This window comes from Carettochelys insculpta, chromosome 4 (genome assembly GCF_033958435.1).
Source record: "Carettochelys insculpta isolate YL-2023 chromosome 4, ASM3395843v1, whole genome shotgun sequence".
In the NCBI taxonomy this organism is placed as follows: domain Eukaryota; kingdom Metazoa; phylum Chordata; order Testudines; family Carettochelyidae; genus Carettochelys; species Carettochelys insculpta.
Window position 1 is genome coordinate 94,573,498 of NC_134140.1, and position 72,089 is coordinate 94,645,586.

The 72,089-nt window shown below is 40.9% G+C and overlaps 1 protein-coding gene across 2 annotated transcripts; it reads right to left on the reverse strand.

Annotated features, from left to right (window-relative positions):
• Positions 1-11,129: 11,129 nt before the first annotated feature.
• Positions 11,130-54,362, reverse strand: PCDH10 (protocadherin 10). Of its 2 annotated transcripts, XM_074991932.1 has the most exons (5): positions 51,753-54,362; positions 49,990-50,048; positions 49,294-49,400; positions 39,903-40,208; positions 11,130-11,422 (listed from the first exon to the last, which is right to left on the reverse strand). In XM_074991932.1, the coding sequence occupies exons 1-5, from the start codon at positions 54,360-54,362 to the stop codon at positions 11,403-11,405; spliced, it is 3,102 nt and encodes a 1,033-aa protein (XP_074848033.1). In that variant the 3' UTR covers positions 11,130-11,402. The 2 variants fall into 2 exon arrangements, with proteins under 2 accessions (XP_074848033.1, XP_074848034.1); XM_074991933.1 differs by lacking the exon at positions 39,903-40,208.
• Positions 54,363-72,089: the final 17,727 nt, after the last annotated feature.

Here is a 72,089-nt window from a genome sequence, read left to right on the forward strand (position 1 = left end):
GTGGACAAGAGTTACATCCTACCCTTTGGGCTTTGAACATAGAGATGGTCCTCAATCCCTTAGCTTAATTTGAGACAATATTTTCAGAATCAAAATATGTGAAGACTTCATATTGATCAACTGCACTGAAAGATTTCATCAAATTTATACATGTTCATATAGCTATAGATGCTGCTTGAATACACTAAATCCATAGTAAATTGCATTGTCTCTTATTGTCTTCAAATAATTTAAAATCTGGGGAGAAGTTTGTGAGGCACACATGCTAAAAAGCAGGGTGGAGAAATACAGAACTTCTTCCTTCTCTTATTTAATCAGTGGAATTTTGGATAGGATTGAGTGGAAACAGACTTGGTCTCTAAATGCATAAAGCTAGTGTTAATGAACATTAAGGCTATGTCTAAACTACAGTGGTCCTTCGAAAGAAGTTCTTCTGGAAGATTTCTTCCAAAAAAATTTCTTGCAGAAGGTTGCAGACACACACAAAAAGGAGGTTGAAAAAGTTCTTTTGACACAGAGTGGCAACACAGCCCTGGCTGCTCTTTTGAAAGAATGGGCCAGGAAATGCCACAGACGGGGTTGCATGGCTGGCCAGACCTCCCAGGAGCTCCATCCAGGCACTCCCTTAAAGGGTCCCTGCTGAGCACCCCCTCCCTGCACATGCTGTCTGACTTGCTGCACAAACACAGCAGAGCCAGTGCAGGGACCAGAGACTGATAGCTACAGACCCACAGCAGCTCCTGGACTGACACGACATCCACACCATGGTCAGGCTGCTGGCCACAGTGATTGCAGACACCCTCCATCTCCTCTGGTTGGAGAAATCTCCCACTGGGGCCAAGAAGCATAACCTCTCAGGGCTCCAACCACGCCCTCTGCAGGCAGTCAGCAGGTTTGGAGCTACCCTACCAGTTCAGAATGCTGGGACTGGCTGGTGATGGGCAAGTGGCATGACGTGCAGTGGCTCCAGAACTTCCACATGAGGAAGGAGACATTTCTGGAGCTCTGCACCTGGCTCACCCTGGCCTCCAAAGATACAACACCCACGTGCAGCCCACCGTCCCTGTCAATAAGTGGGTTGCTATTGCAGTGTGAAAGCTGGTCACCCTGGACAGCTACCACTCCGTGGGACAGCAATTTGCGATGGGCAAGTTGACCACTGGGGCTGTCCTCATGGAGATAAGACATGCTCAACTCACAGACCCAGCACAGGAGAGGGAAGGGGTCTCCTGGGCAAGAGGGAACCCTCAGGGACCAGGGTCAGATGTATGGGGGGGCTGGCATGGCAGTACCCACCATGGGCATCAGCCTGTGGACAAAGCCCATCATGAAGACTGGGAAGATTTTGGATAGGAGCAGGGCAGCATGAACAGATGGCAGCAGGGAGACATCAGGGAGCAGGTGCAGCAGGGACAGCAGGGGAATCAGGTTTGGGGAGAGTGTGGTAGGGATGGGTGTCTAGGCCACCTGTTCCCTGAGGATGGTGGTGACTGTCCCCAGGTGGGACATGGGCTTGACCCAAGCTTCCCACCACCATGCCAATCCTCCTCCTCCACCCACAGCTGCTGCTCCACCAGCTCATTCTGGCACCTGAGGCATGCTGTGTAGGCAGAGGCATCTTCCATGGGCCCAACTGGGCACTGATGGGGGTGATACCCTGTCCATCTCCTCTGCCTCTCCCAGACTTCCCAGCTCCAGGACCTGGAAGAGGCTGGCCAACCAGAGTAGTGTGGTGGAGCTTGATTGGCCCTTGGATGATGCAGGTGTGAGGATGGAAGGGGAGAGAGACATGGTAAGTCAGTCCCGCACCACAGGCCCAAGAGCCGTACACACCATGCCCCATGGGCAGCAGGCCCCCTAGGCTCTTTCCAATGGCCCATGCCCCTAGGGATCCCAGACACTTAGGGGTCCCTGCAAGGGTGGGGCACCCCCATGCAGTCTGGGTCTCCCCCGCAAAACCCCCTCCCTGCACATGTGGCTAGTGGAGCTATCTGCAGATGCTGACTGTCACCTATGGCCATGTCTGTGAGCCTGGACCCATGGCCTTCTGAGGTGTGTCTGGGCTGGAGCCAGGGGCCATGTGACTGGCCTTCTTCCAGCTGTAGCAGGGCAGGTGCATCTCCCCTTGCCCCAAGGTGCACTACATGCAGGGTATTTACTGGGGGGACCCTCAAACTGGGGATGCTCTGCTTGACATGGCCTGTCTGGCGGATGCTGAGTCCAAAGCAATTATGAGCTCATGGGAATAAGGGGACTTCAAAATAGGCGGGGCCCTTTCGAAAAGGAGCCCTGTCTGGACGCGCCGCGCGGCGGCAAGGCACGTCAATTTCGAAGCGCTGCTGCTGCCCACGTGCTAATGAAGTACTGAATATGCATTTCAGCGCTTCATTAGTAAACTTCGAAATGGCCATTTGCATGGCCATTTCGAAGTTTGGGGCACGTGTAGACACGGCCTGGGTGTGACAGCTGCTCCAGCTCCAGCAGGGTGGTCTGGCTTGACAGGCCCAGCTGCTGCTCCTCCTCCACCTCGGGGTCTGGCTCCAGCAATGTAGGGGGTTCCTCCACCACTGTGTCGAGGTGGGTGTATGTGTGCGGGGAAGCAGTCTTCACCCCCAAGGAGACTGTGGTGCTCCTTGTAAAAGGGCCACATGGAGGGTCCTGCCCCGATGTCCTGCCTGCAGCCCTGGGCCTGGCATATTGCTGCCACAAGTCCTTCATTTTGGAGTGAACCTGTTCCTGTGTCTGGGTGGGATGTCTATGGGCTTCCAAGCTGGTGGCAAGAAGGGCACAGGTGGGGGCATTTCGCTTCTTGCTGGTGGTTTCATCCTGCCAGATGCCCAGGAGCTCCCAGAGTTTGGGATCCACCAAGGACATGGCCCTGCATTTGGTGGCGCAGGGGAACTCCTGGGACCACTGTTTGGCTTCCTAGAGGGTCCCTGGGGGATCACAGGACTGCTGGCTGTCAGCCATGGTTTGTTTGTGGCTGCAAGGCATGGGTGCAAGGGCATGTGGTGAGCACCTCATCTCCTTGCTGTTGCCACGCTCTCAGCTTCCTGCCATGGGGTTTCTGGGGCTCCTTACATCTATAAAAGTGGCTGGAGGCAGGGAGCAGAGAGCTCAGATTGCACTGGCAAGAGAGTGTCCCAGCTCCAGCTGGCTGGCACCATGGAGGACTGTTCTTTCAATAAAAGGGCCCCATCTCCTTCCATCCTACACACATATTTTTTCTGAAAGAAACTTTTGGTGGAAGGTACTCTTTCTCATCTGGGAGTGGATGAGGGCCACTGGAAAGAGTGCTGTATTCTTCCAATTTAATACTGAAAGAACACATTTTGTGTGTATAGCCTCTGCAGGATTTTGTGAAAAAGAGCCCCAGTTTTTTCAGAAATCTCACTAGTGTAGACATAGCCTAAGGATGTGTCTATACAGCAAAGTTATTTTGGAATAACAGCTGCTATTCCAAAATAACTTTGTGAGCTTTTACACAATGCAACCGCTATATTGAAATTATTTTGAAATAGCTGATGGCTTATATCGAATTTGAAAAACCTCATTCTACAAGGTATAGAATCTATTACAAAATAAACATTTCAGAATAGGGGCTGTGTAGACAGAGAATGGGACTATTTCGAAATAAGCTATAGTGCATTCAAGGACTGAGTGCTATTTTGATGTGCATTTTGGCTGTGGTCACATTAACCCTCCCTTTTGGAAGGGGCATGTTAATGAGGGATTTTGGAAGATGCTAATGAAGTGCTGACATGCATTTGCAGTGCCACATTAATATAATGGCAGCCTCACGTGATTCGAAAGTGCTGCTTTCAAAACACACACCACCCATGTAGTCGGGACCTTTCGAAAGGACCCCGATTTTGAAAGCCCTTCTTTCTATTTGGTGTAGGGAACAAGGGGCTTTTGAAATCAGGGGGTCCTTTTGAAAGGCCCCTGGCTACATGGGTGGCATGTGTTTCAAAAGTGGCACTTTTGAATCACATGTGGCCGCCATTATGCTAATGAGACATTGCATATTCATGTGAGCACCACATTAGCATCCCTCATTAACATGCCTCTTCCGAAAGGGGGTGATAGTGCGGTTACAGCCTTTGTGTGTAAAGGTGCTATTTCAAAATAATATATTCTGGAAAATGTCTTCTGGAATAGCTTATTTTACAATAACACTGTTTTGTAAACATAGCCTAAGACTGCAAGAATCAGGATATTCCAAAAGTTGAGGTTAGTCTGGCTACCTTCACTCTGCCATCTGGCTAATATAACTCTTTGACAATAATGTGTATTATTACCCTTTGTTATAAACAGACTTCAAGAAGCGATTACCAAAAATAGAGAGATGATCTACAAAATTGAATTAATCTGACTAGAGCAATATTTGTTTTTTGCCTTCTCTGACTTTTGTGCACTCAAGTTCAGAGACGTGATTTTGAATATCACGTGGTTTTATTGCCTTTGTGCATATGGCAGATTTATATAAAATTCCGTCATCTCATTGATATGTGGCTAAAACAGTAACAAAACTATGGCAACGCAGCGAAGTTACTTCAAATAACTTTGCCAGCATCGTGCTATTGCCAACCTTTTCCAGACAAGGGCCCATTTTGACAACTGAGGAAGACTTGATGACCTAAGGCAATTCAAAAAGGGTGTCAAAACAAAAAGCAGTCAAGAAGCACTTCAAAAAGGGTGTGTGTGGGCGGGTGGTGGGTGGGAAGCAGTGCTGCAAATAGTTAATTGTGTGCCTGAGGCAAGACTATAAAATCGCACCCCCTCATGTCTATATATTCATAGTAGTTATTTCATAGAAAAAGGGAGACTACGTTAATAATAAAATAATAACAGTATGTTTATTATAGTTAATGACTATTTGATTATTATAATTGATCTGAGTTGTGAATCCCCAAACCACTTCCCATCCCTGCTCTTCCAGCTTAAACACCACACTCAGAGGCTGGAGGGGCCAGAGGGGAGTCACACTCAAAGGCTGGAGAGAGTCACACGGGTTGGGTGGTCACATTCAGAGGCTGGAGCGGTAGGGGAGTCACACTCAGGCTGTAGGGAGGTACAAACAAAAATAAAAACTGAAATCAGCTACATAGACTGGGGAGGGCAAAAGCAGGGAAGGGAGGAGCGGGGGGGGGCAGGAATTATTGCAAGAGTCTGTTAAGTGGCTTGCCTGGGGTGACTACAAATATCAAAGGTGGAGAAGCAGTCTTTATAATGCGCATTTGTTTCTCTGTTGATAAGAGATAGCTGCTGGATGTGGCAGCATTAAGGAGCTACAAATGGTACGTTTAACAGACACATGCAGCTTCCAGCTGCTGGTGACCCTTAACAAATCTCATTGTGACTCATAGTTGGGTCCCAATCCATAGGTTGGGAATCCCTCTATGCACACAATATTTTGAAATAAATTTGAAATAGCAGGTGTGTCATTGTGGATTTCATAAACCTCATTTCAGGAGGAATAGCTATTTTGAAACAGGCACCGTTAAGACACGGAATAGAGTTATTTTGAAGTAAGGTGTAATGGCATCCCATGGCACTATTTCGAAATAGGCAGGGTGTGTCCAGACATGCTATTTCAAAATGCATTCTTATGCTTAGCCGTGTTATTTCAAAATAAGCTATTTCGGAACAACTCCTCTGGAATCCCCACTCATGCACCTGACAAAGCAAGTCTTTGTGCACAAAGCTTATGCTCCAAAATATCTGTTAGTTTGTGATGTGCCTCAGGACTTGTTGTTTTTGCACATACAGACTAACACGGCTACCCCTCTGATATTTTGGAATCATTATTCTGGAATGGATTAATTTTAAGTAACACTGCTGAGTAAACATAGCCTAAATGTGTTACCTGAATCCAGTATTTCAGGGTTGATGCTTTCTGGATTAATTTAACTAGCCTACATCTAGTGGATACTTTTTTCAGTTGAAACCCAGAGAACAATAATGCTGTCTCTGTAGCTTCACCACAGCATGCTTCATCTTCACGCAATAATATTTCCAGCATTTAGGCTTGTAACATATCTGCAGGACATTTCTAAATGAGGCATTTGTTTCCACATACTTTCATTTTTTCTAACATTTCAGCCAACGTACAATATCATGAACTTTATTAATAAATTCAAAACAATTTCACTTCAAGAAAGCTGTCCAAGTTTGTTTTTTACCCATGTCTTACATATGAGATATCTATAAAGACACAGATTCTCAACAACGGATTTTAAATGTGTGTGTATTTGTATGTGTATCAATTTTATACCAAAACAGATTAGCAGATTAGTGAAAAAATCAAATGAAAGTGCTTTTTTAAGAAGCTTTGGGGATCAGTTACAGAATTTTTAATCGTGGTAATGTCATAATGAAGTCTTATTGGCTTGCTGCACTATACTTCAGCTAGATTAAACAACTTTCCCATATTTATAGACATTTGGTGCCAATATTTTGCAATAAAACTGAAATGACTACATGTACATCAAAGTTGCTCATTTTGAACTAGGACTTCTTAAAGATTTTTATGTAAAAATGTTATGATATAAACTGAAGACCCAAACATAAAACAATGGCAGGGTATGCAAAGCCTTTAAAAGTATAAAGGTCATATAAATATATAACAATTTGCCAAACTACCGGGGCATTATAGGGGATTACTCCATTACATGAAAAAAAAGAAAAAATCTATTCATCTGCCTTCAGCCCTGAGGAATGACAGGAATGAAAAAGGTGTATTTTCTTACCTATGGGCAAGTAAAATTTTGTATTTCTGGTGTGTATATGTATGAGTAATATAATACAAAACAAGGAGGCTGAATTCCCACTTTAAATGAAAATCTCAGTTTGGGCTTAATTATGGAGACATTACCACTACAATAGATAATGTCATTTTCTACATGTGTGCATGATTTTATGTCAACATTTGTTGATAGGAGGGTACACCTCTTACAGAAACTCTGTTGAAGCTTTCAGATTTTAATTAAAATGATCTCCATTATAAATTAGATTCCTCATAAATAGAGAAAATGTATTCATTTGCACGTAGGTCATTCAACATCCTTTTCTCAGCAAAAAAATCTTTACTAACTTTCTCAATATTGGTCAAGGCAGCTAGTAATACATGCATTAAACTAGTCATGGTTTTTCCTTTTTCTTTTTTTGTTTTTTTTAATAGCCAAAGTTGTTTATTACATTTTGAGATTCTGACACAAGGTTAGTCCAGAAAGGCTTTGAATAAACTGAATGGGCAAGTCACTTGGAAATTGTCTTGTGTCTAATGTGAATTTAACACAAATAATTCTAATATCATCCTTTCCTTATCCTTCATATGATCTGATATTTCAAGCCATTTTTGCATGTAGCTTCCATGCCTCAGGGGAAGTTCTGCAGACTGGAAGTATGCAGCACTGGGCCTATAAATTTTAAAATCATGTGTGATTTGTTTGATATTTTGCATTACTCACCTAAGTAAGAGCTAGATTGTTCCTAACCCAAATATAGCCCAGCACAAAAGGCAAGATACCTCAGTCTCTGCACATCCACTTTAGGCCAGTACATTGATCCAGTCCTTGGTATTCAGATGAATGATGGAAACTAGGAAAAGTGGCCAGAGACTTAATGCCAAATTTTAAAGGCCTTTAGTTTCCTGAAGATGCAGGTAGGGATCTAGTGATTAATTAGATACCTAGGTAGTTTTGAAAATTCAGCTAGTTTTCTATTTGTATCTGAAGGTGCCTAAATACATTTTAAAATCAAGCCTTTAGATCTGTTCACTCCAAGTAATAGCAAAAACATCTGCCCGGACGTAAGGTGAGAAGTATGTTCCCCTCCAGTGCAATAAAGGGCCATAGGAATGATGGTGTCCCAGGGAGAACTTTATACAAAACCTTATTGTGCAAAAATCCACAGATTTAGACCAGATGAAACCATCTGAAAATTTGAAACAATTTTTGGTGCATTATTTCTTTCAAAGAACAATTGGAAAACCAGAAACCTGTATATCTAATGTCTGTTTCAGAAAGATATTTTGTTTTAGAATGTCCCTCATTTTCGTATTTTAAAAAACTAAATCTGAGCAAAATGTTTTATTTCTGATCGACAAATACAATTCGGTCAGCATCTCTTCTTTTACATTTTGGCTCATAGAACATTTTGAAACCTCATTTCAGGTTGACCCAATACATACATACATATGTATTTTTCAGACCTGCACCTGAACTGATTATTCAGTTAACTGTACAGCCCCCTTTATAGACTTATTCCTGGGGCAGTGTAAAGTAACTAGATGTTGCTTTTTGCTAACAGCTAAGTGCTACAAATACAATGTAGTTCTAAATGGGTTCAGTCTGAGCATTTTTATATATGTAGCTTTCCCGCTACACTCAGTGGCCATTTCTACACAGGCCACTTTCTTCAAAAGTGGCATGGTAATACACGGCCCGAAATATGTTAATGAGGCATGGATGCAAATTCCCTGTGCCTCATTAGCATACGGTCACATGATTTGGAGTCGGACTCCAAAACACTGTTTCAAAGTGCGGCTCCTGGGGGGTCTTCCAGAAGGAAGTTCTTCTTCCGGAGGCCCCTTCTTTCCAAAAATTTTTGGGAAGAAGGGGCCTCCAGAAGGACTTTCTTGCGGAAGCTCCCTGGGGAGCCACACTTCTACACTGCGTTGCGGAATCTGGAAGAAGGGTCTTCCGGACTCCAAATCATGTGACCGTATGCTAATGAGGCATGGGGAATTTGCATCTGTGCCTAATTAGCATATTTCGGGCCGTGTATTACCATGTCACTTTCGAAGAAAGTGGCCTGTGTAGAAACGGCCAGTATGATTATTTTGTATGGACTAAAAGCAGGATTAGTTAAGGTAAAAATCAAATGGATGTGTGCCACTACATATAGAGTATGGCATTCATGGAACAAGGCCAATCATGGAGATGCATGATAACGTCTGGATATGGTCATTTAAACATTGTGTGCAAAGTGTGAATGAGGATTAATTAAATAAAAATCACTTTAGTAGTCTATTAAAAAAAAGAAAAATGTGATTTTTTTTTCTCCCCAGATAGAACACAAACCTCTTTCATCTGTTTAAAGAGAAGTTTAGGAATAAAGCAAAGGGCAATCACTTTCTTGCCTTAACTGCAGCAACAACAAATTGACAGACTTCTTCAAATGAAATATACTTCACACATTTCATTACTAAAATAGCCCATTCTTCATAAAACTAACAAGGCATGTAGGTGACTAAAGTCCCATTACCTAAAGCTAAAGAAACATTTTTACTGCTATGTTTGTTCAGATTAACAGTTATTTTCTGTGCTTTTTGCAACTTTTATCTATACATTTTTAAAAGAATCTCAAGAAGTTTTTGTCTATTGTATAAATAAGCTAGAAATATGCATGACTGAACATATGTTGTAAGACTTATGAAATAAACTGATGATCTCAGCTCAATCCAGGTAGTTTTCTGTACACTGAACTCCCATTGAAAGCAGTGGGAATACTGTGTGGATCAGTAATACAGCAGACTCTGTACAAATGATCTGCATGTCGCTAATAGTAATTGCCATTGAAAAAAAACCCAAAACAAATAACATCCACCACTTGAAGACCAGAGTCTATCACTGTTTCTCATGCAGTGACATAGATTCAGCACTGACAAGGCTTTCAGAAACTTGATCTAAGGGCCTGATCCAACATCAAAGAAGTCGATGGGAAGTGATCTATTGACATCACTGGGCTGACAACACAAAATTCCGTAATTTCTTTTCAGTATTTGACAGCAATAATCAGGAAACAGAACAAACAGTACAGTGAAGAATGTAAAGACGGAAACATCTTACTAGATTTTACACTTGTAAATGATACTTCAACTCTGTGGACATGAAAGTAAAGTTAAACTTTGCTTTTCAAGGCTGCTCTTTCCAAACAAGTTTTTTATATATGTAGGAAAAATTCAGTGGATACCATTGCAGTCTGTAGAATTATTTTAAAAGGTAATGACAACATGGGCCAGCTTGATCCTGATGCCAGTGAAATCATTAGTCAAGCTCCTATTACTTCCTGTGGGAGCAGGATCAGTGTGCGAATGTGTCACCTTCCTACTCCAAATCCTTTCAGTGTAAAAATGAAGGAAAAAAAATAACGGCTCAGCCAATTTTTTCCTTTGTGATTTGTATTTTATCAAAAAAAAAAAACATTTCTAGCCCAAATGAAAAGATATATATTTGCTTAGGTTTGCAGAAATTATGTCAAAGAAGAAAGGTGTGTGTGTTAAGAGTTTGGGAGTATTTCCTGTTATGTTCATTACATTACATAATACATTTCAAAATGTACAGACACCCAGTGGTTTTCTTTAAACAACATATACAGGTGAGTTTATAGCTCCTTTATAAAAGGTGTTGTTATACCAAATTAAAAACCATAGAAATAGAATCAAAATAATGGAAATTGATATATACTTTTGATAGTACATAGTCAGTGCTCATTCTGGTAAAACTGACAGCTGCATCTTTGGCATTGAAAATTCAGTAAAACTTCTAAACAAAATGTTGTTGCTTACAGCTTTCAAAATAACAAAATCAAACAACAACAACAAAGCAAGGAAAAACAGAACTGACCAAAATACCAAAATTGGGGAAATATTATTAAAGATTTATTTTTTTTAACAAGGAAAACTTAGGGACCCTGAATTACCTTCTTAGTTTAGTGTATGGTTTGGACTATATGAATCCATTTAAAAATCAACTAAATCGTACCACATTTTTCGGAAAATTATATATAATATAATATATATATATATTTTATATTTATTTAGAAGCTTTGAAATAGTACAGTAAACACTTTGCAACACGTGTATAAACTACAGAATGTCTTTGATATTTTGTGGGTCTGCAGATTAACAACATTTTTATGACCCACAGGTGAAAAGATTATGATCACAATCTCTCTTGTAAAGTTGGAATAGTTTGGGGAACACTTGATCACACAAAAATAATATAAAACAGTCAAGTTTAAAACAGTGATATTGCATTTATAATGCACATTTCTTTTATCTGTACGATTGGCTTCTTGTGGTGAATATAAACATCTAAAGGGCTCAGTGACATTTTGGAGAGAGAAAGATATATAGTGCTGTAAACAGGCACACACTGATCAGAAAGGCAAGATCAGTTGCCTCTGAAGTTCCTACAGTTCCACACATTTCAACCCATTTCTCAGGCCTGCTGAGAGCAATTAGGTCCTATTGTTGGCCATGATGTCTCCAACAGCACGCAAATCCCTTAGTTACATAGAACTGGATGGCCAAGATAATGAAGTTGAAAAGTTGATGCTTTTTGTTGGTCGACTTGTGCAAATCATGCTGCTTCAGGTGAGTCCTGTAGAATTGACTAGCATATCCTTTTCCGTGCTGCAGGAAAAAAAGAAAACACTTCTGAGAAAAGAGAAGAAATCTCCAATGTTTCGTAGTATTTCTTAATGTGCAGAGAAACAATTAAAACTTGTGACAAACTATCATCCGTAATTCCTATTGTAGTAAATATTTTAATGGTAAATTGCTTTTCATAGAATAGTTTTTCTGTGGTTTGATATTCTGAAAACCAAATGTTGCATGCCATTTTATTATCTAACATGTCGTGGCAAGTGCTCCAATGTGCCTTCATATAATTGGTTTGAATAAGGCAAAAGGTCACACTTATATGTTCACTATTATTTGTATTTCTAAGTTGGGTTTTTTTGTAGTTAATCTTGTTCTATAAAACAAAATTTAGAATCTCCAAAAGAATTGGAAGCTGACTTCCTTTCCCTTTCACAGAGAATCATTATCCTTATCACCATCTGACCCTTTAGTCAGGTTTGTCAGAGAGATGAAAAATTATGCATTAGTTCTACAATTTAAATCCAAACATTTACTGTATGCTGGAGATTGAACTAGTGTTATGTAGGTGAAGCAGGTCAATGCATTAGCAAACCAGTATCCTAATCCACTAGCTGTGGTAGCTATATTAACTCTCGACACTGGCTATTTTAGCTATAATAGGGAGCAAAGGTAACAAATGACATTTAGAAAAGGCATCAAGTCAGATTCTGATTTCAGTCACACTGATGCTGGTATGAAGTGGAACTGGCACACTGGATTGAAGTCTTGTTTTTTTTTTTCAAAAAGATTTAATAAAAAGTTCAAGTTTTAACTTAAGCTTAAAATTTGCAAAATCTGATGGAGCAGAATGCAAGTGATGTGTGGCAAGTAGAGCAAAGGAATCTTCCTAACTTTATAGTGACTTCATATATCTAAATCATATGTCTATCCTAAATTTCACTTCTTTTTTTTCCTAAAATTACATCAATTAGGTTTAAAAATACTGCAAATCAGTCAGATATAATTCATAATCAAGTTAGATTACTTATGGTGAAATCTATTCAGATATGTAGTATGTTTTCATCTCTAATCTAGTCTGCCTACATAAGTTACTGTGAGGTACTCATGATTACAAATATAAGAGATAAATGTAATATGTTAAGTGATTCATTCTATCAGTTCAACATGGCAAAGTACCAGATCTGTTAGATATATTAAAACCAAATCAAAACATGAAATATTGTTTTATTAGTAACTATGAATTGTAAATATTTTCCACTGTGCAAGTACAAACTGAGATACTTTTTATAATAAATAGTCACAAAAACCACTAGTATATACGTATTACAAAACTATCTAATTAGTCTGTTCTGAAGCTATTGAACTGCGAGAAAAAAAATCTTCACAGTAATCACAACAAACAACAACACAACAATAAATAAATTCTTGGTTTTAGCTTTAATTTTGATAAAAGAGCTGGTAGTTTGCTATGTTGAACTGATGACACACTGAACAGACCTGTGTCCCCTACAATTAATTGTCAAGGTAACTTCACTAGATTAGATAAATATATGTGTGCTAATTTCAATGTGAATTATATTTCACTATTTTTATGCTTTTTGTGACATGTAGCAGTGGTTTGCTAATTAAACCTAGAATATTTACTACCAATGTTAAAGTAAGTATTATAGAGCTGAGATGTGGTTTTTTTAAGGACCTTCTATCTAAACTCTAAGTTTTCATAAACAGATGCCGTGGCATAGCCTCAATATCAGATGGGCAGAAAAAAAAAAGTCAAAGAGAGTTCTGGAGGACATAAACAAAGCCAATGAGACAGGAAATTACAAAACAAAAAATGGAAATGGCTAGGTCATACATGGAAGAAAGACCCAAATTATATAACAAGACACCATTTGGATTACAACCCCGCCAGACGAGAGGTACAGAGGTAGACCAAGGATAACATTAAAATGCACAATAGCTTTCAATTCTGCTTTTATCAAAATGACAATGGACAAATTTAAGACTGCTTCAGGAGATCAAAAAAGAAGGAAGGCAGTGATGAAGGCCCTGTGTTATGTGTGGAATGGAGAGGCATAAAAGGGAAGAGGTGTTGCTGAATATGTAATCACAAGCACCACTATCTCAGGACCAAATAGTGTATCCCACTGATAGTCAGACCTTAATAGTTCAGGAGCAAAATTAGCAATCAGCATTTCCCAAAAGAGCAAAAATAGTGTGAATTCACTGATAGAGCCCTGCAGGTCCAGGAATATCCAATTTATATCTGTGGGTATCTGCAGATCTGGATGTGGATATCAATATCTCATTTTTTGCAGATACAGCTTCAGATATAAATTTTGTATGTTGAACCCTGCAAATGTGCAGATATCTACTTTATATCCACGGGTATCCTCACCCATGGATGTGGATGTGGATATCCACTTATCATTTCTGTACATGCAGCTGTGGGTGTGGATAACAATTTTGCATCCATTGTTTCAGTCATTATCTCACGCCCTTTGTCATTCACATGGCAAAATAATCGACAAAATATTCTACAATTGCTTAATAACATAGCAAAAACATCCCGACTGATTAATAAGTTAGATCAGTTAACAACAATATTACAACATGTTTCAATATCATGTGCTGCAAAGAGCTACAGGGGGCACATTAAAAAGCCACTTGGAGCTCCTGTTCCTCATTCATAGCTATCATTGCTGCATCCAGTAAAATTAACCATTCATACAACTGTCAGATCCTAAGTACTGGACTTTACATTCCTAATAAATAAATATTGTGTATTTCCTTTAATCTCCAAAAATGTTTAGAAGCACTCATGTATTAATCTTTGAAATATCCTAGTAAAACAGGCAAGTACAGTAGCTCAGACTGCCTGCTGCTATTGAGGCAGCCATGGAAGGGAACACATATGCTGGAAATCACCATGGAGATTCCTGTCACACATTCCCTTCTGACAGTTTAATTTGAAGCCTTGTGGAATTTTTAGGTGATGAAGCCTCCCTTCCTGCACACCATTATCAGAGACAAATGCTGCCCTATGACAGTCTATTGGCTTTTGGTTCCTATCTGGCAATGTGGGTGAATGGGAAACAAGGTAATTGTGTAGGCCTCTCAGCACACACAGCGTGACCTCTTGGCTTGCCTATGCTATACCTTACCAGCGAATGAGTATTTTTTTGTTGAATGGTGATGTCTTTGCCTTACCCTTTGTCAGTGTGTAAAATTTTCTTGTATAATTATTATTTTTAATATATGTGTCTGCACTACAATTAGGCTATTTTGTAACACTTAGTACCTATCAGCAATGTCTGTGCCTTGGGCAGTTGTAAATCCATGTTTTTTCTGGTCCCAAAACCTAAGAAAACCATATGGCATACTAACAAAATCAGATTTACTAGATTCCAGATTTGGTCATCAGCTGTTCCACAGAGATGTCTGGCAAGAAATCAGTGTGCAAAAAAAATCTTCCTGAGTCTGTATTATCCTTGTTCACAGAAGGAGAAACTGAGTCTGACAAGCAAAATGGGAAGAAGGGTGGTTGTGTGGTTAAAGCACAGGGCAGAAAGCCAAGAGATCTGAGACTGACTGTTTCTGACTCTCTAGAGATGTTCTGTGTAAATTTGGGCAAAAGTCAACAAATTCCTCTGTGCCGCCACTTATTATGTAAATATTTTTATTCCCATCTCATAAAAGAGTTTAAATCAGTATTCTTTATAATTCACTTAATTTGCTTAGATGGAAAACACTACAAAGTATCAACCAAAGTAAGAGCTGATATAAGAACTCGAGAATTTCCTGGTTTCCAATCTTTACATCAGATAACATTTCTTTCTTCATCCCCATTTAACTGTTTGTAGACTCCAATCTCATTAATGAACTCTGAAATCTAGTTGACCAGAAAGCTTTCCAGGGAATTTCAGGGAATCATGGATTTTGGTTGCAAATATTGTAAATTAGTAAAGTTTAATAATGTTACTACCATACTTACATAAGTTCAACTTTGTAGTAAGTGTTCTGGGGCAGGAGGAGAAGGATGACTAAATTATCAGTATGAATAGAAAGCAGTTTTAAAACATGTATTTCTTCTTATTAGTATAGTTGTGTGACGGGATGCAAAAACCCTGTATTAGGAATGAAAAAGCTAAAGAGCACCTCTGAACCCGGAAGATCCTGCACAGCCATTCTGGATGGAGATGTGTTTTAAAAAGATGACAGACAGATCAGTAGCAGACTTACAAGGCAGGAAGAAGGACCAACCCGAGAAACTACTGAGAAATGATGATATGGCAATGCCTCTGAGAACAGGAGAACCTACCTGCTGAGTCCAGAGAGACAAAAGGCACAGTTAACATCTTTTGCTGCAGATTGCAAAGGCTGGACAATAGAAAAAGAGGTAGGATGGGGTGTCCAATACGTTCATCACTTGCCACATGGCAAATAGGACACTGTTGTGGCGAATATGAGGTGGGAGAAGAGCACAGCGCCAGCAGCAGTGGCCTCTGTGGCGGCTCAGGCAGCAGCTCCAGCAAGTCACTGAAACTGAATTAGGATAACCGTGTGCCTGAATCTGGGAGAGAGCATTTATTTAGAGGGAGGGGCTCTATAATTTTAGAGTGCTGGCTCTATAAGTTTTGTATCATATAATGTGGCAAATATGCAGAGACAGCAAACACAAGCATGGCGATTTTTGAATATCTATTGGACACCAGTGGGTTAGGGATGTGGCCCAGGGAAGGTAGCTGTAAGGCACTTTTGGTTACCTGCCCTTTGGTAACCTTCATAGGAGTCTGTGTGGTTGGAAGACCTTGGGCTCCCCTATCAAACCCACTGTATTTTAAAGAGGAGCTGACCTAACCATCGCAACTTGCAAGAAGAGTAGTTCAAATAGTCTCACAGATACATAACCTATGTTATTTTGGAGTTCACTGTCTTCCACAGGGCACGGGTTTTCAATGTTACAGTGAGGGTATATAATATATAAAGTTTAAAATAGATTTCAATAAAAAATGGAAGCAAACTGACACTACTATGTATTCTTCATTGATATGCATGCATAACTATCTCATTAATAGTTACATGCAGGGGAAAGAAGAAGCCCCAAAGAGTGTGAGGAAGAAGAAAAAATGAAAAGGGAAGAAAGATTATAGGAAAAAGAAAAGAAAAAAAATGCAATAACTGTAATTCACAATTCTGGCTTATAAACCACAATGGAAATACTTTGAACAAAACACAAGATACATCGACACATTCAGAAGAAACCTTTCTGTAATAAACTGTCATCTTTGTTCTCTTATCCCAAAACCTGCCCTTTTGTCTGTTTTCTCTCATCTTGCCAAGGAAATTTTTCGGTCTCGATTATGGCTACCTTCTAGCTGGATTATCAAGAGGGAGAAGGACACAAGGAGCTTTCCTTACTCTAATAACTCCTAAGCAGGGACTCGCCACATTTTCAACCTTGCATTTCTCTAAACAGAAGATGGAATGCACTATATGTAGCACTGGCAAGTAGTCCTCTTAAACTTTGCTAGCCCCTCCCCACCCTACAAAAAGGACAGGAAAAAAATCAGGTAATGACTCTGCAGCTTTCCTTCACAATAGTCATCAAAGACTATGTCTAGACTAGAGGGATTTATCAGCAAAATGGCCATTTTGTCAACAAAAACCGCAGAGCATCCAGATTCCCAAGGGCACTCTTTCGACTGTAAGTCAACAGAATGCAGCACTTTTTTCGACAGCTGTACCCCATTCGCCACAAGGAAGAATGTCGCTGTCAACAGAGATGTGTTGGCAAAATGCCATTCTGGGTGTTCTGGGGTGCCTTGTGTCACCAGAAAAGTTTTCCAGGACACTGCACAACCCTGTCTGCTGTGCTTCCAGGTGGCCGTTTTCTCAGAATGGCCGGGCAGTCCGGACGCTCTCTATTGACAGAGCAGATTGCTCTTTTGACTCACTCTGACATCTGGACACAATCTGTCAACAGATGTTTTGTTGCAAGATACCTTCTGACAAAAACTTCTGCCAATAAATCCTTCTAGTCTAGATATAGACAGAGCAGTTCAGCTGCAAAAGGGAATGTATATTGCACCTCTTTTATGGCACCGCTGCAATCATGTCCACCCTATGTACTGACAGCACGAAATAAAAACATGTCACAATAACTGTAGCAGTGTGACCCCTCCATGACTGTCTCCATGACTGGGCAAAAGCTTTTAGATTTAACTCAGTCCTTACACTGAAAATTCTTTAGGAAAGCAAAGAATTTCCTAAATTCTTTAGGAATTACATAGGAATTATATTTTACATAGTATGTAAAATGACATCCATGGTAAAGCTGTTATATACATATAAATGCTACTGCCACCAAGAGGGGGAAAAAGAAGAAAAAATCATCTCTTCAGTCAGAGACACTCATATAACAGAAGAACAGAAAGAAAACAAGACAGCGCTATGCATGCTACATTCTCTACTCAAGGGCCAAACTGACCTACAGTATTGAGTTCAAACACAGACATTTTTATACCTCTTAACATTGCATAGCATCTATGCTGGAGTTTGACATCTGGGCAGATATGAAAGAGCACAATCTCATGCACTGTAGTACTTGTTTGCATGCTTCTCTGAGGGAAGCACAGAGGGTCATTCTGGGGGATGGGATGGCTATGTTCCAAGGATGGAACAACATTTATGCAGATCCAGTAGTTCTAACATCCCATGCAGAAGATACAGAGGATCTATGGTTACTATTACTGCCATGAAAAGGAAAAAAAACAATCAGGGATCTGTGTGGCAGACCACCCCAACCTCCTCACAAATGTCTGTGGAAGAAGGGTCTTCCGGAAGGGGGATTTCCTTCAGAAGGAGCCCCGTTTCCTTCCAAGGAGCCCCGTCAACACAGCTGCTTTTGCTTCCAGAAGGGGGTAATCTGGAAGCAAAATCTTGCAGGAATATGATAATGAGAAGTGAGATATTTTAATCCACACCTCATTTGCATCATCTGCTCTGCTCATTACCATTCCCCTTCCAGAAGGGACAGGGGGCAAGAGTAGACGTGGCCTATCTCTGGTGAAAATTCAGCCCAGTTGGCTAATGATTACAATTTATCTTTTGGTTGCTTGGTACCCTATATGAAAATAATTGCCAATCTCAATCTAGTAATTAGTGGGCAGGTGTCCACATCATGGCTGTGTCCACACGGCAAAGTTATTTTGAAATAACAACAGTTATTTCTAAATAACTTAGGCAGTGTCTAAATGACACACACACTATTCGGAAATTAAATCAAACTAGCAGGTGCATTATGACAATTCTGGTAAGCCTCATTCTATGAGGAATAATGCCTCTTTTGAAATTCTTGTTTCAAAATAGGTGTTATTAAGACACAGAATAGTGCTATTTTGAAAAATGCCACAAAGGAGCCAGTGGCACTATTTCAACATAGTGCTATAGACCTGGAAATGCTATTTTGAAATAGCTGGTTTCATTTTGAAATGCATTTTGTGTGGACACATTATTCCAAAATAAGATATGTCAAAATAGCTATTTCCACATATCTATTTTGGAATAGCACTGCCATATACATGTAGTCCACAAAACCACACCAAATGTCCCTTTTTAAAGAGAGGTCAATGACTGAATGGGAATGCAGGGTTAATTACCATAATCCCACACCCTTTGTGGTGATTTAATCAGGGAAAGGATAAGATACAATACTGGGATAAGGAGATGGGAAGAAGAAGAATACATTCTTGTGGCCCATGTCAAACCCATTCTGTGGATAGGCAGTGTCATAAGTCACCAGACAGTGAATCCAATATGCTTTACAATCAATTAAGTCATTTAAAATATACAATATTTAAAGAGAATTTTAAAATGATTCCGTCATATGGAAATGACATTAAAAGATATTCCAGATATTTCTTAATGGGCTACCATCAGTCTTGTACATTCCCCAAATAACTGGTTCACCCATGTGAAGATGACATTTTCCCAAATATTTTTTTCCTTATTGATTAGTGCTGAGGGGAAGTGGTTTTTGTTTCGTTTTTTTTAATTATCATTTAAAGCAGTGGAGTCCAATAATAATTCAAGGATTGCCACAATTGTAGTTATTATCTCTGCATATTTGTTACACCTCCCTCCCTAATGAATACCCTCCTCCTTTCCTAGAGACAGGCACCGCCAGCATACACACACACACACCATGCTAACTGTATATTCTGGAAACTCACTGGAGCCACTGCCATTGGAGCCACGGCTGCTGGGGGTCACAGGAGCTATGATGCGCTAGCCCACAGCTGTAACAGAACAGCAGAAGCCACGTGCTGGCGCAGCAGAAGCTGGCCACGCCAGGGCAGCAGAACCCATGTGCTGGGACAACAGAAGCCATGCCACAATCATGAGTGTATCAGAGCAGCAGAAGCTGTGCCACAGCTGAGCCAAGGCAGCAAAGTTGCACAGATCCTGACTGGAGCTGCAGGAGCCATGCCAGGGCCAAGGAGCTGGGGCAGGTGGGCGGGGCTCTGAGCAGGAGCTGCAGGAGCAGTGTGGTTGTGCCAGGGCAGAAGGAGCCACACCAGGGAAACCTGCAAGGGCCACCTCTGCTGCTGCAATAACGCACGTGTTCCGCCAAGTGGTGGGGTATGTACATGGAGCGGGCAGAGGGGCTCTCCATGTGTGCGGCTCTGTTGAGATGCATTTTGCCATAACTTGGTGCCCCATTCGACACATGTGGTGAACAGGGAGACTATTGGACACTGCGGCTTTGAAGAGGTTAAGTGGGATGTTCTGTGCTCCATGCATACATCTGTACTTTTGCATGTTTTTCTTTAGAATGCAACAATTTTTAGGAATTTTATTTTGCTTAAAAATAATTCTGCATGATGATTGAAAAAAAATCTTTGAAAAATATTAATTTTCATATCTAGAAAGAAAAAAAATTAACCAAGTTCATCCACATTGTAACTCTTGTGAAATGAGAAAATAACATCAGGGCTCAGTAACTTTTAGGGCTCTGCCATGCCATTTAGATACAGTTCACTTAGTAAAAAATAGTGTGGAGATACAATGGCCCAGAGGTATTTAGATGTCTATCTGGTTCTTTAGGCATTGACTTCCACTGAGTAAGTGACACTGACATTTTCAGAATTGCAGCTTGGCTGCTGCCTGATCTTTTAGGTATCTAAGTTCTCTAGATGCCAACCCCATGGTTAACATTCACAAAGGTGCCCCACAGACAGAGAGCAGCACAAAGCGCTAACTCAAGCCAAGTCTTGAGAGCCCTGAACAATGATTCTCAGAGGAGGTGGGGGACTAACAGTCTAGCAAGTGGGGCCTGACTCTGCTACATGACTGCTTTTTTGTTCTGAGGTACATCTGTTACCTGCCAGCCTCACAGCAGGAGGGCCATTGATGAGTGTGAGTGCAACACAGACTTGCACCAATGTCAGTCAGGGAACTGGGAAATGTCAGATAGCGTGAGAGGTATCACGCATGAGAAGCAAGAAAGATAAATGATTTTGACTGCAAAGGGGTGAGCTATGCTGAACCCTTTCTAACAAACACCTTCGCTTTTATTTAAATAAATAAACAAACAAATAAATAAATATCAAAGACCATTAAATTCTGCTCACTACACTCAGGATTTTTTTTTTTTGCACTTAGATGGTCTTGCACATCCAAGAGTTATCTTGTCCCTTAACAAATAAGGTAACCACACAGAGTGCTAACTATATATTCTGGTGACTTTTGTCTTTTGTTGTGTGTATATGATTTAATTGTGCAAATTCACTGAAATAATTTCAAGGAAAATGATTCCAAGGCACCTGGAGATGTGAAATTGATGGACATTGCACTGATCTCACAATGTTTACAGCCTATTTAAAATTACTTGATGCTGATGATGTTACCTCCCCATTGAAAAGGGGCATTTCATTTGCCTAAATATAGGAGGAACATTTTGCAGAACATTTGCCTACTAGAAATAATTTTGAAATCTGCACCAATGTAGATGATGATCAACTTGTTTTTAAAGCTGGTTGTCTCAGTTCTGTTTTGGCATACACTTAGTCAACTCTACTAGCTGGATTAAGTCTATGAAGGATTTAACAGCAGATTATTTAAGAAACTTAATTTCATTATTTGGATATGTTTTTGACTCCTAAGCCCTACAGATACATTCTCTTTCCTGAGGACTGTATGGCTATGGCTACACTACACAGCTATTTTGAAATAACTGAGCTGCTGCCTACACTATGCACAGATTATTTCAAAATAGCAGGTGCATTATTCCAAAACTGGTAATCCTCAAAGGCTGCAGCTACACTGCATTCCTCTTTTGGAAGTGGAATGCAAATGAGCGAGATTGGAAATGCAAATGAGGTGTGGATTTACATATCTTGCACCTCAATTGCATACTCTTACATGATCTCCTCTTCCAGAAGCAAAAACAGACACGTAGATGGGGTTCCTTCGAAAACAAACCCAACTTTCAAATAAACCTTTCTTCCTGAAACAAAATAGGAAGAAGGGTTCTTTTGAAAACAGGGTTTGTCTTCAAAGGAACCCTGTCTACATGGCTATTTTTGCTTCTCGAAAAGGCTCTTCCAGAAGCAAGATCATGTGAGAATATGCAAGTGAAGCATGATATGTAAATATGCACCTCATTTGCATTTCTGATGTCGCTCATTTGCATTCCACCTCCAAAAGAGGTAAGCAGTGTAGCCACAGCCGTAGTGAGAGGAAGAACACCTTTTCAGAAACTGCTATTTCAAAATAGGCACTATAAAAACATACGAGAACAGACTCAATATTTAAGGCACAGAGAACCAAAAACAGTAAGCAAGGAGGACAAATCAGAAAAAGATAATCAAGGTGAGCAAATCACAGAGTGGAGGGGTGGGGGGAAGGTCAAGAATTAGACTGAGCCAAGTATGCAGACGAGCCCCTATAGTGACTCAGAAAGTTCCCATCACGATCTGAACCATGTGTTAATGTGCCGAATTTGAATATAAAAGCCAGCTTGGCTGTTTCCCTTTCCAGAACGGTGCGATAATTCTTCTTCAGTAACACACATACCTTTAGTAACAGAGAGGAAGCTGTGCTAGTCCATACACTATCAAAACAAAAAGCAGTCAAGTAGCACTTTAAAAAGACTAGCAAAATAGTTTATTAGGTGAGCTTTCATGGGACAGACCCACTTCTTCAGACCATAGCCAGACCAGAACAGACTCAATATTTAAGGCACAGAGAACCAAAAACAGTAAGCAAGGAGGACAAATCAGAAAAAGATAATCAAGGTGAGCAAATCAGAGAGTGGAGGGGTGGGGGGGGAAGGTCAAGAATTAGATTGAGCCAAGTATGCAGACTTGGTTCAATCTAATTCTTGACCTTCCCCCCCAACCCCTCCACTCTCTGATTTACTCACCTTGATTATCTTTTTCTGATTTGTCCTCCTTGCTTGCTGTTTTTGGTTCTCTGTGCTTTAAATATTGAGTCTGCTCTGGTCTGGCTATGGTCTGAAGAAGTGGGTCTGTCCCATGAAAGCTCACCTAATAAACTATTTTGCTAGTCTTTAAAGTGCTACTTGACTGCTTTTTGTTTTGATAGTGTGTAGACTAGCACGGCTTCCGCTCTGTTACTATAAAAACATAGAATAGCTCTATTTTGAAATAAGCCATGATGGGCACTAATGACTCTATTTTGAAACAAGTGCTATGGACCCACAAATGCTATTTTGAAATAGCTGGGTGCTATGTTGAAATGCATTTTGTGTGCAGTTGTGTTATCTCAAAACAAGATATTTCAAAATAGCTGTTATGAAATGGTAGTTATTTTGAAATAGGGTCACACTGTAGCCATAGCTTATGGAACATCTCTGTGGACAAATGGGCCATTCGTATTTCCAATTTCATTCCCAATCTTAGAGAGGAAAAAGAGCATACAACAACCATAGCTCTAAGAATAAAGTCTTCAATGTTTTACCATATTGAGGACCATTCCAACCTCTTTCCACACAATGTAGTCTTGCAGTACCATACTCCTTCACCCTATACCCCACCCTGCCCCACACACACATACACACACACACACAGAATATTTAGTGCGATAAGAGTTTGGTATCAAATGGCAAATGCTGCCTTTGTAATGCAATCCTCTAGGATATTAAGAGTGTACCCATTTTTCTAATGCTGATTTTTAAGACAAGTAATGCTGTGCTTTTGCTGGTCCTTTACCCAGGAACAGAATTTCACTTGCTACAAATTAGAGCTGATTAAATAAAGTGTTTAAGGACAGTTCAAGGCCATATTTAAGCAGGTGTTTAACTTAACTTTAATGCAGGTATGTGAAATCCCATTTAATTAGGTAACTGATTAAACATTAAGTTGGGATGGGAGCGGCACTCTGGCTGGGCTAAAGACCCCTCTGAAGGTATACTATGGCCCACTGCAAACCAGGGCTGCTCTGGCCGGGCTGGAGAACCCCCTGCCCGCGGCATGGTCAAGGGCTGCTTTGGCCACTCTGGAGTACCCCCTCCCTGCGGCATGCTCCAGCCTCCACCAGTTAACCATAACTGGTAAGCCTCATCCATTTAGCATGAGGCTTATCAGTTCATCATTTAACTGCTAACATTCCCAGGTGATATTGGTGCATGCTTCCATTTAAGCATGTGTTTAACATGGACATTTTCCTGAATTCAGTCCTGGCTGTTTGTTGCTACCCGTGTGCTATGGCACATACGGTACTTCTGTGTTCCCTTAAGTTTCTGTGCACAATTTGTTTTTAAACTGTCAAGTACTGCCGAGTGGCAAAATATACTAATCTTCTAGTTGTCATTATTTTCTGCGGAAAAATGCCTTGCAGTCAGCTATTCTTCACAAAGGACCATGGAAAAGCAAAAGCAAAAAGAGGTACTAACTAGGTAGCAAATTTTTCTCTTCTGTTCTAACATAACCATAATATCTTCTGATAACATTGAAGGTAATATACTTAGTACCACTGGCTTAAATACAGAAATAACAATAGAATATTTCAGATTTAAAGAAACCTGAATTGATCACCTAATCTATACTCACTCAGTCTGGTTGGACTGATTACATTATTCTCGAACTATTCAGGAATTTTCTGTCAAGCACTGAACATCTTTAGTGAAGGCAATTTTAAATTGTCCACTGATATTTTATTCCATTATCTATGAGTCCTAATCCCTAATTTACATTTTGCTTACTTCACTTTAAACTACTCATTCCTGTGCTGTACTCTTTGATGAATGACCATAATTTATCCCTCTCTTTGTAACAGCTGTTTATATATGCATAAATAGCTTTGATCACCTTCACAATGTGTGTTCCTCTAGATTTACTAATCCCCATACCCCTGTATTTTAGTCCGTCTTATTTTCAAAATAATTCAACATTTTCCCTGTACATTTTGGAGCTCTATGAATATTTGTCTTTTCTTAAATTGAGAAGCCTGAAATTGAACACTGCATTCTGATACAACATTACACTAGAACTGTATTCCTCTCTCATTCCCAATTTAATATTTCCTATAAACTTTGGTGCTGTTCTTTAGCAGTACAATCTAGATGATATTCTTTATTCAATATGTAAGCATTGTATTTATCTTTCTCAAAAGAAGCTACAGTTTTTTACTGAGAAACATACTTTTCAATTTTAGCTACTCTCTTCAATTTACTGAGATTGTTGTTCAAAAATCTGATTATCTTCCAAGGGTAGTTTTAGACTAGATCACTTAATGATATTATAGATTGAACCTTTTTAATCCAGCACTCTCTCATTTGACAAAATCTGTAATCCAGAATAATTTTAACTAGCCAGATGACCACTTATCATGGATGTGGACAAATTTCCCACAGTCCCATAAAGTTTGTTCACAGCCACCAGTCCTGGCTCTCAGTGTTCTGTGATGTTATTTAGCTGTAACTTACCCCAAATGACTTCTAAGAGCCCAGTGATCAGTGGAAGTGCTGGCAGTGCTGCTAGACAATATTGACTTCCCCTGGTTCAGCAAATTCTCTCATTTGTCACTGGTCAGGTCCCAAAGGTGCTGGACTAGAAAGGTCCAACCTGTACTTAAATATGCTCTCCCAGTTTGATATTCGCCCATTATAACAACTACTGTTTCTTTTTGTCTGTGTGTATTTTTCATATTTGTGAGCTAGTTGTTTTTTTTTATAACTCATCCTTCCTTTTTGCACTCATAATTATCTGCAACACATTTAGGTGTCATCTAAGTGTGAATCTGTTATCATTTAGATGTCATATGAAAGCATCACCAGCTAGCTGAACACCTAAATGATATGCTTAGTTCCTGACTCTACTTAAGATGTCAAAGATATGTGTGAAATACTGCAGAATCAGGAAGAAAGCTTGAGCTGGAGTACTGCCTTCTATCAGTTCCTCTTAATCCATGCTTCATCCATCATTATGCATTACATTATTTCAGTTTACCTATGAAAAAGTCATTTTAAACAGTAGCCAACTCTACACCAAGAAAATACACTTAACCAAACTTCTGAATTACTGGATTCAGCAAATTGGATTGCACATCTCATATGAACAGAACATACTCCATGCTTAAATAATACAATAGAATATGTAAAACAGGAAGTTATGTATACATGCAAATATAGGTTTTACTCTTATCAGAGAGGCAGCTGTGTTAGTCTGTATCTTCAAAAACAACAAGAAGTCCTGTGGCACCTTTTGGACTAACAGATATTTTGGAACATAAGCTTTCGTGGGCAAAGACCCACTTCATCAGATGCGTGAGTCATCAGGACTTCTTGGGATTTTACTCTTGAACCTCATACATGCACACACCTTGCAGAAAGAATTTGAGAACATGTTTTACTGATTTGTTTCACTATGTTGACTGTATTTTCTGTAACCAGTAAAGACTGTTTCCCTATGGAAAGAATATATGAGCTTAGACTAGTCTCATTAGCTATTCATAGATCCACATTGCTATCATATTACTTTACATTAGGTGGCAACAAATAGACTATGGCTATGTCTATATGTGCCTCATCTTCCAGAGTGGCATGGTAATGAGGTGTTCGGAAGATGTTAATGAGGCATGGATGTAAATTTCCCATGCCTCATTAGTATACGGACATGTGATTTGGAGTCTGGAAGAAGATGTTCCAGACTCCAAAATACGCATGCGGATGCACGGCCTGCGGGGATCTTCTGGAAGGAAACCCTCCTTCCAGAATCCCCTTGTTCCTCAAAATATTTGAGGAAGAACGGGATTCCAGATGGAGAGCTTCCTTCTGGAAGATCCCCACGGGCCGCATGTCTGCAAGTGTATTTTGGAGTCTAAAAGTGCTTCTTCTGGACTCCAAAACACGTGCCCATATATTAATGAGGCATGGAAAATTTACATACATGTCTCATTAGCATCTTCCGGATACCTCATTACCATACCACTTCCGGAAGACATGGCACATGTAGACATAGCCTATGACTGCTTTATTAATTTTTTTCCTGCAATTTACTAGGAGCTGAAGTTAAATTTAATAGCCTAATTACCTGGGCCTCCCTTTTCCCTGTCTTAAAACAAGGTACTAAATGTGTCAGTCCCTTGAGACCTCACTAGATTGCAGTGACTTCTGAAAACAAATTAACTATATTCACAGTAGCTTCACACAAGCAACAATCCCCACTGGTAGCATGAATCTCTTAGGATGGTCAGTGCTTAACATGTGCAAACAGAGTTGAAGCACAGTCTATGAAGAAGTGGGCTTGCCAAGTAAGAGTGTGCGATTGGACATTAGATTGCTCATGTGTCAATATAAAGGTGTCGGTGCAGTTACTCCGGATATTGCTTTTTTTTGTCTCCGTTCCAATTATTTGTCACATTCTTTGAACTATTGTCCTCTTTCTTTCCCTCAGGACAAAAAACTCATTGGGAAAGGTAATATGCATTTAGAAATTAAAGTGGGGGAGGGAAAGGAAAGCACACATGGGAGACTTTTGGAAGGTTTTTTGTTTTTTTCAAGTTCTTGCTGTGTATACAACTGTGAAGAGAGATGCAAAAGAATAGGAACTCACAAGAATGTCATCCCACTATGGAGAGAGCTGTGAGCAAAACCACTTGGGGTTTCTCCTCCATTGCAGAACGCATATACTGGGGGTATGATCAGGAAATCTACTTTGCACAGAGCCAGGGGTCAGAGAAAGTTATGTTCTATATCCCACTTTCAATCACCAGTAAAAAGAATGGAGGCAAGGCAGTGTGTCTTGATAACAAACCTAAAACTAGTCTTGACTACTATCTAACACTGCATGCTTACCATGGACAAAAATTTCAAGGCCACCTCAGTGATTTGGGAGCCTATGTCCCATTGCCAAAGATATTTTTGATATCTTCCTAAGTTACTAAGTTACTGAGATGCTTTGAAAACGTTACTCTATGATGACAGACACAGCATTCTCAAAAATCTGGCTTTTGCAGGCTTTCTGTTACTTTAAGTATTAAAGTGTTGTTGATTCTGAAGATGGGACTCTAATTTCTGAGGGTATGGCTACACTCTGACCCACAGACAAGGGGCAGGAGGGAAGGGACAAGCAGCATAATTGCACAGGGGCCCGGCCTGTCAAAGGGAACAGGAGCTCCCAGCTGCCATATCTGCTACTGTACTAGTGGTGAAGGATGGAGACCCGGGCCCCTTTGAAAGGCCGTTCCACACAGCTCTGAGGGCTCAGGTGGAGAAACCAGTACCACACTCTAGGCAGTGTTAAGGGCTGACTGCCCTCAGCTCTGCCCCTTCTGGACAAGGCTCTAGCCCTTCTGCCCTAGGCCCCTTCCATTGTCAGCCTCATGGGCTGCACTACAATTCAACCAAATAGCTAAGTGACTATTTAACTGTGGTGTTGACATTTGGGTTCCAGCTCTGAGACCTTTTCATCTTGCAGGGTAGTAGAGCCCAGGCTCTGAACCTGAACATCTACATCACAAGTTATTTAACTGCAGCGTAGACATACTCTGGCACTACTTAACTCAGTGTTATACCATGGTAGATGTGTTTCATGGGGGAGGAGGGACCTATCTCCTGTGTTTCAATGACGTGCAGAAACAAGACTCCAACAACCTGATATTAAAGAGGTCGGGACATCTTTCTTAAATGAATGAGTGTAAAGTCAAGAAAGCTGGTCAAATTCAAGTTGCTTGCCTCACAACAAATCCCTGTTTAAGCCAGACAATTTACTTTTTTCACCCTAAAATGTGTTGTGGGTTGCTGATATTTGTGGCATTTCATCCAAGAAGCAGCTGCATTTCAGTGATAGATGAAGTGTTCCCTATACTTACTATTGTTCTCCTTGTTGTTTTATTATATAGTGGGATACTATGAAATTCTGTCTAGCATCTTAGTTACAGTAAATCTGTGAAACTACTTGTCAGATGTTGTGATGACCAAACCCATAACAGGGTCAAAAAGAACTGGATAAATTCATGGACATCAGGTCCATCAGTGACAGTTAGTCAGGATGGGCAAGTATTTTGTCCCTAGCCTCTGCTTGCTAGAAGCTAGGAATGAGTGATTGGGGATGGATCACTTGATGATTACCTGTTCTGTTCATTCCCTCTGGGCACCTGGCATTTGACATACTGTGCTAGATGACCTTTATATGACCTATTCTGCCCATTCATATGTTCTTACATTAAAAAAAAACAAAAAGACCCTCAGGTAAAAGAAGGCAACCTATATTCCTGGTTTAGAATAGACAATTGAATGAATCTCTCATTTTCTTTCAGATTAAAAATGGCACAATTCAATTAAAATAACATCACTCAAGGGTAAATTTTATTAGGCCATTTTAAAGCAAACATATTCAGTTACTTCTAAATTTTTCCTTTTTGATTTGGCCAGGTGGCATATCCATTTCCTCTCTGTTATTACAGTAACAATATTATTTTTATTATTCCCTTTGAGTTATGACTGCAAGAGGAATATAGTGACTGAAGAAGACAAGAAATTGGAGAATAGGCATTTGGAAAACATCACATAAATGAATTAATAATATCTGAACAGTGAATCACCATGCGTAGCTTATATATGGCCATAGAGACTTACTGTAACTCATAAGTACATATCACCACCCATGCTATCTCATTAATTCCTATATAATAAGATTTCTAAGTATTTTATTTAATTTAAAAATACAGCTTAAATTACTTATAATTTCTTCTGACAAATTTAGACTGATAAGTATTATTTATATAACTACTGTCTATCAGAATTTTAAAAATCACAGTGGTAAAACCAAGAGTACTAAGAAGAAATGGCCAAATATACAGTTGCTTTATGGGCATTAAAAACTATCTTTTCAACTCAGCTTCCAACATTCACATGTATACCCCTATAACTCAGAGACTGATATCTCAGACATATGGGTGCCCAGGCAGAATTCTACTGGGACTCCATACCAATGTGAAGTCAGATTTCAGGTTGAAGAACAATGTTTTCAGACATCTTTGTGCACGAAATTATACAATTTGTACATTCGTAATTCACTAGTGGATGCATATAGAGCTTTAGGTATACGTATTCTTTTCTTACACATACAAATGATAGTGCTTAAAGCTGTGCATTTCAGCGTAGACTTCTCTGAGGACACTTTTGAAAAATGTATCCTGCCCTTATATGTTACACCAAAAAGCATGTGCAGTTGGGGTCTATTTTATATATATATATTTGATTACAAATATGTAGCACTATTTCACATGAAAATTCTTTATTTCCACATGAGAAAAATCACTAGTTGTGGCTGAGCTAACCCTTTATGATACTAGTAACTGATTTATTTGTGTAACTGTATGAGAATTGTAAGAGCATAAATATAAAAGCATATGCAAAAATGGGTACAAGGCCACTATCCACTCCTATTAAATATCAAGGCCCCATTTTTTTTTCAAATGTTACTTTGTTTTTTAATGTTACTATATTGGTAAATATATAGTGAACTTCTTATTTATTTATTTTCTTACACTTTAAAGCCGTGATAAACTATGCAGAGATTTTTTTTTTTGAGAAACAAAAGCAAAACGACATAAAAAGAAAGAATATCCTGATTCGGCAGAAGTAATCACTAATTACTAAGTACTCATTACTTGATTTTTAGTTTTTCTCAAAAAGTACAAAGGAATTCTTAACGAAAAACATTGTTGTATATTTGCTGCTACCTTTTCTTAAAATGTTCTGTGGTACGTATGCTATCATGAAATAATATCTCCCTATGACAATCTGGACACCTCTATTCCAATCAATAAATTAATAAATTAAATAAAAATGCTTATCAGTGTTTTTAGTCCTTGCAAAAAATCACTGCAGGCAGTGACTCACTCACATTGTTAAAAATATATGGTACATTTTTTCTGTTCTAGCTCATTCATTCTAAACCAACTCTAGCTGTCAGATGATTATATTTGTCCGTATTACAAACAAACTGATGAAAAGAGACATCCATTGATGATAATCAGGATTTCAGAAAAATAAAGCAATAAAAATGCTGTTTGAGAACTTATTAGAGTTTAATTTAAGGATATTTTCTTTGCATATTTTAACAACTGCTGTTGACAATTTTAACAGTTGAAAAGCTTTTACTTTTTGAATTTCATTGTCTGTTGTCATTAAATAATTATTGTCTAGGCCCCCACTGTCTGATCTTCCACAGTTTCCCACACTTGTGAAAATTTAAATGGATAACAGTAAAAATGCTTAAAAATAATCATATTACCATCAAGATGATGAAAAATAAAAATTGAATTTTGCTAATCCTGAAGGTTATCGGAGAGAAAAAAACAACATGCCTTATTATTTTTATTTTGTAGCTTGTGTAAGATTAGTTGATAGTCCATTTCCTAGAAATTCATTTCTTCAAAGTTATACGCATATGCTTAACTTCTGATATGAGCAATCCCACTGACTTAATTTGGAAGTTAAGCTACACGCCTGCAGTGTTAAACGTGTACATTATATTTTTCAGGACTGGAGCCCTAGAGTCCATATCAAACAAAAACATAATGGGTACGTCTACACTAGCCAGCTACTTCGAAGTAGCTGGCACAACGTCAAAATAGCACGCGTTGCGTCTACACGCGTTGTGTGCTATCTCGACATTGAAATCGATGTTATGCGGTGAGATGTCGAAATTGCTATTCCCATCCGAAGATGGGAATAGCACCCTACTTCAACGTTCAACGTCGAAGTAGGGTGTGTGTAGACGATCCGCGTCCTGCTACTTCGAAATAGTGGAGTCCTCCATGAAGGCCATCAGCGGAGGGGTTGAGAGACGCTCTGTCCAGCCCCTGCGGGGCTCTATGGTCAGCGTATGCAGCAGCCCTTAGCCCAGGGCTCCTGGCTGCTGCTGCTGCAGCTGGGGGTCCATGCTGCATGCACAGGGTCTGCAACCCATTGTCGGCTCTGTGGATCTTGTGCTGTGCAGGGCAAGTGTGTCTGGGAGGGGCCCTTTAAGGGAGCGGCTTGGGGCTTTGCTGGTCCCTTATTTCAATGGGGAGCGCTTGTGTGTGTAGACGCTCCACATATCCTTCCAGGGTGGCTCCTTTCAATGTTCCCCGTCGCTACTTCGACATTGAACGTCGATGGCACCAGCCCTGGAGGACGTGTAGACGATACATGTCAAAGTAGCCTATTTCGATGTCCTTACTTCGAAATAGGCTACTTCGACGTAGTGTGCCAGTGTAGACGTAGCCAAGGACTGGGGTCAAAATTATAAATGTGGTCTAATCTGGAGACCAGATCCTGCTTAAAGCAGGAGACTCCAGGTCCTGCTTAAAGCACATTGCTGAATAGTGAAACTAAGGCTATGACTACACTAGAGCATAAAGTCAATTTTAAGGCAATTAGCTCGATTTTACAATGTGACTATCTTCACTGCAAATACCATTAGGTCAATTTTAAGGGGCACTAAGGTCCACTTTCTCACCTAGACTCTCCAATGCAGCATAATGCCAAGTTGAAATTTAAAAGGCCAAATTAATGGGGAAACATTAATTAATGTGGAAACAGTGTTACTTTAAATTGATTGTATTGGCCCCTCCTGCATCCACCAATTCCCAGGGAGCCAGGAAGGAGGTGGCAGCCACCAGCACTCTCCAGGAGCCCCTGGGAAGTGGCAGGCCCCAGTGGTCCCCAGGGAAACAGCAGCTCCCAGCCCTCCCCCAGAGCCCGAGGAAAGTGGCAGGAGTGTGGCAGCCACCTACGCTTCCTGGAGGCTTGGGGAATTGACTCCCACCAGCAGCTGCACCTCCGCAGCTGCTGGCAGAAAAGGTCAGCGGAGGCAGGAGGGCCCAAATATGGGACAATTAGTCCCTTTTTAAAAATAAGCTGGGACGCCTTTCTGGCATCCCAAATACAGGACCATTCTGCCAAATACAGGATGGCTGGCCACCCTAGCCAGGATCTCATTTCAGGTGTCAGGCTAGCCCTCACCCCACCACATCATGTGGCAGCTGAGTTGTGGGTACCAGACAGTGGCATAGGAGACAGCAGCATATCCTGCCCTGCTTGTGGGTGAAGGCTTCTTCCTTGCACAGTATTTAGAAGGAGAGGCCAAGAAACTTCCTTTCTGTGCTTCACATTTGTACAGAGCAGCCCCCCACTACAGGCACCATGAATATGGCAAGCTAGTCCACACCACACCATTTGGCTACCCCCACCCCCACCCAAGGCACCATGCAGCCGGCAGGCCAGGCCCCACCCCACCACACCACACGGCACCTGGGCTGTGGGGATAATGCATGTAAACAGCAGTATGTCCTGCCCTGCACAGGGTGAAGGTTTCTTCCCTGCATAGGATTAGCAGGACAGGCCAAGAAACTTCTTTTCTGTGCTTCATGTTTGCACAGGGCAGCTGCCCCCTCCCCCTCCCCCACAGACACCATGTGGCTGGAAGCCTAGCCCCCACCACCTTCCTAGCCCCCTGCCCCATCACATTATATGCTGGCTCTGCAATGCAGACCACGCTTCCAGACAGCAGCATGTCCTGCCCTGCACAGGATGAAGGATTCTTCCCTGTGAGAAACTAGTTTTCTCTGCTTCACATTTTCCAGGAAGGGGACCGGCCCCTCAGAGGGCAGAAGATATTTTCAGGGCTGCTGGTTGAGTGACCAGTTGATATGGTACTGTCAGCTGTGGGCTCCCAGAGCTCATTTGCTAAGGGTTTTTCACCTTCTGAAGCCCACCTGTTTGGTGTATTTTCCCTTGGAATTCACTACATTTCCTGCTTTGCTTGAGGGTAATATGAAGTATTTTCCTGTCACATGGAGCCATTTTGTTCAACTAGGGCATCATGGGCTTCAGCTTCTGAAGCCCACCTGTTTGGTGTGTTTTCACCATGAGAAAAGTAGTTGAGTGACCTGTTGACATGGTACAGTAAGACTATTTTTTAAAGCCAATGTTCATGAAATAGGGAGAGAATGAAGAACAGTGCCAACAATGGACACTTAGAAACAGCATGGGGATGGGGCATAATGCGGATGAATCAAACAATTTCTTTCATTGGAGAAAGAAATTTCAGAAAAGAGGCCGTTTGTTTTCAATGGCAGGCTTATGAGGGCAATGTATTCTGGGAAGATAGCATCACATACCCACAACCATTTGTGGGGTATTTTTTCCCATAATGCACCAGCAAGAAAACCCAGAATGCAGTGGGGCTGAGGGAACCATGGAGTAAGTTCCCACAATGCATGGCAGCAACAGTTGTACTTTGGTGGCGTAGGAGGGATGCACAAATTTGACTTTGTGGGCAGGTGCAGAAACTCAACTTCGACCTTATAAAACCCAGTGTTACAAAGCCAACTTCAATAAATGTATTTCATAGTTTAGCCGTAACCTAAGGTTGGTTAGTTCCTGCCTTACATTGCTGCTGTCCACATTGTGCCTGTGCTGGTTCTGATAAGAAAAATCCAGTTTTCTATTGATGTCAGTTCACAACTCTCAGAAGCACTCAAAAGTATTTTTTAATCTCTCTCACTCTGCATTATATCTATGTACACACACACACACACACACACACTCGATATACCCAGGGTTGCAGGGTTGCTCAGCTTCTTAACTCAATTCAGTTTATGTCATGGAAAATAAAGGGAAAATGCTCATGCTTTATGTATATGATTGTGTTTCTCAAAATCGAGATTTTTTTAAATCAAGTTAATTCTTATTTTGGGTTTCTTTAAAAAGGGATTGTTGAAATTTGTTTAAGAGTTTTTTAGTATTTTTTAAAACGGGAATTCCATCGAGTGCATGACCTATTATGACCCACAAGAAGTACCAACTGGTATAAAAAAAGATGAAAGTGAATTTTTTTTTAATAAGATTAAGGGTCAAATTCTTAGCTGCTAGATATCAGCATGGCTCCACTGAACACAGTTAAATTATGCCAGTTTATATAGTGTCAGGATCTGATACTAGGTTATTAGGAACAGGTTGATGGTCTACTTCCTATGCCAGAAGACTAACTCAGGACTGTGCTAGATTTGCAGATATATATAGTGGGACACTGTTCTGTGACAGACAGATTAGACCACATAAAACAAAACAAACAAACAAACAAACAAACAAACAAAAGGCCTAGCAGAAGAATAGAGGTTTATGATTAAATTTTTATTAGAGCTGGTGGAAAAATGTAACCCCTCCATCCACATATTAATTTTTTTTTTAAAATAAATTTGGTTTGGCCCATGTTTAGAATTTGATTTCTGTGATCCATAAAGTGATCAAGTTTTAATGGGAGAGATGTTTGCAGAAAGCCAGTTTCCAAGTTGCATGCCTGACTACTTGAGGAAAATGAATTTTTAAATTTGCATGCACTGGTATTCAATTTAGTAGAGCTTGTGCATTCAGCCAATCAGAAATGTGTAAAGGGCCCTGTGATTTATTGCCTGAGTCACAACTAAGCAACACAATGTGAATTTCAAATATTTATGATAAATCCTCAGAGTGAAAATTTTGAAACGATATTAATCAAATTGCCTAGTATAACAAAGGATTTTGAGGACATCATGATCTGCTTATACATATTCCACTAGCATAAAAATAAGTTAAATTCACATGGAATATAGGACTTGCTATATTGAATAAATTCAGTGACTCAGCTAGTCTGATATCCTGCCCCTAACACAGGCGTGTGCCAGATGCCTTTGAGGAATGTGCAAGAAAACTTATAATGGAATAACGTGCTTTTAGGAGATGTGTCCTCTTAACCCCCTTGAAACATGAGGATTTACATTTCTTTGTCTGCTACCATACTTTCTTATCTAAGCATTAATGTATACTGATTTATGTTCATTTATACATACAAATTTCTGATTCTATTTTTAAATTCCACATTTTATAACAAGTACCACAAATTAGCTATCAATTCTATCAAATGTATTTCCTATTAAAGCTTTATTTTTTCTCAGTGATAATAGTCAATTTATAGTCTATAAAAGTAAAAAGAATAGTTCAAATTACTCCTTCTGGTATGTATGATGTTTCTGTTCTCCTACCTTTGCTAAGTCCTTCTGAAGTACCTCACAGTCTACTTGTTAGGGCTGCTCAACCTTTCCAGTCTACTGTACCCCTTTCAGAAGTCTGATCTGTCTTGCATACCCAAGTTTCATCTCACTTAAAACTATTTGCTTACAAAATCAAACATAAAAATTCAAAAAGCGTACTTACAGTCTCATTATATACCACATAATTATAAAATAAAGCAAGTGGAATATGATCATGTATTTACATTTCAAGGTATAGTATGTATATCAGTATAAAGAACTGAATGAAATTTTAGTTTTTACAGTACTAACTTCGCTAGTGCTTTTTATGTACCTTGTCGTAAAACTGGACAAATATCTAGATAAGTTGATGTATGCACTGGATAACCTCCACCTTCACATATCCCATTGTTCCTAAAGTATTGGATAACCAAAATTTACTGTCATCTGAAAATTTTGCTACCAGAATTTTCATCTTCTTTCCCCATATCATTAATAAATAGAGTAGGCAATGTGGTTCCCTGTACCGGCCTTCACAGAATCTCACTGTTAACTTTCTGGTAGTGCTGAAAACAATCCATTTATTTCTACTAATTTTCTGTCTCTTAGACAGTTCTATATGTCTGATAAAACTTTACCTCTCACCCTGTAACTATGCTTAGTCACTGTAATAGCCTTTTATGGGGAATTTTGTCTAAAATTTCATAAAGCTTTCGACAAATTATATCAGCCATTTCTTTTTTCTATCCACCATTGCTTAAACATCCACATACAACTACAATAGACTGAAGAGACAGGGTTTCCTTTTACAGAACCATGCTGGTCTGTTCCTAAAATATTATATTCCTAATTTTATATTGTTTAAAAACTCCATCTTTCATTATTACTTCGGCTATAGCCATATATATGGTACTAAACTGAGAAGGAGTACTGGTCTGTAATTTTCAGTGCTTTTTTTTTTTAAAGAGAAAAAAAAATTTTTACTAACGCAAATGGAGAATGAAACATTAATACACGACAGCACATATTATTCAGGATCAGGTTTGTACTTAAGGAACCTGGCTAAAGATTCTGACATGTTGCCTGGGGACCCTTCTCCAATGATAGCTACTATTTTTGTCACCAATGAGACACCAAATATAGTAGCTGATCTTTGTGACAAATTCTTCCATTATATTCCAAACTTCCTTCAGAACTTCTGATGAATACTGTCTGGAGCTAGTGACTTGTTTCTCTTTACTGTATCCATTTACTCCAGTCCCTCATCTTTCTACACCTCAGTCTCATTCTCCTCATCTTTACTTGAAAAATTGCTCTTGGGTAGGTGGCTTCGCTAATACTCTCATTGTAAAGACCAATGAAAGTACACTGTTTAGCTTCTCTTTGATATCTTCAACCTCAATAATTGCAGATCAACAGACCTACCTGTTCTCTCACAGGCTTTCTACCTCTGACATACTAAAAAACAAACAAACAAACAAAAAATGTATTAGTTTTTATGCCTTTGTCTATTTGCTCTTAAAAGTCCCTCTTAGCTCTTCTAATTTCCATATGCTTTAATTCATTATTCTTTGTATTGTTTACTTAAGCTAAGTATATTAATGGTTACCTGTTTAGCAAAGTAACCCCCTTCTGTCTTGCAGTTTAACATATGTTTTAATTTTTTTTTTTTTTTTACCTTTCTGCTTTCTTTTCATTTATGGCTTTATATACAGGCTGTGACTCTGGTATTGTGTGCGTAAATTGCAACCAGCATGTGTCTTGAGGATTTTATTTTCCTCACTTGAGGGCCTTTTAAACTAACTTCTTCTTTTTAAACTCACCCTTTCTAAAATTAATTATCCCCATGCCACTTTTTGGTGCAATTTCTCCTATGGAAGATATATTAAACTTAACTATATTTGGTCACTATTACTGGCTTAACTATAGTTGTTTCCTAACCCATCTCATCTCTTCTCTTTCCTTGGTCAATGCGAAAATTATTTATTGAGAAATATCTGCTCAGCTCTACAGAGTACTAGGTTCATTTTATTTTCTTCATTTTTCTTTTATTTACTATACATTTTAAAATCTAAAATTGCATTAATGGATTCATTAAACAGAGGAAAACAGACAGAATTATTAATTTAGCTTTTGTTGAAGGTTAGTCTTGAAAGTCCAATGAAATTCAGAGTCCAGATTTAATTTTGCTAAATGTCGCTCACAATATACCAGTCACTAATATAACTGGGCTTCCTTCCAAGGTTGCCCCAACTGTTTTATATTCTCATGCCATGGTTAGTGAGAAAAAATAAGTGTAAGCTGTGGAACAATTTGCTTTCAGAATGGCAAAGTAAATAGTTATATTTAACTGCACACACATTTAAACTAACAGGAAAATGTATAGTTACTTAAAAATAATTAACCTCCAAATCTTAGAACAATTAAACAGAAGAATCACTTTGACATTTTTATGAATAATGCTCACTATAACAAATTTATCTAAACTGATCAAAACAGAAACCTTGTTATAAGAAGGCTGGAAGTGCTACAAAATGTAAACATTTTAGTTGAAGTTGAAAGATGAAATTAATAATTCATGACTAGAATGTGCCCTAATACTAAAGAACACTTTCAGAAGACTGGATGGTTATGGGGGATTAGTAATGAAAAACAGAAGAGTTCGCCAGGAGGTCAACAGTTTAAATCTGACCTTTGTCAAAAGAGTACAAGAGACATTGCTAGCTAACAGCAGTTTTGGGGCCTATATGAAATGAGTTGCTTGCCTCAAACACTTTCCTGGTAAGTGAATGTGCACATCATAAAATTAATAATTTCCCAACCTTTTTCACAGTTCTAACAGAAAATCCAAGGACTGCATGGGAAAGAAGACTGAACTATCTTAACACTTTGAAAGGTTCCCTCAAACTATTAGGAGAGAACTGAGGGAGATGAGAAAAGCAAAAACCATTTCTATCCATGCTGAATCTCTCTTGAGACAGACTTCAGTTTCCAGGGCTCTTGGTGTAGCATCGTTCACAAATACTGAATTCAACTGAAATTTGAAAATTAAATAAAAATCCACCTCTACAGAAATATTTCTCAGCTCACCCAGTGCACAAAGGGACTGTGGTTGTTCTAAGAGTTATTTATATAACATTGCCTTCCTTGGCTCCAGTAATATGTAGAATAAATGAGCACCATAAATTCTTCAAGTCAAGGGAGATCTTGTAGGGTCTTAATAAAATGCAATGAGGTAGTAAATATAGTTGTAAAACATCTTAGAACAAAGTACAACTTAAGTGTGCACCCTTTGTCTCAGAATTCAAAATGCATAATCAACCATCTTTCATATGTCTACACACTGTCTTCTGTGTTACCCTACCACAAAGATGAGACTAAAAGACGTAAGAATTGAGAATAAGAAATAAAGCATTGAGCAGAATACACAAGTTGATATCTTGTAGGATGATCAAGAAAATAAGACACAACTATGTGTAAAATAAAAAGATGCCTCTGAACCTTTCCAATCCTGCTTCATGTAGGCAGGATACCAGCACTGCCTGAAAAGTGATAATGCTCAGAATCAATAAGAAAATGAGGCAGTTAAAACATAAAGAAAAACTTAGCTTTGCCTTCATCTTATATTGCAAAACTGTTTACTATGATGTAACAGATATTCAGAAAGTGATGCAAGCAACCTTTGAAAAAATTCCTCTTCAGAAAAAAGAACCAAAAACTATTTTTGCTGCTAGCATCAGTGACACAATATCCTGGCACAAGTCTTTTCTTTTTTTACGTACATTCAGCAATGCCCAGCGGTATCCAAGAGAAGTTGTGTTTTGTTTTTGTTTTTGTTTTTTGTTTGTTTTTTTTATTTTGGTATCCAAGCGCAGTATTTGTTTTCTCAGAAAAGTGTACTATTCTTAATAAGGATAGCAGAGAGATAAGTTGTATTCCCGCAAAGGGAACATTTTCACGCAGCCTTTTGAAAAGTACTTACTCAAATACGGTGGTTTGTAAGGCGCTCGTGTATTAGTCAGCAGTCCATCCAACTCCTTCCTCTCCAGAGTGTTGTGAAGGGCCTTCTCCTTGCCAAAGGTGGAAAAGGACCTCTCTGCCCCAGGCTGGGCTTCTGGTGTTTCAAACACTTCTGTGTCTGGAACAGAGTCCATACCGGGCACATGCAGGTTGCTACGATAATCTGCAGCCTGGCGTCCATCAGATGGGACAAAAGAGGGCATCCAGCACCGATCCGAGTGGCCCAGCGCTTTACATTCCTCTGTGCAATTGGAGAAGAGATCCATGCCTGAAAGCAGGAAAGAGAAAGAAACTGTAGACATAAGCTTCAGCATCATGACAGGCTTCTGAGAGATGAGAAAGAACATGGTGGGTAAAAAGAGAGATAGGAGGAGAAATCTTTCTAAAACTCTCTCCACTGCCTTCATTTCACCAACAAAAGAGCTGATCATTTTTGATCTTCACCAGTCAATGCCACCATTTACAAAAAGAGGAAGCGCCAGAACGCCACAATGTGCAAAATAATCATGAGAAGAACTGTGATGATGATGATTCACTTCTCAGAATCTCCTGTGAACCTCACTGAGTAGAGCCCATTCAGGTACAAGACTGATTCTACTTACAGGTGATATACTTAAAAAGGTACAGATGGGAAAAAATGTTGAACATGGACCTTACAAAAGGAATTAAATTTCAATAATAAGTAATCTCAGAATTCACTTTTTAAAACTAAATATTGAGTCCTATAAAGCAAATGTTTATGCATATATGAGTGCATATAAACAGAGACTTTGAATTATTAAAAGCCATTCTGACAAAATAGATGACTGTATGTATCAATCAACTGTTCAAGGAAAATGATTTACTAAGTTCATCCTTTCCTCTAGTTCTTCAGAGTTAGCTATCATTGCCACTACAGTAGTCCTTACCATCACCAAGTCACTCTAATGACTGGAGAGTCCCATAGTAAATTACTGTAATTAGTGGCACAAAGGTAGCTGTAGTCCAATGTGACATGTCTGGAGATACTATTGACAAATGTGCTAATACTCCCTATCTCAGGAAACCTTTGTCTCCACTAACTGAAAACTGTTTACAAATCCTTTAAAGCTATTAAGACTTCAATGACAAGCAACGCTTCCATACTACCTTCAGACTGGCATATTTCCTAACTCCGATGCCTTAAATTGAATGCTTAAATGTCTTGATGAGGCAATATTGTCTGAAGTCTCCAGAGTAAATACTATTGTCTCAGATTGATATTTAATAGGATACAGAAAGAGCGTAATCATAGACAGGTATTTTTTCCTTTATTTGTAGAGTCAACTGAGTGTTTTGGAATATGTATGTGTCAGAAATGAACAAGATTGGTTATAAATATTGCATTTACAAAAAAGTGCATTAGAATTACAAAAGTTGTCATAACTCACTGAAAGAGAACTATGAAAAAATCTGAACACCTACAAAAGATTCATGTAATGTAGCTTACTCAACAGTCTACACCATAAAAGACTTGACTAGCTTGATCTCCTGGGTAAAAATTAGTATTTAAAATTCTGCCACATTTCTGCATTTCAATTTAATTTATTTTAGTAATAGTTATGTGTTATCTCTCACTATGGAAAACAAATTTTCCGTAAATAAGAATCCCCTTTGAATTATCAAAAAGTGTGTGAGAATGGAGGGCAATCATTTAGACAAATGATAAAAAGAAGAAGCAGAAGCAGCAAGCTTTTATCACAGATTAATCTCGCTTTATAATTACTTTTATATTTTACATTAAGCTATGTATGATACTAAGTCCAGCTATGATTAGAACCTTCCATTGATAATTGGTAACCAGAAGTCTGGAAATAAATTACTGATCAGTGAGCTGTTGAGGAATGCAAACGTGAACTGAAGTTGGAATTAGGCAAACAGACAGGGAACAGAATGCAAGACATACAAATTGTTCACAAGGTAGCTGGCTAGTTTAATTCTTGATATCATTAATGGTAGCACCTACTATAAAAATAGATGATAAATAAAACAAAGAAAGAAAGGTTTACCTATCTACTTTCTACAAAGAAGTGGCTAAGTACCATCACCTAAATAACTAGAATTAGAACAATTCCAATTATTTTTCTCTGTGCAGAGTGAGGCTCATATATTTTAAGGATTTTGTAACTCAGAAGATAGAGGCAACATTTTATTCAAACTGATATACTCAGTTTTCAGATTTTCTAATATAAGTCAAATGTAAATAATATCCATATATTTTGCAGGTAAATGTTTACAAACTACAGTTCACTAATAGTGTCCCTCAGTTGGGAAGGGGAACGAAAAACTGAAGGATAAGAATTGAACTATGTTTGTTTGTTTGTTCATTGTTTCAGTGGGAAAGAGATAGCTTTAGATATATATTCAAGGGCAGAACTTCTATTTTCTTCTCCTTGGATTTATTTTTCTCCTGGAAAATTACCTGGTATGGTACCATTTTGGTTCATAGCTGCTCTTAAACTGGAAAATTCTGTCTATCTACCTATTATTTTTTAGATTTCTTTGATTCCTGCTTGCCAGCTACAGTGCATCAAATAGCTATATATAAAATATCTTATTATATAACTTGAAAATGAAATTATAGCCCTAGAAATCAACATTTTAAGAATTGAAAACAGGGGGCTTTGAAATTTATACTGTACATTGGATGCCTGATGTTTCTTGAAGGAAAGAGAAGATACCAGATGATTTAAGAATAAACACTTAGCTGCTAATGTCCACTGTTGTACCAGACAGCCAGTATTCAAGTGTAAATATGGTGATTAGCTGGAAGGGAAAGAAATACTCAGGGAGGGCTGTAAATTCAAGTTAGCTCTCTAGTTTTGAAATCTCCTGGGTACCTCTATTCAATTTTATTAACTGTGATATAGTAATAAACTGTTTTGTGCTTTTTAATTGTGGTATAACAGGACAAGAGTCTCACACAATGTTTTTTTAACAGAAAGCATGCAATGTGCAAACCAATAGAGGAAGGAAAATGATTGTCTTTTTTTCTGTTTTGCAGGAATACATCAATATCACAGAAAGGGAAATAAAGCATACAGCATAAGACTCCTTCATAAACCAAAGATGATATTTCTGATTTATAAAAAAAAAAAATGTTCAGGCAGTATAACACTTTCATTGTATCTCCTTCATATATCCTGCCAGATGTACAGCCTTTCTAGACTAAACTATTCATCATAATTGCAAAGCCACGGTAAAGAAATATTTGATGCTATAATTGAATTGAAAACTATAAAGTCTTATGTACCAGAAGAACTGAAATTTTAAAGGTGTATCAGAAATATAAATATTTGGCATAAAGTTCTCAAAAAACAATATGTGATAAACACTGAAATATAATGCATCAACAAAGACCAGGAGATCATTTCTTACCCTGTAATTCAGTTATTGGATAGATCACTGGACAGTGAACAATTTCACGTGCCACATAGCCTGGAGTATTTAGGATGACTAGCTGAGACTGGGGTTGAGGGTAGCATTTTAACATTAACTCTCATTCCTTAATTTGGTTAGTTTGGATCAGATTCTTAATGTACTTGATTCTCTATAATATCTCTTTTACCTCAATTTTAAAAAGACAAAACCAAACATTTCTATGAATATCTACATTAGTTGGCATGAAAACTACCTTTAGATCAAGGAAATATTGATGTAATTTTTGAGATTCATTTTAAAAATAGCTTTTTAAAGGAATTACAGAAAAGTAATTCCCATGCCAAACCTTCACAGTTATGAAAAATATAGTGAAATATATTGATTTTAATGATCTAATAAAAATAGCAAGTGAAATGTTAACGAAGCAAGTCTTTAATTCAAGAAGTGTTATTTGCTACAGTATCACTTTTACTAATAATGAAAGCATGTTAGAATATTTTTTTCTGTTCTGTAGATCGCCTTCATGAACCAATTGAGGTACTGTCCTGCATAAAATTTTCTCCATCTCATAACATCAAAGCCTAATTTGGATTACTGAGATGCAAACATCATTAAAGATTCAACCTTCTTCTGTCCCCAAGAAAAGAAGGAAAAAAGAAAAGAAAAGAAAAAAAGAAAAAAAAGCAACACTCATATAGAGTTAAAGCACTTTTCTACTCTATTTTATGTTCATCATCATGAGTTTTTTTATTTTATTTTATTTTTTGCCCAAATGATCCTCAGAATAGGATTTAATAGCTACATTGGAAAGAAACAGTGGCTGTTTCCACTCCTCCACCACTGAAAACACTTTTTTCACTCTTTGGCATACTTGGCTTAATCTAATTCTTGACTCCCTCCCACCACCCCTCTGCTCTCTGATTTGCTCACCTTGATATTTTTTTTTCTGATTTGTCAACCTTGATTACTATTTTTGGTTCTCTGTGCCTTAAATATTGAGTCTGTTCTGGTATGGCTATGGTCTGAAGAAGTGGTTCTGTCCCACGAAAGCTCACCTAATAATTATTTGGTTTGTGAGTGCTTTTTTGTTCTGATAGTATATAGACTAGCACGGCTTCCTCTCTGACTTTTCACCACTGGAATGTCTTCTCTTTGTTTCTCTATCTGTTTTTTTCCCATATAAGTTATAAAACTATGCAGTTCCTGCATCCCACTGTTTCTGCTAACTGGTGTTAAAGGTGTTGCAAAATCACCTCAGAAGTGGGTGTGGAATGGCACAACTTATACCTTGAACCTCTAGAGACTCACCAGATGTCTTTGTAATGTCCAGTCTTTTACAGCTACAGGCTTGGTTTAAACTGTAGTTCAGTGGGTTGTGCATTGGCTTGTTAAACACTGGTTTGTGAGCTCACTCCTCAAGGGAGCCATTTAGGATTCTGGGACAAACAGATTAAACTACAGCTACCTTCATGAAAGGCAGTTTACATCAATGTAATTCTGTAAGTGTCTCCACTAAAATGTTACTCCCATCAGTGTAACTTGAGCACTACAGTGGCTTTATAATTTCACTTCCGCAAGAGGCACTACACTTAAGCCAATATAGTTAGACCCAAACTGTGTCAGTATGGACGCTGCTTTGCTTATATCAACTGTTGCTGCCATTCAGAAACCACCTCACAATGATAGTTAAATCAGTGCAAGTTCTGCTGGTGAGCACACATACTGCTGACACAAGTAGTGCAGTGTGGAATTGTAAAACTGATTCAATTACTGTAGTATCTGTACATTGATGTATAAAGCTGACTTAATTTTGTAGCATACACTTGCCCATCATGAGAGGATGACTAATTTTAGATTTTAGCATTCCTGTCTCTGATATAGTACGTTTGAATAGTTTGTGAAATAGGCAGATGTATTTGCTAATGGAACTTTGTGAGTGTATTTTATAACTGTTCCTTGATCTTCCACAAACTACCTGTATCATCTTGGGAAAGTCACTTAGTAAGTAAGATAGTCAAAAGTACATAGGCACCTAACTCCCAATGATAACAATGAGAGTAAGATGCCTAGGTGCTTTTGAAAATTCCATTATTAATCACTCTGTGCATCAATTATATGTAAAGTGGGACTAAAATTACTTCTGTATCTCACAGGGGGTCTTGGGAAGATAAAAAAAAATTGAAGATTGTGAGGTATTAATATGCCGCATTATTGTGGGCCATATAAGTATCTACGACAGAATAAATCATGTTTGATCACATTCAATCAATACTAAGAAAGTATGATTTTAAAAGACGGACAAGTTTTTGGTTTTGTCACTGAAGCTACAATTTATTTTCAAAAGAGGCTCATACTATTTCAGAGGTTTGAAATCCTCTGAGCGATTGTGCACAGTGGAGCTATCACACTGTGAAAGACTCCCATTCTACATAAGTATCTGTGCCACGGTTCCCAATTATTAAAATACAGTAATTTTGACTAGGTGCTGGACTACTATGGGACACCTTACAAGAGAAGGGGCAGCCATACAATATGTAAAGCGAAGTACAAAATGCCTTTCCAGGCAAAACATGATGCAGCATGAAAATGACTAGGAGTGTATTAAATTTTGCTACTGGAATATTTATCAAATATTTATCAAATATTTGTGGGTGTGAACACAATGCTATCCTATGGCAGGTACTATCTTGATAAGCGGAGAGACAGATGAAGGGAAAATGATGATAGAAAGAAAAAAACACAAGATAAAGAAAGAAGAAAAAGAAAAACTAAAAAGGAAACCAATGCAATGTTAAAGGAAGAAACAAACGACAAGTGCAGAAGATGTACAGTAGATAATAGCATAAAAGCAGAAGGACAGAAAAGGAGCCCAAGGGGGTAAGAAAGAACATTTGGGCTTTGCTTTTAATACCCGTATATCTTTTTTTCCACTGAGATGATGTTGTTCATCATTATGGTTTTTTTTTTGCTAGCTATTGCTATGGACCAATTTGTTTTTTCCTGCTAAACTGAAAAAATTGAATATCCAAAAGCTGCATTTAAATTTAATTGAGAAGCTATATCCTCAGACATTATATTCCCTCAAGTCACTGAAATTCAAAAAAAAATTACTCTCATCCTTTCATATAATTTATTAAGACATACTGAAATCTTATGAGTAAAAATTTAATGCTGAACTCCTTCTCTGTATCAGCACTGGTGCTGATGTCCGTATAATGACAGGAAGATTCAGCCCAGAGTTTATATAAGATTTTACTACCAACAACCAACAGACCCAAAATACCATATAGAAATGTCTAGTATATCTTGTAGAAACATACTTACAACCTGCTTTGTAAAAATCCTTATGCAACATAATTACCTTAAATGCACTATAGCAGTTTATCAAAACTGGATGTTGAATTTTTTGTATGTCTTTCCAGTTCATAATAACTCTGATTAGACAGCAAGCTTATTATCGGATTTCATTGGTTTATATCAAATATCTGTTTTAATTGTGTGAGTCCATAAATCATATTAAACCATTATTTTAAAACAAATTAAATGCCTTTAAAAGAGCAAAGTAAATCTGTTTCTTCCTTTCTAAAACAACAAAGACAAAAGAGATTTGGCTGTTTGAAAACTGATGCCAAGTTTCAGAATGGCTCCAATGCTCATGTCTGAATTATACTACTTTACAACAGAGAAGGGAATGGGGGGAAGCAGACAGATAACTATAGTAACAGCACTGAATGCTTCTAAACTAAAATAACTTTTTGCTAATGTGATTATTTTCAGTCTTTCACTATGTCTTTCAAATAAAGCCCCTTACGCAACTGTTTATTCTTTTCTCTCCTGTTTAGTTCTTATGGGTCATTATGCTGAGGGACTAAACTGATTGAAATGTTTATCAAGATGAGTGCTGCAGTAAAACACATTTATAAAAAAAAAAAACAACTCAAAGGATAGCTAAGTTAAAAACACACAGACATATACACACACACACACGAAGGGAGGGGGTGCGAGGAGTAGAAGCTTTTTATAACTCTGAACTGACTGCTGCTGCATCAGAAACTGTGTGAAAGAATGGGTGGGGGAAGGCTAAATGCATTGCTTTTTAAGACAACAATAAATCATACGCCATATGTAGGCCAAAAATGAAAAGGGGCTCTGTGTTCAGATGTAAACTTCTGGCAAGACCTGGTTTGTTGTCAGGTTCCCAGACACAAAATAGACACTCTGTTCAACTAGCGGGAAGCCCAGCAAAGAGCAGGGAGCTCCGGAGACTCTTGGCTCTTGAAGTCTCATTAGGTCTGCATATTAATGACTTGCAGCAATATAAAGAGGCCCTTGAGTGGCCTTTTTCCCCTGGTGCCTGGGTTTCCCATGGCAAAGGAGACAGTGGCAAGAGCATGAGAAGATACAGCATGTCACTAGAGCAAAAGCAAGAGACTGTAGCAGCACCAACTCCTGGGCAAGATGGGGAAATGGCCAGCCTTTCTCTTTGACGTGTCAGGGAATGCTGGTCTGATAGCAGTGAGAAGGGGATAAGAGGAGGAAAGCGAAGGAACAGGGCATCAACTTCCATCAAACACTGGCAGCAAATGTCTGGGCCTTTTACAGGCTGCAGAAAAAGGAAAAATAAGTTACCACCAATCAGAGGCTCACACACCACTAGTCATTGTGTTCTCCAGAGTTATTAGCTGAAGTATACTCTATGGCTACATCTCCACAGGAAGGTTCCTCTGGCAAAACCGGGCTTTTGTTGGCAAAACCCTCGGAGCGTCTACACTCAAAATGTGCTTTGTCGACAGTCTGTTGATAAAACTCAATATCTCCTCTGGCAGTGTTATACCTCTCTGAGTTCAGATATAATGCTTTTCTGGACAGCTTCCTGTCAACAAAACAGACATGTAGATGTTCTGGGTCCCTTTTGTTGACAGACAGGCTTCCGGTTCACCAGGCAGCCCTGTTTGCACAGCTTCCGGTCAGGTGTTCTGTCGAGAGAGAGAGGGCCTGGCTGCTCTCCATCAACAGAGTAGATTGTTCTTTCAATCTGCTGCTCTCCATCAACAGAGTAGATTGTTCTTTCAATCTGCTTTTATGTGTAGACGCAAACTGTTGATCGAAGTTTTGCTGGGAAATCCCTTCTGACAATCACTTCTGTCAACAGATGCTTCTTGTGTAGATGTAGCCCATGTGTACGTGCAGGTGAGCGTCTTACAGACAAAAACACATTGAGCCTATTTTTTAAAAATTATTTACTCTAATATGGGAGCAAAGAGAGAAAAGCGTGCATGCAGAAATAATTCTGTTTAAACAAAACTACCTGTTGTAAACCATAGTACTTTTATGCATTTTTTTTCCTTCAGACTCAAGGGATTACCACTGTATACCTTATACGAGTTAATAAGGACATGACTATGTTATATAGTCCCTTTACCTGAATTATAAAGCAAGCCTCAGAAAGTCTGAAAGTATAAGGCATTACACATTCAAAACACTCCATGTGTTTCCATCAGTACCCACCAAAAATCCTCACAATTTGAATGGGTCATTCAATCAGAGGTCAGCCTTTCCCTTGGGAACTCCCACTATGCTTCACACTACCATGCCAGCTAAAGTCGCTGCTAACCAAAACTGCCTAATGCTCTGAAATCCTTCAAACTGACTCCAAAAAAACTATGGTCTGCTTAAATTTACCAACAACCTTGCTTCAATGTTCCGGAGGACACAAGGATGCAGAACAACACGTAAAAAATAGATATGCTTCTCAAAAGCCAAGTAAGGCTTGAGAAACAGTCTCTTGGCTGTCTCAGTATACCATCAAGTGGAGCATAAATTCAGTCTTTCATATGTTATATACATATGTTGTACATATAAACATTCATGGTACATTATTTATAACCACATAATTGCCCTTTCTGGCTCTCTTATTAAAAGATCAAATATTTAGATTCCCTTATCAGACTTACCAGAAGATTGACCTCGATTAGTGGCATCATGATCACTGTCTCCTTGCTCACTGTCTCCATGACCACTGTCCTTAGAGCTTACTATGTCTGCTTCCTGGAATGCAGAACTAGAAACATCAAAAATTTTTATTAGAATAAACATGAAAAGGGGCTCATAAAACATTCTTCTGCCATCACATGGCCACACAAGGTGCTGCATTCATCCAGGCCTCCTCTCTGCAACTCTGTTTTTGCAGAACGAGTCTGTATATCTTACACAAAACTTGCATTTTGGGGCATTATTAATCCAAATGAAACAGACAAGCCATTATTACACAGCCTGTGTTACATGAAGTTGCTTTAAATAATAGGGTACCATTTGCTTAAGACAGAAGGCTAAATTTATACTCAAATAAATCAGTGTTATGTGCCAGGACCTGCAGATTGACTCATAAGTATTTAAACCACATTTTAGACAAGTACAAAATTAGAAATACAGATGGCTTAAAAAGATTTGCACATGCCGTAATTCAGAATGGTTACTTGGCACTGCTTATTTTATTCAATAGTATGTCAAAATAAATGCATAATTTTAAATAAGTTTTGACTGCTTACCTATCATTTAACATCTGAAGTAAACATATCCTCACTCACAGTTGCCAAGATATATCTTTGAAATTTTCCTACGTTAGGAAAACAAAAGTAAGAAGCTCATACCTGTTTACCCGTCGGGGTCTATCAACTAGATAACTGAGCTCTCCACGCTGATGTTTTGTCTAGGAAAAATAATTCAAACTTATTTGCACTCAATATGTTTAAAACCAACAAAATCAGAAGGCACAGCAGGAATACTTATCACAAAGGTAAGCCATGGCCTTATGCATGCAAGTGGCATTACAGATCAGTGAAGAGGGAGTTTCCTCAGTTATTTAAGGTCAACTTCTTACCTCCTTAGTCATGCTGAACAGCATCTTACACCACAAGTGTAAGTTAACTATACCGAAGTCAATGGAGCTACTTGTGGCAAACAGCTCCACTAAAGAGTATCATTTAAATTCCTGATAAGAGATCTTAAGATAATTTGAAACAACATATAACTGAAAAAAAAAATATTTTAACTGGCCTTGAAGTACACAGCAAATCAGTATTAAGGAACACTGCTATATCTTTCGGTGTACATCATCCTAGATGTACTGGTGCACACATTATTTAAAATACAACAGACGATGATTAATAGGAAAATATTAAGCCTTGATATATGCTTTCACACAAATGCCTTACATGCTAGATAAGACACTTGGTCTTAGCCAAAAGGACAGAACATTAAGCCTTGATGTGAGCTTTAATGGAGATTCTTTTACCATGCACTGCTTTCAATTTCTGCTCCTATATACAAAACAACTTTAAAGTGGAGTCATAAAACGTAAATGAATGAACACTAATTTTCATGTTATTTAAGTACTGAAAGTACAGAGTATGCCAAGTGTAGAGAACTTCACCCGCTTTCCTCACAGTCTTAATTGTACATGTGAACATCTCTAGAAACAAATATATGTGCTTTACTTTTTGGCATTAGGGAGATGGAATCCATTGTGCAGATGATGTCATTAGTGCCAATTGCAGTGATTTTGCTAAGAGCAAGACCAGGGAAACAGAAAGGTGGTTCACCTAAACCCCACAATCAAAATTAAATTGGATACAAGTATATCATTGTGTTACTTTAATCCAGAAAAACCAGCAAGCTTCATTCATATTCACATGGCATGGGAGTCTGGATGCAACAGCTTCTGAAATGCTGTCCAGTGCACAACTGAAGCAGCAGACTCACTTTTAAGGTTATCTCACAGCTGAAATTATTACGTAGTGTCAGGCAAGAGCCTGTTGACAGGCGATTAAAACTGTGCATATCTTTATAATCAAAGAAGCAGGAGGATAACAGACTATTACAAACAAGGGAGCAAAGAAAAGCCAGGGAGAAAGGAGGAGCAGCAGCTTCAAGAGATTAGCTGAAAGCAAAGCTGGGGCTGGGAAAAAAAATTGCAGGGCAGCTTGACCGGGACAGAGAAGAGGAGTCTGTTCTGGTATGGCTATAGTCTGAAGAAGTGGGTCTGTCCCACGGAAGCTCACCACCTAATACATTATTTTCTTAGTATTTAAAGTGCAACTGGACTGGCTTTTTGTTTGTTTGTTTGGTTTTGGACGGTTTGTTTTGTTTGTTTTTGTTTTGTTTTGACCAGAGGAGAGAGAGACTCAAAAGCGGCCGAGACCTTCAAGCCCCGGCGAGAGCTAGCATCAGGAGCGTCAGGGTGCACAGGAAAACAGAGGCAGCCTAGATTTTCATCGGCAGCTCCGCGAAACGAATAGCAAGCAAGGCAAGCGGCCCAGGGAGGCATGCCCCTGCCACGGGGGCGCACAGAGGCGTGGGGGGGGAGCTAGGGAGGGGTTGGAGGCTGCCACACGCAATTCCCCGTGCTTCTTACCTCGTTGGATAATATGCTGCCATTGGAGATGATGTCAGGCTGCTGGTCCGTGTACCCGGTCACGATGGCCCCGCAGGGGTTGTGCTCCGCGTCAGCGCTGCGGGACGGGCTGCAGGGCTTGAGGAACATCAGGTCGGTCTTGGCTGACTCGGGCGTGAGGCAGACCTGGTAGCAGTAGTTCTGGTTGTGGTGGTGGGAGCCGAAGGTGCCCGACTCCTCCACGGGGACCTGGGCCGGGTTGCTGGGGACGTTGGAGCTCTGCACCAGCATGATGTCCGACTTGCTCAGCTTCTTCTTGCGCGCCCGGGCTTGGCGGCTGCAGCAGGGGCAGCAGCAGCAGCAGCCCAGGCAGCAGTCGCTGGCCAGGCAGGTGTAGATGTTGAGCTTCTTCTCCTTCTGGCAGCGCACGGCCAGCACGATCATGGCCAGCAGGAAAATGAAAGACACCGAGCCCAGGGCGATGATGAGGATGAGGGTCAGGTCCAGCGAGGTCTCGCCCCCGGAGCGGCTGGGGCGGTGCTCCCCTCCCGCCCCCGCCCCGCCGCCGCCGCCGCCGCCGCCCGCGCCCAGGCCGCCGCCGCCTCCCCCGCCCCCCTGGCGCTCCACCGCGCTGTCCACCAGCACCACCTGGATGGCGGCGGTGGAGGAGAGCGGCGGCTGGCCGTGGTCGCGCACCTCGATGAGCAGCTCGAAGGGCCGCTGGGGGTCGCGCTTGGCCGGCACGCGGCGCGCGGTGCGCAGCTCCCCGGTGCGCCAGTCCATGCGGAAGAGGCTGGCCTCGTTGCCCCGCGCGATGCTGTAGGTGAGGCGGGCGTTGTCGCCGTCGTCCGCGTCCACCGCCGCCACGCGGCTCACCAGGTAACCGGGCTCGGCGCCGCGCGGCAGCGCCTCCCGCGCCGGGGTGCCGTTGCGGCCCGGCAGGGGGCTGACGATGGCGGGCGCGTTGTCGTTCTGGTCCACCACCAGGATGCTGACGGTGGCGTTGCCGGCCAGCGCCTGCGGCTCCTCGCCCGCGTCGCGCGCCTCCACCTGGAAGCTGAACTCCTTGAGCTGCTCGTAGTCGAAGGAGCGCAGCGCGTAGAGGAAGCCGTTCTCGGCGTTGATGGAGACGTAGGTGAAGACGGACATGCCCTGGATCTGGCTCTCCAGGATGGAGTAGGCGAGCCGCGCGTTGGCGCCCTGGTCGCGGTCGCTGGCGCTCACGGCGTAGATGTAGGCGCCCGGCACGTTGTTCTCGCTCACGTAGACCTGGTAGAGCGGCTGGCTGAAGCGCGGCGCGTTGTCGTTCACGTCGCTCACCCGCACCTGGATGGACTTGCTGGCGCTCAGCGGCGGCTCGCCGCGGTCGCGGGCCACCACGGTGAGCGTGTAGGCGTCGCCGCCCGGCTGCTCGCGGTCCAGCGGCCCCTCGGTCACGATGGTGTAGTAGTTCTTGAAGGAGCTCTTGAGGCGGAAGGGCGCGTCGCTCTGCAGCAGCTCGCACTGCACCTGCCCGTTCTCCTCCGAGTCGCGGTCCGACACGCTGAAGAGGGCCACCACCGTGCCGGGCGCCGCCGCCTCGCTCACCGCCTCCTTCACGGTGGAGAAGCTGATCTCGGGCGGGTTGTCGTTGGCGTCCAGCACCCGCACCAGCACCTTGCAGTGCGCGGGCACGGCGTTGGGGCCCAGGTCCTTGGCTTGCACGTACACCTGGTACACGCTGCTCTCCTCGTAGTCCAGCGCGCCGCTCACCTCCAGGCGGCCCGTGCGCGGCGCCAGGCCGAAGAGCTCCCGCGCGCGGGCCGAGATGTGGCTGCTGAAGGAGTAGAGCACCTCCCCGTTGGGGCCCTCGTCCGGGTCGCTGGCGTTGAGCTGCAGCACCAGCGTGCCGGGCGGCGAGTTCTCCGGCAGCGACACGCTGTAGACGGGCTGCTCGAAGGCGGGCACGTTGTCGTTGGAGTCCAGCACCCGGACGGTGAGCAGGGCGGTGCCGGTGCGCTGCTGGGGCTGGCCCCCGTCCACTGCGGTCAGCACGTAGCGGTGCACCGCCTGCTGCTCGCGGTCCAGCGGCTGCTCCAGCACCAGCTCGGCGAAGCGGTTGCCGTCGCCCTGGGTCTGCACGTCCAGCGAGAAGTAGCTGTTGGGGGTGATCTCGTAGGTGCGCAGCGAGTTGGTGCCCACGTCCGGGTCGAAGGCGCTCTCCAGGGGGAAGCGGGTGCCCGGCGTGGCGCTTTCGGAGATCTCCACCGTCAGGTCGGGCTCCGGGAAGGCGGGCGGGTTGTCGTTGATGTCCAGCACCTCGATCTCCACCCGGAACAGCTCCAGGGGGTTCTCCAGGAAGACCTCCAGGTGCAGCAGGCAGGAGGGGCTCTGCTTGCAGATCTGCTCCCGGTCGATCTTCTCGTTCACGTACAGTACCCCGGTCTCCAGGTTGAGCTCCAGGTAAGGGCTCCGGGAGTTGGGCACCGTCTGGAAGCGGCGAGCGGAAAGTTTTGTAATGTCCAAGCCCAGGTCCTCAGCGATATTCCCCACGAACGTGCCATGCTCCTGCTCCTCCTGCACGGTGTAGTGAAGCTGGGAAAGGGCTCCCTCCACCAGCCAGAGCCAGGCGAGGAGGAATAGCACAATCATCTCCAAAAGGGGAAAGAGAGCCCCCTCCCCGCGCCACTTCCTCCTTCAGAAACCACCACCTCCTCCTCCGCTCAAATACCGAGGGCAGTGTGCGTGTGGGGGGGGGCGGGGGGGGTGGAGTGGGGTTTAGACCTAGGGGCTTGTCGTATTCTTATTCCTTCTGCTTCACGGGAGGGTGCTCTCTCCCCCCCATGTCCCTCTTTGTAGGATTATGTCATATGCTGGCAAAAGAAAAAGCCAGGCGCCCCCACCGCATCTGTGGTCTTCGAAAGAAATGACCAACTACAAACGCCTAGAGCTGAATGGAGACCGAGAGATAGACGCGCTGTATACACAGCAGCCCGCTCTTATTTATTCCGAGAGTCTTGGCACTGCACCGCTGCAGCGGCTGTGAAGGCAACAGCAGCAAATCCCCAGGAAGAAATTGGTATATTTCAAGATTGTCCTCGGTTTGCCTTCCTGAGGGGAGCGGGAGGGGTGGATGCAGCTGGAGGAACCGCTGGACATGCCCTCTTTAGATGCAAAAATGGTAGCAAAACCGTAAAAAAAAATAGCTATAACCAGAAAAAGGATCTGATAGCAAGAAGGCAGAGAGCAGGTTTGCCGTCCAAACTTTCATTCCCTGAATTTCTCTGGGGTTTTCTCCGTTTAGCATCACAATCGTTTTATATTTTCTTTCTTTTATTTATAATTTCTTCTTTTATTGCCATAGTTACGAGGATGGTCATCGTTTTGCTCTTTACTGATGGGCTGATCAGTCTTTTTTGTTTTTTTTCCCCCCTCTTGCTGCTTTTTCTTTTCACCCTCACTCCCCCTCTGTCTTCCTCGCCGCAGCTCTCCTCCTGTCCCGGCTCCAGTTCCTGTGATCTCTACTGGCAGTTTCTGAGCTCGGAGCGCTCGGCTTTTCTGTTTTTGCGCAGCGCCCGGGTCTTGCCAACCAATGAGCGTGTAGCAACACCCACAGGGGCGGCAGCCCATTGGATGCAGTAAACGTCAAACAGGCTGCATCACTGGGGAGCGAGGGGGGAGAACCCGGAGCGCTCGTTGGTCTGTTTGCATGCCAGAGAGAGAGAGAGTGAGAGAGAATAACCCTGCAGCTCCCGAAGCGCTTGCTGGGGAATCTCTGCCTCGGAAAGTTACTATTCCCCTGCTGCAGTTACTGAATAGGGAGATCACCTATCGTCATCAGTGCGAACCAAGACGATAATAATAACCAGCTTTCCCCTGGAGGAGGAATTTCCATCAGCTACTAACCTTTTTTTTTTCCTATTTAGCCAGCCCTATGTCTGGTTCAATGGCAAAACAAACATTTTAAAAATAAACAAGGGAAACTTGTGTCTCATTTTGCTCTGGGCTAGTTGACAACTGAGAGAATGTGAGTTTCCATCATGCACCTACACTTTTCCCTAGGCCTCCTTACTAACCCTGTTGTGCAACTGAGCCAAATCTTGGCCTGATTGGCACCTCTGCAGCTTCACTGAAGTGAAAGAGATGGTGCAAGACAGAAATCAAAGCAAAATATAATAATTCGTGCGATGAACTGGAATAAAGGACAGCCGGGCTTGATCTGAATGTAGTTTGTGTGTAACAAGGGGGTTATGGGAAGAGTCAATAGAAGTCAATATTTTTCTGATGAAAATACTATTTAATAAAATGGTCTCGATAGAAAGGATCACTGTTTTATCAATATTTAATATTGGTTCCACGCTTTCGATATAGGCACCACGTTGTTATTTGGTAGCTGTTTCACTAGTGCAGAAACGCACATGAATAGCCCTACACCTTGTACATCAACACAGGAGACGCCTTTTCTTCCTAAGAGCGGAAGGACAGTAGGAAGACTGATAAATAAGGTCATTCCCAATTTCTCTGTTGATATCGATAAGTTTTCCATTTGCGGTCCATAAATAACGCACATTTTGGAGACAGGTATGTCTGTGTCTACAGCAAATGAAAAACATCTGTTCAGATTTATATGTTAATTTTGATAAAATAGTCATAAATCTAAATAGGTTAACGTTGCACATAATAATGATTCATTAAATTCATGTTCCATTTATATAATATTTATAAACCTTGCACAAATAGGATGAAATGTTCATCAATTTCACTTTCTAATTAAATGCTATTTGGTTATTGTTTGCAAGGAACACCAATTACTACACAGAAAGAGAAACCATTTTTAAGTTCAGTGATTCCTGATAACATCTTTGATCATAACTAGTAAAATGCTAGAAGGATGGCTTCCCTTGATACACTTCAACAAGCTGTCTGTTCAGAAGCATTTTACTGTCGTGGAAACAAGAGGAATTACATTTCCATATGTGTTCATTTAAAAACAAATCCTGTGTTTTTAGAAATGTTTGTGTTTATCTTTCTGTCTATCTGTTCATTCACTGCGGTTTGGTCTTCCCCTTTTTCCTCTGCTCCTTTCAAGTATATGGGTCCTATCTTTCAGCAGTTAAAGCTGGGTTGCCAGGGGGAAAATGGCTAATCCTTTTCCAGCTGCAGTAAATTTACAACCCGGCAAAGCCAAGCTAAAGCCGCTGCAGCTAAAATGATTTCAGCGTGATGTCAGGGGCTCAGAATGGAGAGACAGTTTATAAAAAGGACCTGTGGATCAATGGAAAGGAGATTATGGCATATCTGAATATGAATACAGCCATCGGATCAATATATCACCCTTCTCTCACCCCCCCGCCCCTTCTTTTCTTTTGGCTTTTTTATTGCTACCATTTGAAAGGAAGGACTCGTAACTCGAAGAGGCGGCTTTAGCTGACTCCTCGAAATTTTGGTGCATTTAAAATGTCTATGTATGGTTGTATGCATTTATCTTTTTCAAACGCCACTTGAATGACAATGCAGGTTATTAAACCTCTGCTTCAAACTATCTGGGAATGGAAATTAAGTTTTACGCAAACTCCGACAGCTCACTGAAACCGGGAAATCTTAAAGGGAGAGAGCTATACAATAGATGGACGGGTCTGATTGTAAATAATCACTGCATCAAGTATAACACTTAAGTTTTCTGCGGCTATAGTAGAGGAAGAGATGAGTGAATATGGTTTGCAATTGTAGGTAGCAGGCTCCTCCTAGCGGTTACAATCGCTCTTTGCAGGCGGGCTGACATTTCTTCAGAGGCATTTTTGATCAGGACTCCGGGCTGGCTTCATTCCTCCTCTGCTTCCGGATTTCCCCAATGTCTTCAAAGGATGAAACTATGCTGTAAGATGCTTTCATTTATTTATCTCAATAGCTGTTTATACTCAGTGCGTCAGTTACACAGTTGTTGGTTATGCACATGCTTCTTTTTGTATTCGCTTGCAGGAGCTGCTATCCAAAATATTCAAAGCTCTGCATGCAGCTGCGTCTAGGAAATTTTAATGGATTTGTTATCTAGCCAGTAGCCACCATCCAGATGTTGACCCAAGCATACTCCATCTCGCATGAAATTCCCTTTCCACCCGACCTGAACGGGGATCTTATTTTGCATTCCTTTGCATTTGTCACCAACTTTAATGTTTAATGTATTCGCTTTGCTCTGTTGATTTTTCTTCACAGGCGGCGTCCACAGCTCTTAGTTTACAGGGATTACATAAACAAATGGCTTTGTTGTTGTAATGACGGCTGCTTTGAAGTGCAGTGTAACAAACACAGTGCTGCCTCTCCACGGGAGCAGTAATTACAGCAGAGCAGCAACCTAGAGAGGGGGTGAACCATTAAAGTTACCCATCAGTGCTCTCACCGCGGGAAGTCGACCCTACACTAACGATTCTCTTCCTCACCTTTCATTCCGTAGTAATGCGAAAGTTCTAGGAGCACAGTTTGACACGTAGGTTTGATTGGCTTTGCTATAATAACTCGATTTAATGACCGAGGCTTTTTATTTTGGATTTGAATCATTTATATTTTTTCTTCTCTTATATTTTCTTTACAATGCACTAATTCCTCCTTACATGCCGAACAACAAACTTTGAAAGAAACCCAGAATTTCTATCCTATTTTCCTTTTAAGAGGGCCACTTTGTTAACCTAAGTGTAGATATATGACTAGGGGCAGCGATTTAACACTTGAAAGCAATCTGTTTCTAAAGCCCCTTATTATAGCAGTGTGCCAGAGCTCAGTGCTCAGAATACAGAAAGGTAATTTTTAAAAGTAGTGGAGTAACAGCAGAAAGTCCAGATGTGACAATAAACAGGGATCCTCAAAAGTTAAATATAGCCTGCCTGGTGCAATTAAACAAGGAAGGGCCACCAAAGACAGTGGGACTGCATTTCAGCAAGAAAGCAATCTGCTCACTTCTGGATAACGATGGCATGCTTTTTGTTTTTTTTTTCAGTGGTGGAGCATAAATAAACATTTTAAAGTTAATATAACTGATTTGGCTATTGACACCCAGGATATATTTTGTGAGCATAATTCTCCATTCAGCCAGCATTAAAAATACACTGTAGCTGCTAGGTAGCACTTTAAAGACTAACAAAATAATTTATTGGGTGAGCTTTCGTGGCACAGACCCACTTCTTCTGACCAACGTGGTCTGTCCCACGAAAGCTCACCTAATAAATTATTTTGTTAGTCTTTAAAGTGCTACTTGACTGCTTTTTTGTTTTGATAGTATAGAGACTAGCACGGCTCCCTCTCTGATACTGTAGCTGCTAGGTTAAGCAAGGGACCCTGCACACGTAAACAAGGTTGTTGTCAAGTATATAATACCTTGAGGACCTCTGAGGACAAACAAATCAGTTTTCTTTGTCCCAAATCAGGGTAAGTGTGTTCTTATCTCCATGTTTACAAACATTTCTCCATTTTGTTTAAGCTACATGCCATAGCACTTACTTCCTATGCAGCCTCAGTTGTCATACAGGGCTGTTGTTTTGTTAATCTCTAACCAGTGAATTAAAAGTGCTGATGATCTGAAGCAGCCCTTTAATGCAAAATGACAAACTGCACTTAGGCAATATATGAATGAGAAAATGATTTATGGATTTTTACGTTGGTCTGAGCAAATGAAGGCAACATGAATTGTACATCCTAACACATACTATATCATTTTCTAATAATACAGGTTCTGTTGTAAGGCTGAACACCACTCTCTTCACTAGCGGGGTATTGATTAATAAGAATTCCCAGGCTATCTTTAAACTGGCCATGACTTTTGAGCCAGTGCCAAAAGAGGTTCAGGTTTGTATTTATTTATTTGCTGAAGCAACTGAGGAAAATCCATCCCAGTAGTAGGCTGTGGCCCACCTTGTCTTTCCAGTATCCTGGGACCAACCTGGCTGTAACAACACTCCACATAACTGTTCCATGTGTCATCATTTCTGCCATTTACTTCACCATATGCAGACTAATCTTTTGCAGAGGTGCATTTTGCTCCATGCTGTGATTTAGAACTGTAAATGAATAATTCAAAACTTGTAAATCTAGCCTTCAGACTGGAATGGAAAATTAGCCAGTGATCTCCCCTTATCTGAAAAAATGCCCCACTTTGGACCATCATTTATCTTCTTTCCCCCCCAGGAAAAAAAAATTGTTTCTCTTACCTTCACCCTGCCCAAGGTTTTGTATTTTTGAAAGATCTGTTAAAAGTTATGATTGCCTTTCAACAACAATGACATTTTATTGGAAGGACAATATGTGAATGCTAATCAATAATGTGGGTTCCTCATAACTTTTCATGAATCTCTATTTACTAAGGTATTTACAGAATTTCACAGATTTTCATAATGGGGGAAAATCTGCTGTATGTTGATATATAAACATTGACCATTTCCTTCTTTGAGACACGAGAATGTACAAAGAAACTATGTGGTACAGGGCTTGGTCCTCTCAAAATATGAGATCCGGTCATAACCAGAAACCTTAGTTATCAGCACGAGCATGCATCGTAGAGTCTATCCACTAGAGTGTCACACTCCGAACCTCTTTCAGCCAGATTCTGATGTCCTTACTCACACTGAGTAGCATCTTATTCCATAAAGCTGTATCAGTGGGAAAACTCATGAAGTAAAATACTACTGGACATTGGTAAGGATGATGGGATCTGGCCCTTATCAAATTGCTTTGGTCTTCAGGCTAGTGAATACTGCAGTACCCTTGCCCTTTGTTCAGTTAAAATCACTTGCAGAGTATTTACCTCTCAAAGGATCTTTGGAGCATCATTATTTGTCTTAATTTTAATTATCTGATTTTCAAAACAAACAAACAAAACCCATGGTGGTCCTGCTTTGAGAGAATTAATATCCATTCTCAGCACAAGAAAGATAACTGAAATCAATGATGCGATTGAGAGCATAAATAAATGCCCCACAACATTGACATTAAAACAAAACTGTTTGCTTTGCTCATGGGAAGATATGTGAGTTCTACTGGTGGAGCCTTAGACTTAAAATCATTCTTCAGACATTGGGGCTGATACAGAGCAGTTTCAGAAATTAACCTGAAGGCCTGCTTAAGATTATTTGTGTGTGAGGGGAAAGATTCCCTGCCACCATTCCCTACCACTTACCCAAAGAGTTTCTTTCTTTATCAGGAATGATCAGACAAAACAGACAGGCTAGATCAGTAGCTACCAACCTTTCTAGACTACTGTACCATTGTCAGGAGTCTGATTTGTCTTGTATATCCCAAGTTTTAACTTACTTAACACTACTTGCTTAAAAAAACTGACATAAAAATACAAAAGTGTCACAGTCAGTGGCAGATTAATACAAGGGCAAAAGAGGCAGTTGCCTCAGGGCCCCCAGGGGGAAAGGACCCCAGGGCTCCATAATGCCATTTTGTTTAAATAATTTGCTTTAATGGAAGAAAAGAAATATGTCATTCTTATTTTAAAATTATTTTAAGTGTAACTTTATTATGCATCATGAGTGATGATAATAAGCATGAATAGATTTTAAAGCATAAATAATGATGTGACATTAATACTTTAATGTATTGGGGAGGCCTTTGTGACTATGTTCCAGGGCAACCTGTTCTTAATCTGCTCCTAGTCACAGTACACTGTTTTTAAAATATTGCTTCGTTTCTTATTTTCCCATATAATTATAAAATGTGAGTATAAATATTGCATCCATGTCTCAGTCTATACTAAATAGAGTGGTATAAACAAGTCTGTATGAAATTTTAATTTGTACAGACTTTGCTAGTGCTTTTTATGTAGCTTGTTGTAAAACTAGGCAAATATCTAGATGAGCTGATGTATCCCTTGGAAGTTTCCTCTGTGCCCCACAACAGTGTATGTACCCTGACTGAGAACCCCTGGGCTGGACCATTTGGCTAATCAATAGAAACTGCTTTAGTATTTGTCCGAGGAAAAGCCCCAGGATCTGATCAACATAACAGCCACCAAAGTTCTTGCTGAGGTCACCAGTGACCAAGACAGTCTCTGCTGACTTTCCAGACAATGTCAGAAATATACATCTGTGGTGGGGTTACAAGAATAAGCAGGCATTTGGAGAAATATTAATTGACTTCTGTGTACTTATAGTCTGGAAGACTCCTGATGAAAATAATTTATCACTTTATTTATGACCTTACGTAGCTAATACAAATAGCACTGTGTATGAAGAATTAAATATTCTATGATCTCTCTAAAAGGCTGTGCAAGTTTTCTCTGAGTACAAACCGCAGCCCTCATGTTCCCACAGATAATGGTGCTTTGCTGTTTCCTTAGGGCCACATTCTTGCATATCTTCTGTCTCTAAGACCTTACTTATGAAAGTTATGTTGATTTCAACGAGACTGCTCAAACAGGTAATACTCAGTGCGAGTAAGGGTAGAAGAATCAAGGTCACGGTTATTATGTCTCATTCTCTGGATTTTCAAATGACGTTCACAATGTTTATTGAAACAGACAGGATGGGCAAGGTTTTCAAAATTGTTTAAAGTTTATGGCTGCCTCATTTTTTGTGACACCCTTGGAAAAGAGACACCTAAAACAGTCTTGTTTTCAAAGTGTTAGTACAGCAAACTCCCAAAGGCCTCAAAAGGGGCATTGAAAAAATGAGTCACTCTGACTCTGTCACTCTTCCTGTTCATCACCATGAGTGCCATCCTCAGGGCAGATAGTGAAAATTATGAACAGGCCCCCCAAACTAGTAGTATATTCTATAATTATATTTCATCAACCCAATAACAAATATGAACTCCAGAAGCATTGGAACAGTCTTACCATGGAGTCACAGATGGTCCCCCTGGGGCATTCCAGTTTATTTTGACACCCAGGTAATAGGGACTCAGTAATGGTTGATTGCTAAACAGCAAAGGTCACAAAAGATTCAGGTTGTTTCCAGTCCCAAGACACCATTCGTTTTCCCCAGATCAATTTATATTTCTGATCTTACACCAAAGACATCACTTGTAGCCAATCCAATAGTAAATTAACTAAGGATTTATTGACTAGGAAATGAAATGAGACAGTTATTTACAGGATACAGCAGGCAATATGTTAATGCAAATGAGTTCCAGTGTATGGTTCCAAAAAGTGACAGTTGTAGCAATCTGTTAAGATTGAGTGTCTTTTAGGCTAATCCGGGTTGACCTTGGGAATCTCTGCTCCTGTTTCATAGTTCCAGCCCAGTGAGATGCCAAACTACCAAACAGATGCCATTTTTTTCTTGTTCACTATTTTTATTTCCGTCAGCCAGAATTCAAGTTGATGGGATGAGCCTTTCTGCACGTATCCTCTGCATGGGTGTGAAGGGACAAATAACAATCCCATAGTGGTTCATTTAGCTTAGACAGCCCTTTTTGATGGGTCGACAATTTCAGGGCAAACATTTGGATAGGTATAAAGCAAAAACTTAAACATTGTCTTATACCATATGGGCTACGTTTACACTAGCCGAAAACTTCGAAATGGCCATGCAAATGGCCATTTCGAAGTTTACTAATGAAGCACTGAAATGCATATTCAGCACCTCATTAGCATGTGGGCAGCCACGGCACTTCAAAATTGATGTGGCTCACCGCCGCATGGCTCGTCCAGATGGGGCTCCTTTTCGAAAGGACCCCAGCTACTTCAAAGTCCCCTTATTCCCATCTGCTCATAGGAATAAGGGGACTTTGAAGTAGCCGGCGTCCTTTCAAAAAGGAGCCCCGTCTGGACGAGCTGCGCAGCGGCGAGCCGCCTCAATTTTGAAGTGCCGCGGCTGCCCACATGCTAATGAGGTGCTGAATATGCATTTCAGCGCTTCATTAGTAAACTTCAAAATGGCCATTTGCATGGCCATTTCGAAGTTTTTGGCTAGTGTAGACGCGGCCATGATAATACGTAAGTGAGATTAATTCTCATAGAAATTTAGAAGCATTTAATAAAGTCTAAACACTGCTACTTCAGCTCAACCAAATTAAGATAGTGTCCTTGTTCTGAAGAGCTTCTTGGGCTCTAAAATCACAAATATATAATCACTTGAGTAACTTTACTCACATGAGTAATTCCATTGACCAGAACCACAGACAGAGACAAGACTGACTAGGGATGGCAGAGCATATTATAATTACACAGTCAATTGGGAGGATAGCACATTCATCTGGATAATTATAGTTATTATGGGTGAAGGTTATAGTCCCAGTTTGCACCAAACTGCCTATAATAAGACCCTGGTTTCAGCTCCTTGTAACTTTGCCAAACTCCTAACTGTTTGGGCAATTTTTTTCTATGTTGTGTATCTTCTTAAGGCTGAACATTTTGGAAAGTTTCAGCTAAAGAGGTTCAGCCATTTCTGAAAATTAGATTAAATGAAAATATATTATTTGAAAATTTCTTACAACAATGTTATTTAAGAAGTTGTAGTACCTCCATACTTTGCAGCAGTGTCCTGAAATTTGTTTGGGGCAGAGTAGACAATTGAACGTCTTTGCTTCCATGTCAGTCTCTTAATTCAGTAAAATGCTTAATGACAAATGGTGGGATATTCAATGTGGTGTTAGACCTGGTTGGTGCACTTTTTTTAACTTGAGACAGCTTTTGAGAAGATGCCTGAATCTAATAAGTCATGCACAGTGCTTTCTAGAGACTCCCATCATGCCTTTCATTTCAGGACAGTAAAGAAATTGAATGGCATCTGAAGATGATGGAACTTAGATGATGGAAGAATACAATAATGGAACAGAGAGCCATTTTCAAGGGTAAATATATGACAGTTCCTGTTTCCACAGGATTTCAGCAAGGCTGTATCATATCATCATCATTGTTCAATATCAGCATTAATTGGTTGATGGATAATCTTGAGGAGGTAGCTGTCACAGGTGTTGGGCTGAACACTGATTTTCTCCTAGACGTGGAATGATGACACTGGTTTGATGGTGCAGTTTGGTGAATTGCTGCAGTTGGTTAGACATGAAACAGTATGCTTTGGTTTAGTTATTAATCTAGATAAAACGAAGCCACTGGCAACTACTATCATGTAGCTTCAACTCTATCATACCAAACTTAGTATTAACCTGCCCTACTATCAGGTAGCATCAGGTTTATCAGAAAGCTGCAGATCTACAGAACCATGGCTATACCAACTCTGTATAAGGGAAACCAGCAAATTAAAAAGCACGTTGATGAAGGAATGCCAATCATATGATCACCAAAATGTTGGCAGGTGTCTGAAACCCAGGGATGCTAAGCCCATGCTTCACCTGTTCCACTACCATAGCAACAGTTAACACCCCACCACCCAATGACTTGGTAGCTGCACCCTGTGACTCAGCTGGGTCAGAGAACTAGTAGCAGACTGTTGGTTGGACACCATCAAACAAACCTTCATATGCCTGTTCCACGCATTGTCTGAGCAACTAGTTTGGCCTTCTGCTGCTCAGAGCTCTGACATCAAGTTCCTACCTCCTTGCCTGATTCCTGCTCTTGTTCTCATATCTTCTTCCTAATTCCTGTCTTACTCTTGCTTTTTGCCTCTGTTACCACATCAGAGTTTTGTTTTCTTCCCCTAATCCTTCCTGGCATGCTACAACTGCTCTAAAGTGCAACTCTAGCTCCAAAGAGGAGAACCAGGAGGCTTCTGGCTTAAGGAGAAAGATTGTCTGAAGCAGAATCCAGCAGTGGGAGGAATGCTGAGGCCTCGTGAGCAAGATAAAAAATTGGCCAGATTCTTGCATCAAATGTTGACGATATCTTGACTATAACAGATCCATGGTTTAGATAGATGTCTAGGGTCAGATGTTATATGGATGCAGGATGAATATGAACTTGAGTGTTTAAACAGTGAGTTATCCTTTGTAGAATGAGTGGATAAACCAGAGTAGCAAATATGACTTGAAATAATCTACTCTGGAAGATGTGAATTGAAGACTTCAGAGCTGTAACAGGCCACAAAGGGTTGTGCCAAAGCAGCACAGGTCCATGACACAAAGACAGCAAGGGCTGAAAACTTTCCATGTAATTATAATATTAAATAGAGATGTATGTCTCATAGAACTGGGAGGGACCTTGGGAAGTCTTTGAGTCTAGTTCCCTGCCCTCTTGGCAGGACCAAGCACCATCCCTTCTGCTAAGCCCCTGCCCCACCCCAGTTAAACATTGAACTTGCAATCCTAGGGTTTAGTCAGTCAATGCTCAAATCACTGATATATCCCACCTGCCAATTGTCATTCCTGAGTGCTGGGGGTTGCTGGGAACAGGAATCTTTGTTCTCAATGCTGGTGGCAAGGCAGTACCAAGAAGAAAAAGAGTGATGCAGCCTGAGTTGAATGCAGAGGATTAAGGTGGAGTTTATAACAGAGGTCTCTAATTCATAGCCAGCAGGCCATCTGTGGCCCCAGCAGTTCCACAGTCTGGCCTGCATGGATGCTAGAACATGAGCCCCTGCAGTCTGCCCTGAGGTACGTCCATACCATTTCCTCTAGCCCAGCCCCTGCTCTGCCCTCTCACCCACCCATTGCGTGCCTTCCTCCAAAACCCCTTCACCAGGGGTGTTGCTTTGGGGATTACCAGGGGCCTGGCATGGGGCAACACAAGGGTCAGGCTCTCCCGCACTCACTGCTGCAGGAGGAACCATGGGGGAGTGGAGCAACAAAGTAGCCTGCTCTGCTCCACTCCACCTTTATCTCCCAAGTCAGGAGAACATCAGGCTGGGGCTGTGGTGCTCCACTTTCCCAGACTCAGGGCCCAAGGAGGCTGCCACAAACTGTTCTAAGGATGGGATGGCCATGAAAACACCTGTCTTGGGCCACAGGGACATGCCAGCAGGGGAGCTGATCTAGCCCTGCTATGCTGATGGTGGGGGCAGCACTAGGGGCCTGTAGTGGGGCAATTGCCCCACTCCTGTAAGAAAGGTGTTAATGGAGGTAGGAGCCAGTACAGCACCCCAGCCAGTCAGGAAAGGTCTTGGAAGTAGCCAGTCAGAGGGCAGCTTGCAGTAGCAGCCCTGTATATAAGGAGCTTCTAAGCAGACCTGAATCAGCTGGGTGCAGACTGAGGAAGTTGCAGGACTTGCTCCCAGCAGTACTAGCACCTTACAATGAGCTATGCTGGGTGGGCTAAGGGGAGCTAGGGAGGGGCTGCAGTCTGACCTGTCAGACTTCTGGCTCTTATACAGGGGCTGGTAAGGTGCCAGGGCCCACAGGGCAAGTGGCCCAGAAAAAGAGAGGCAGTAAAGTGAGAGTAGGTGGTCAGAATAAGGCTGCCACCTTGGATCCCTGGGCTGGGACTCAGGGTAGTGGGCTGACCTATGTCCCATCTCTTTCCTCTTTTACTGCACCTAGCCACACCGAATGGTGGCCATTATGAACTGTAGCTTGCCCCTGAAATGAGGGTCTAGATAGAGGTTGCAGGTGGCCACAGTGGTGGGTGCATAGGGGCAGGGCTTCTGCGACCCTGAAAGGGCAATAGATTATAGTGGGGACTGCCAGAGGGCAGTGCACCAAAGAAGATACTGTGATTTGGGGAGTGACATGGGTCCAGAGCAGAGCATCAATTAGAACAAGAAGACACACAAGACAACACATTGGGGGTGCCCTGCTGAGAGTCAAGCTAATTCTCTGAGCAGTGAGCCTTCCCATATTACAGGGCTACAGGTCACTTTAATTCATCTGAAAGCAGCAGATGTATGTGCAGAGGGTGACAGAAGGAAGTAGTGGGCCCGTAGATGGGTCTGAGAGATGTGGGGGTAGGTAGGGGACATGTGGAGACTGGCCCTGGAGTTGCTTCCAGAGTTCCCACTGGCCCATTAAGAAGATTTGAGGACTGACAGTGGCCCTAAGGTAATTTTAAATTTATAGAGCAGTCTATAACCACTAGATAATGTTCCCTTCTAGGATGTTAGACTCAGCCCAGGCAGCCTGAGTGTCTATGTTCCTCTATTGTCTATAAATAATTATGAAAGTCACTGGCAAAGTGTGTATCTCATCCCCTTCTATTTACTTGGTCCTTGTTGAGGATAACAGCCACCTAATGCTTCAAGTTACTCCGTTATTTGAAATGGAAGATGTCTGTGGTGTGGAACTAGGAAACCAAATGCTGCTGCTGATGCAAGTTTGGAGTCATTATCGTTTCTCAGCATGGAAATTCAGTTGTTGTTTTGAACTTGAAAAACTGAAAACTTAGGAAAAGCAGGAATTAAATCTACCCATGTAACCTTATTCAGCGCTTTTGCTGTGGGAGCACTATCAGATAGTCTTTAATTATCACATATTATTGTTTCCCAGATTATCCTAGTATCATTGCCTGCACAGGCTGGATCTACTCTGCAAATGAATCAGGGCTCTGTATTGAAGGAGATGATCTTTATGACCCTTGCCTCATTTGTTGCAGAAGCTGGAAGGTGTGCAGTGAGAATGAGGCAGAAGACTGTGGGAAAAGAATGAATGGTCTCATAATAGGGCAATTGAATGATGCCCTGGAGAATTTGATACAATTCTTTCCTGTGCTACAGATTTCCAAATGTGATCACTGATTAGGTGTTTATCATTTTCTAAATGCCTGGTGTGAAACATCTAGGGCCAGACTTGCAGAAGTCCTAAGTTCTCGCAATTGCAAGTAAGGTCCATAGGAGCTGTGCTTGTAACACATAGACTCTGCCTAGACTAGCCCCCAGCTTTGAAGGGGCATGGTAAATAGGGTGTTGGGAGATTACTAATGAAGTGCTGCAGTGCATATGCAGCACTTCATTAGGCTAAATCTCCCCTGCAGCAACTTCAAAGTGACAAACTTCGAAGTGGTGGCTTGCGTATATTGACATGGGTCCAGAGCAGAGCATCAGTTAGGACGAGACACAAGAAACAACACATTGGGGGTGCCCTGCTGAGGGTCAGGCTAATTCTTTGAGCTGTGAGATTTGCCATATGACAGGGCCACAGGACACTTTAGTCTTCTGAAAGCAGCAGGTGTATATGCAGGGGGTGAGGGAGAGAAGCAGTGGGCCAGTAGATGGAGCTGAGAGATGTGGGGGTAGGAGTAAAGGGACTTCAAAGGAGCATGGGCACTTTGAAGTACCCTTGGCTGACCCATGGCTACCCACTACACACAAGCCAGCACTTTGAAGTTTGACACTTTGAAATTGCTGTGGGGGAGATTTAGCCTAATGAAGTGCCACATATGCACCACAGTGCTTCATTAGTAATCTCCCAATACCCTAATTACCATGCCCACTTTGAAGTTCAGGGCTAGTCTAGACACAGCCCTAATGTTTTATAATCATGTTATATACTCTGAAAATTCAGGATCCTAGGCTTCTCAAGTTGGGTATCAAATTGACAATTATTCTTTCTGTGTCACCATTCCCCAGATGTAAAATGGATAGGGCTTAGGGCAGTCAGCCCTGTGCGCACCCTTCCCACAACCTCAGAGCTGCATGTAGAGCAGTGTCATAGCATTGAGGGGGTCTGGAGTTCCAACCAGTGCCACTGCTACTTCAGTCAGGATGGCAGCCAGAGCTCTGGATCCCTTCTGAAATGCCAGTCTCAAGTCAACTATCCCCTTTGTGCCCCCTCCCCACCATCAGTGGACTTGACTTAATGAGGGTGGTAAAAAAGAAATACCAGACAGTTACCCTTTCAGTGAATGAGGCTGGGATCCTGTGCTAGGTTGGGAGTGGGAGGAGGAGTATGTGAGCATGTAATTGGGCAGTATTATAAAGTATATATGTTCCAAGGGTGGTGAATTAAGGTTGTTCAGTGCGGTAGAGTATATTATCCCCTCACTGACCCAGCAAGGGTTAATGCAGTTCTGTGAGCCTACTCAGCTGCACCCTCTTACACCTGCAGTCAGTGTAGTAGTTTAAAAGTAGGAGGAAGACAAGCTACTTTGTTTGCTGAGGAAAAGAACAGACTCTTGGGAAGAATGGGTCTGGCTTCTTCACTTCTGTAGCAATGGAGAATTGTTGGAACTATGCTAGCAGAAGATGAGATTTACTCAGGGCTGGTGAGTTTGTTTTGAACTATGTTTGACTATAAAGATTGGCTAATAGGAGAGGGCTGACAGGCCCTACTCTGCAAAAATAGAAGGTCTGGGAAACTCTTGTCATGAATTCTGTGGACTTTTTTTTTTTTTTTTTTACCCTGCTCAAGTCTGCTCTGCAATTTTTCTTGGCTCCTGAGGAGAGTGGGGCAACTTTCATTTTGGCACATCCTAACTTTTAAATGCTTAACTTTGTAATTTAACTTCTTTAGCTCCCTTTTGAATATAAGGCATACAAATAAGCCTGTAGAGCTGAAGTTTTATATATGGTTGAAGAAGTTGGAGTTGAGAGAAAATATGAAGAGGTTTGTTTAGGATTTTTATGGGACCAGAAGCAATTACTTTAAAGAAAGCATGGAAATTGGTATAGACATGACAGAAGAATTCTGTTGTGATTTGCGTTAAGCAGAGTTGATGGAGGTAGGGTGGACAGAAAAGAGGCAGTAAAAGGAATGTACAAAACAGGCAAGTAAGAGGTAGGCAACTTATGAAAGGCCTTGAAGAAATAAAGATGCATAAAAGCTATCTGTAAGTTATTAGAGATACTATAAAAAAGCTGGCACCACTCAAGAACATATGGGCAAAACATGACTGTGGAGATTGAATTTGGTCAGTGGAGCTCTCAGCTGTGTCTTCTGGTGGAAATGTAGCACTCCCTCTGCTTGAACAGCAGCTCCCATCATCAACATGGGGCATTGTGAGTTGAGGACTAAAATAACAGTTGAAAGGGGGATATTGGAACATATTTCTTGATATTCCACTGCCATAAAGAGGGTTGTAAGAGCTCAAGACAATAGCTTTTAGAGGTGTTCCCCAACACCTTTAATTTACATTGGGGCTGGGTGTCAGGGAATGAAGGAACACCACATACCCTCCAACTCCACTGTTTCCAAACAATGATTGACATTGGTGGAGAATCCAAGCCAGTGTTGTAACTTACTGGAAAACTGGCTTATGCACCTGACCCTATGAGGACTTGTAGCTGACCCTTTGCCTTTCATGATTACCCATAATTATGAAAGAGCAGTGCAAACTAAAGGAAGCAGCCTGCTATATTGATGCTACCATTGTATATTGACTTTCATTAAACATTATAAACTTTTTGGAAATGCTTCTCACTACAGGTCCAGGGTTGAAATGAAGAATAATCACTGTCAAAACAAAAAGCAGTCTAGTAGCACTTTAAAGACTAGCAAAATAAACTATTTTGCTTGTCTTTATAGTGCTACTTGACTGCTTTTTGTTTTGATAGTCTATAGACTAGCACGGCTTCCTCTCTGTTACTAGTAATCACTGTGTACTCTTATTTTAAAATACTCCTGTAGGATGACTAGGCAGTGTTTAAGCACACTAACCTCAAATTCCTGATTAGAGTTCTGACAATTTAAACACGGCCATTGGGTTCTTTAATTGTTTAAGTGTTTACGTAATTGACAGTCATACTGCCCATCTTTTACTGTTCAGCAAGCAGTAATTATTCTCAGACTGGTAGTGCGGAGGGAGGGTTCTGAATAACGTTCTCATTTGTGAGAGTCAGCTATTTTCTTAAACATGACCATGGGGTGTTAGTATGTAGGTGGGAATGTTTAGATACGCTTATTATGATCCTTTTCCAGAAGAATGCTGCCTTCAAGGCTTTCTTGCTTTTAGTTCAATTTTTGTAATTATCAGAAATTATCATGGTGAGGGGTAAACTTCTGCACATTTTTAGGGAAGCAGTGAGGTCCCACCTGCACTAAAAAGAACAAGGACTAGGTTTAGTTACTGACTTGGTTATCTTGAGCACACCATTTTAATTTTTGTGCCTTGGTTTCCCGCTCTGAATACTGGAGATTTTGGGTCTACTTTTCTTCCCTACAAAACACATTCAACTTCTGTGAAAAATGCCAGACAGAACTAGATATCCTTACTACTGTTTCTTACTGCAGAACTTGATATGCACTTCAGTCATAGGCTACTGAACTACTAACAACTGTCTGCCTTAGGAATCGCACAGCAGGATCTGGATGAGAGTCATTGCAAAAAATCGGTGAGAAAATCACTGCAGAAAATCTTTTTTTTCATGATTCTATTATGGCATCGCCTTTCTGAATTTCTAATTACGGCTGTTGGGTTCAAATTTGCAGTTCAGAAATAAATGGCCTTCGGTAGCTTCAATGCTTAATCCTCCTTTTTTTTCCTATCCTTAAAGATTTTTTTTTTCCCTTAACATGTGACGACCCAGAATGTATCTCTTGTGAGTGTGATAGGGCCAACAGCTGAGCATGTAAACAGCACAATTTCTCAGGTGTAATAGCAGCAGCATGAAAGGAGGGTGTTAG

Coding starts and splice junctions, on each gene's coding strand:
- PCDH10 (XM_074991932.1), bottom strand. CDS start 54,362: ATGATTGTGCTATTCCTCCTCGCCTGGCTCTGGCTGGTGGAGGGAGCC. Junction 49,401..49,989: donor AGACCCCGACGGGTAAACAG/GTATGAGCTTCT, acceptor TGATGTTTCTAG/TTCTGCATTCCAGGAAGCAG. Junction 40,209..49,293: donor TAATCGAGGTCAATCTTCTG/GTAAGTCTGATA, acceptor TCCTGCTTTCAG/GCATGGATCTCTTCTCCAAT.